Source organism: Rhizophagus irregularis, chromosome 25 (assembly GCF_026210795.1).
Source record: "Rhizophagus irregularis chromosome 25, complete sequence".
NCBI classification, from domain to species: Eukaryota; Fungi; Glomeromycota; class Glomeromycetes; order Glomerales; family Glomeraceae; genus Rhizophagus; species Rhizophagus irregularis.
The window spans coordinates 3,455,119-3,508,422 of record NC_089453.1 but is presented as its reverse complement, the minus strand read 5'-3'; the positions used below and the strand labels follow the sequence as shown (position 1 = coordinate 3,508,422).

The window sequence follows — 53,304 nt, the reverse complement described above, 5'->3', positions numbered from 1 at the left end:
AGTTATTCCAACATGTGCAGAATATAGATATGTATTAAGATGGAATGGAACAATTGTGGAAACAAATATACGAAGATTTATTAGATTAGTTACACGTATAAAAGGATTAGAAAAGTTCTTAAATTTAAATAGAAACGATAAATATAGAATGTTAGAAATAGATTGGCACGTGACTTTTGACTATTTAAACATTAACGAAGAATTTGAGACATATTTCAAGACGAATGCTCACTCATCAAAACAGAAAAGAATGAAAGTACAAAGACTAATTGAAGAAATGCCAACAATAGAACAGATGAAAAAATCTTCTTATGATTTGTATTATGATTTATTATGCCAGTGTTGTAATAAGAAAAAAGAAACCTTTGATCACGTATGGACTTGTAGATCTAATAGAAAATATATGAAGAATCTTATAACAGAAACGATAGATAAACTTATAGATTTGCTAATACAAAATGGAGTGGATGCAAAGAAAATTATAAAAGAGGATTTGATTGATCTCCCAATGTTTCAAAGAGCCAAAAATACTAATGAATTTTGTTTTATAGATATGATAAAAGGAATTTTCCCTCTAAGTTTATCAAGAATTATACTTTTTTTTATAGGAGTTTCTAAAGAAAAATTAGCTCGAACAATTGGTATAGAAATTTTAAATTTTATTTTTACAAAAATTAATTCAGGTGTTTGGAAAAGAAGATGTGAAGCAATGAAGCAAACAGAAAAATCCTTGGGAATTTCAAAGATGGATAAAAAGAAACCTGACTCTATTTTTACGAAAGAAAAAGAAAAAGAACTGCAATCAAAAAGATATTTGGGAAATTATCCATTATTTGAGGGATTAATTAGCGTTAAGGAGCATATATTATTTGGTAAAGAAATCCTGGGTTTTATGGGGTATGTGATCCGGGTGGTTAAATTTTTTGTATATAGTTCTTGTTCTTTCCGTTACTTTTAAAGGTGCGGAGTTTAGTCCTTTTTAGTAATTTTAACTTAACTCAGTTGTCGTTGGTAGTCTTTTATGTATTTAATTTTCTACTAAGTCTTGTTGTAAGGTTTGTAGTCCCATATAGTTTTACTATCTGACCTTGTACCTACAACTTCACATCCTGTAATTCTCAATCTATATCAATAAAATATGCGCTATGCGCACGTGAACTGAAAAAAAAAAAAAAAAAATAATAATATTCACAATATGGTGATTTGTCTAAAATTATTATATCTGTATCTTCATCATATTCTAACATTCTTCTATTTATTTGTTCCACTACTTCTTTCTGAATTTCCATTCTGTATCCATCTTTGATTCGTGAAATTCATCTTTATCTTTTCTTCTTCTTTTATAAGTATTGAATCTTACTTTTAATCTTTGTTTTTCCCATTATTTAATTAAATTTTGTACTATACTTGTTTTTCCTAATCCGTCTACTCCGTCGATTATTACTATTTCTGGTTGATCCTCTACTATCTTTAATAATCTACTTAATGCATCGGCGTTCGTGTTTTCTTTTTCTGATCTATGTATTACTTCAAAATTATACTGCTGTAATTCCATTACCCATCTTGCTCTTTTTCCTTTTGGTATCTTTGCATTCATTAATCCTTTTAATGCACTGTGATCTGTTATTACTTTAAACTTTCTATCGATTAAATATTTATGAAAATGTTGAATTCCCCAAACTATTCCTAAACATTCCAATTCTGTTATCGGATAATTTTCTTCTGCTAGTAATAAACTTCTACTTGCATATGCTATTACTACTTCTTTTCCCTTTTCATCTTTTTGACTTAATACTGCACCTAATCCTTTTCCTGATGCATCTGTTATTAATAGAAATTCTTTCTTCCAATCTGGATGTCGCAATATTGGATATTGTATTAACTTTTCTTTTAATTTTTCAAATGCTTCTTGTTGTTCTCTTCCCCAAATAAAAGGTATTCCCTTCTTTCTCAAATCACTTATTGGTCTTGCTATCTTTGAAAAATTCTTCACAAATTTTCTGTAATATGAACAAAGTCCTAAAAATGATCTTACTTCTTTCACTGTTGTTGGTGCCTTCATTTCTTTTATCTTTTCTATCTTTTTATCGTCTGGCCTCAATCCATCATTTCCTACTATATGTCCTAAAAATTCTATGTTTCTTTTCAAAAATCTACATTTCTTTAATTTTATTATTAAATTATTCTCCTGTAACTTCTTTAATACTTTTTCCACATGTTCCATATGGTCTTTTAAATTTTCTGAATATATCATAATATCGTCAATATATACTACTATAAAATCATTTATGTATTCTTCTAATATTTCATCCATTAATCTTTGAAATGTCACTGGTGCATTAGTTAAACCGAATGGCATTACATTATACTCAAATAATCCTTTTGAACATACAAATGCTGTTTTTTCTTTGTCTTCTTCTTTCATTTCTACTTGATTAAATCCTGCTGCTAAATCTATACTTGAAAACCATTTTGCTTTCCTGTATTTATCTAGTAATTCATCCATTCTTGGTAAAGGAAAACTATCCATTATAGTTATCTTGTTTAACTTTCTGTAATCAATACAGAATCTATATTTTCCCGTTTTCTTTCCTGCTAATGTAACCGGTGAACTCCATGGACTTTTTGATTTCCTTATCCTTCCTTGTCTTAACAATTTATCTACTTCTTCGCTTATAAATTTTGCCTTTTCATCTGTTTCTTTGTATCTTCTTTGCTTTATCGGTTCTACTCCATCTTTTATTTTTATCTCATGTTGCGCCGCTTTTGTCCTTCCTTCTATTTCTTTGTCATATTCCAAAATATCTTGGTATTCTAATAGTAATTTTACCATATTTTCCCAAATTGGTTCTCCTACCTTCCCTATACTTAATTTTTGCATAAATTTTCCACTTGGTTCAAGCATCTTTTCCGTCTCTCTCTCTTCAGAGCCAAGACTTTCTATTTAAAATTCTGGTGCATTCTGAATACCTCTCCTTCATCATTACTTTCATATTCTTCATCGTCCTCACTCTCCTCACTTTCATATGCTACTTCTCTTTCATATCCTACTGGAATCGTTATTATTTCTCCCTGTTCTTCTATTCTCAAGGTATGATCTTCAAAATTTATTTTTGCATTATACAGCTTCCATATATCATTTCCCAAAATTAGATCCTCTTCTTCTGAATCGATTACTTCAACTTCTTTTAGTATCTCTAATTTATCTTTGTATCTTAAAGTTATATTTGCCTTTCCTAATGCTGCTATCTTTTGCCCATTTGCTATTGTACATCTAAATTTACTTTTTCCAAATATAGGTATATTCAATCTTCTTCTTAATTTATCTGTTATCACACTTACTGCTGCTCCGGTATCTATTATTACATTCACTAATTGATCTTCAACTTCTAATTCTGTTCTCATTGCTGTAGTTCTCTTTTCCTCATTTTTCATAGTTCCCACCGAGTGTAGTCAATTTTTCTCGTTTATACTTCTTGGTCTATATGTTCCTTCCCTCAATTGCTTATGATACTTAGTATTCTCATTTGTTAATTGTCCAAACGTTATATTCGCTCTACAATTTTTCACGTCTCCCACAATGTCGTAAGGTGGTATTCCATCAGTTAATCTCACTCCATATTCTCTGGGCTTTCCTGTTCCTGATGGCTTTGTTTTAACCCAATTTCCAGATTCGTCTTGCCGCATTCCAGGGTAAAATGCTTTGCCTTCTTTTGTGAACATTGGTTTATAAAATCTTCCGTCTTTTGTCATGGGTCGACGACCATAATTATAATTTTCTGGTCCTATTGGATTATTCCAATTTTGACTATCTCTGTGTACATTATTTTGTTCTGTCCTTTCGGGCGTATATCTTGGTGTTGTTGTTCTACTTGGTATTTCTCTATCATCCATTCTATTTCCCGCTTCTCTTAATTCTTCTTGTAAATTTCCTTCTTCATTATTATTCTTATATCCCACTATTGGACTCGTCCTTCTTGTTTGTCTTCTTGTTTTTACTGCGTTATCTTTTGCATACAATTCATTATAATAATTCAATTCTCCGTCTTCGTAATCATCGTAATAACCTTGTGTATAATACATTTCACCGTATTGTGGTTCCCCATATTCATATCCATCATAATCGTATTCTTCTTGATCGTCATATTCATCTATCATATTCAATCTTACATTCCTTCTTCTCTCTGGACATTCTCTTGAATAATGACCAGCTCTACCACATGTGTAGCATATCGGTACTCTTTTTTGGAATGACTGATTTCTTTGAATTGGTTGATTTCTCTGTACTGATTGGTTTCTTTGTGGCAATCGCCTATAACTCTGACTCGCTAAATTTCTTAATCTTTCATTCTCATCTTCTAACGTCTTAATTTGTAACTTCGCAAAACTGCTTGTTACTTCATCTACACTTACTTCTTTATTTCCTACATTCCCTTGAACAATAGGTTCTTGTCTTCTTTGTTCATTATTAAACTCTTTTGGTTGTACTTTATCTGCTAACGCTTCTAAACCTCTTTCTACGTTCTTTGCTATCTGAAATGCTGCATTTAAATCCGCTGGATTTTCCATTACTACGTCTTTAGTAAAGTCCGGTTTTAATCCATTCTTAAAAATTCTCTTTTGCTGGTTCGCTGCTACTGCTGCATCACCTCCCGCTCTCTTTAATATATATTTAAATCTCGTAAGGTATTGAGTTACATTCTCGTCTCCCTGTCTAATCTTTTCTAATTGTTCTAGCCATCTATCTTTAATTTCATCACTTGCATACTTTCCAATTATTCTTACTCTTAATCTTAAATTATGATCTCCATTAGCATTCCAATCGGCAATATTTACTCCTTCAGTCTTTAACCAATCTGCTGCTCCTCCCATTAATCTTGCTTTTGCTATTCTAAATTTTTGTACATCATCATTCCCTAAACCATTCGCTGTAAATGCCTCCTCAAATTTATCTGCCCATTCTTCTGGATCTTCTCCACTGGTACCATAAAATGCTGGTAGTTCCACGATAGCTCCCCTATTCACATTTAAATTTCCTATCGCATTAGCATTCGCTTGAACTTCTCCTTGTAATCCTGTCAATGTTACTGGTGGTACTGCTAAATTGTTCCAATCTAGCCCAATATCATGACCATACATAGTATTCATTAATGCTCTCATATCTGCTCTGAATTCATCTCTTGATGCTGCCATTGTTATCTTTGGTTTTATTGGTGGTGCTGGTATTATTGGTATTATAGGTATTTCCTTTAATTTTTTATTTTCCTCTTTACTTTTTGGTTTTTTACTTGAGCCAATTTCGGATCCTTTTATATCCTCTTCCATTTCCTTTTCGTCATCTGTTGGATTTTCTTTTTCAACATCTTTCTCGCATTCTATGCAAATTTCTTTTCCGCTTTTAAATTCTTTCTTTAATCTCTCTCTTTCACATCTTTCGCATTCTTTTGTGTTTTCAACTCTCCATTGTAATATTTGTTCATCTAATTCTTCATCTTCAAGATTCCATATTGTTAAATATTTCTTCATAAATTCATATGTTGTTATTATCTTTGCAGTTACTCCAAATTTTCTTATTCTTTCAATTTCTGTTATTTCTACATCATATCCCATTCTTCTCAAATCCATTCTAATTATTTCTTCGAATATCTTCGTCGTTTCAGTTTCTTTAACATTATTAGATTCATTAGATTCATCAGATTCCTCATCTGACATTTCTTTATTTTTACTAATTGGTAAATTTTCTTCTTTCCCATCATCTGTTTCTGTTATAGTATAACTTCTTGGTGTGTCATCACTATCTGTTTCATCTATATTTAATTGCTCAAACCCCCTAATCTTATCATAAACTTTTTCAACTATTTCTTTACTAATTCCCCAACCATGTTCACGAACTCTTATGTGCATTGTGTGCAACATTAATCTAATCTTCTGTTTGAACACTTCTATCTTTTCTGTCGACTCGTCTTCTTTTAATTCAGCTTCTTCATACAATATATTTTTATATCTTCTAATAGTGCTATCTTTACATTCTATAAAATTTGTTATAGCTTCTTTATACCATTCATAAAATTCCCTAAATCTTATATTTACATCCCAATCTTCCAAAATATAACCATATCTTATTAATTCTTCATTCCCTATCAATCTGTCCATTGTTTCATCTTCTTTATCATTTTCTATACAATCTCTCACGATCACTATTATTATTATCTTTAATCCTTTTTCTCTTAATACTGGTTGTTTCAAGTATCTTATCGATTCGACCATTACATCTAATGCATCTCTAGTCCTTCCCTTTGTATAATTATTTCTTTCTTCACTATCTATACTCAATAAATTTAATAACGCTCTTATAGTTTCTGCGTTATAATCTTTTATCGTATATTCAAATTTTTGCAATATTTTCCAAAATTTCTTGAAAACTTCTGGTATATCTCTTATTGGATAACATATTTCACATGTTATATTTTCTCCTCTTAATTCGTCTATATCTATATTTCCGATATTTTCATCATGTCTTAATTTGTGATTTTCGTAATCAACTCTCCAAGTTTCGTACCATTCCATTGTTGTAATCGTTCATCCAGAATCTTAATCGGATTCCTCTCTCTATATATATATTTCACTCTTATCATTTCTATTTTTTTGATCTTCTAAACATTCTTTTATCTTTAAATAGATTACTTCTTTCAATCTTTAAATTCCATCTTTCTGTTCTATATATTTACTACGCCATATTTTACTATTGATTTTTACTGCGCCTTAAAATTTCAAAAATTTTTCTAAGTCCACAATCTCCTCAGGCTGCGGAGGTTTTTACTGCGCCATGAAATTTATCTTTTATCACCGATATCCATAATTTCACATGTCACATCTTTTCGTCACCGTGATTCATAATTTCACTTATCACCTCTTTTTGTCACCACGATCCATAATTTCACATATCACAAACTCCAAAATTTTCATAACTTTTAAGGTTTGTGAATTTTCAATCTTTCTTATCGTCCACATAAATCCTTCTTACTATATATTCTATATTATATAAATTAATCTATGATACACAGAATGTCGTTCTTTTCAGATAAATGTCCTTCTTTTCAAATAAATGTTCTTTTTCAAATAAATATTCTTTTTCAAATAAATGTTCTTCTTTTAAATAAATGTCCTTCTTTTCGGATTTTACTCTATTATTAAATACTGCACGTAATGTTCATTATACGGCTTGTTAATGTGTAAATATCCTTCTACGTTATCTTCTTTTAACGGAACATTGTAATGAGAGCGTGAACTAGGACACTACACCAGGAACCCTCATCTGAAATGTAGCCTAGAACCTGTAACAATACAACGTATCCATCTTTTCCTTCTTTGTTGGCCGACTTGTTTCTCAACGGGTGAATCTAACCTTCCAAAATCCAGTTTCAAAAGTCATCAGCTATCCTCAAAACTCATCTAAACCAACTTTCTTAAATTGGTGGACCTATACTGGGCTTATCTCTATCTTTTTCCCATTGGGTAAAAGCATGATAGTTTACAGGTTTGTCCCATTTTATTCTTTCAATGTTTCTTGATAGTAGGTGTCTTTACAATCTTTATTCCCCGTCCCCAAAGCAATTTGCGCATTATTGAGCTGGGTATCCAGATTTGACGTAACCCATACGTTATAATCTTTAATGTCGAAGAATAAAAATTTTCCAATCTTGAGCATTTATCCGAAATCCAAACTCAGAGGTAACCCATACCACACAGATGAACCCCAGATAATACATTGGTGTTATCCCATTATTAATCTTTATTCCAAAATTTATCTTTCACTTTTCCATCTCCTTATGAAATTTCTCAGGTACTTTATTCCCGAAAGAAATATTCTTGTGCTTTCTATCGATTAAATGATTACTTGCACAACAACAAACTCCAATCTTTCACCTTTTCAAGTTTTTAACTCAATTAAATCCTTGTTGATTTATTGGTTCCTTTTGAACTCGTCAAAACCTGAAATCTAAAAATAAATTCTAAAAATAAAATATTGATTAATAATACCTATCAGTGACTTACTAACGAAATTAAATTTTCATATTCATTATAATAATAATCATGTGATGATGATCATTTCCTTTCTCGGAGCATGCACCATACGAGATCCCCCAATTCCCCTGTCATCAATTTACAAGGTTGCCACATCGAACGGGCATTCTCATGGTCGAACGAATGAATGAGCGAACAAACAAGCGAACGAACGAGCAGTTAAACGAGCGAGCAATCAATCAACAACATAATTAACAAGCAACACATTCAACGAACAATATACGACAACATACAACAACATTCTTGGTTCCTAACATAAATAGCGTTAGTAATATAAAACGTTGAACGAAATAAAATAAAATTAACTTCTCTGAATTTTCCCCAAATTATATCCACTTTCACCTTTAGTTTCAAACTTCAATAGCTCTCGCTACGAATTATCACTTTTCAAAACATATATCTAATTCTTTAATTAATATTAAACTTCATTAACGAATAATTAAGTGAAACTTATATTTTATTGAGATCTGTGGATGAGAACTATGGAATTACTTTGAATTCCGTTCTCTATATATACAATTTTTATGCTACTTTCTATTCTATCTATATACTATCTTTTATGTTCTTTACATATTATCTTTGAACTATCTTTCTAATATACTATCTATATTTTAAATACGCTATCTTTTAATATACTATCTTATATATTATTTTATATATTATCTTTTCTATTATTCGAATATTACATCGTAAAGAAATAATTTATAACCCATCTTTTATGGCTGTGCTATCTTTTTATATATGTTCTTTTTAATATGTTATCTTTTATATTCCTTCTTTATACTATCTTTTCATATTATCTTTCATATTATTTTGTATTCTTTAATCTTTCCGACATTATTTTATATGTTCTTTTAATCCCCTTTATGTGTTTTGCTTATAATCTATCTTTTGTGGCTTATAATTATTCTTTCTTGTCGTTCTTATTGTTAAAGATTGCTAAGCCACAATTGATCGACCCTATTTATCCTATTGGTTCCTTGTCAATCATTCAATAAATATTACATCATGTAGATCATTACTCTTTCTAAATGTTTATCCTTTTCGGCTAATTATTTATCCATCCACGCCAATTCATAATTAATTTGTTCGTTCTTAATGTTTGGTAATTACATTTGGCGATTAAATTTTATCATATTTTCATGCTTGATATTCGGCCGTTTACAACGGCTGGACTTTTATTTATGTATAAAATAAATGTATTGTAAAAATAGTGTTCGGAAAGTACATCATAAAAGGAAATTCAGATTGCCGATCAAAATAATTTGCATCCGAGAGTAGTATGGTGATCTAAATGACGGTTTTCATCCAGATCGAAGCACTAGTTGTACAAGATAGTCAAGATAGTCCAATTCAGTGAAAATTATATATACTAGTAATGGTACATTAAGCTGGTAATACAATACTCACAATTAGTAATTTATCTCTCATTCCATAAAAAAAAAACTCATTTATGAAATAGGCAAGTAGCCTAGTACATCCCTATAAAAAAAGTTAAATTTGTGCCAAATGGACTAATCATGCAATATTTATTCGAAATTTGTACTAAAAAATAATATAAAATTTGAACAAATTCTAAACAAATATCATATGATTAACCCATTTGGTACAAATTTAGCACAAACTTTTTTTATAGGGCATAAGTCATTACATTTCCATACTTAATCAAATACAACCTCGTACAACCGAAAAATTTGCGTAACTGTTAATTCACTTTTTTTTATAAATACCCTGGGAGAATCAAAATTCTAATGAGTAAAAATAAAACTGTACTAATTATTTTTTTTGTGTACTGATCATATTACCACTGATCAAGAATCTATTTTATTATTAATCATTTGATGAATTCAGAAAGGATTTTACAAGTAAATATATATCCTCAAAATTTCTCTCACACTAAAAAACACCTAAAAATTCTTTTTTTTACAGAATTATCTCTCAAATGAAATGATGGTGTCAATAAATTGTTTACTCCTAGGAATGACTTCTTTTGTTGATACTTTTGTGGTTAACGTTGCTAAAGAAAGCAACATTCATGGTTTTTTGGTTAAATTTGATGATTTAAAGATTTCAGACCTCAAGTTTCTTGTCTATAATGAGATTAATCATGATATTAAGTTTAATTATAAGTACATTGACCTTTGAAAGGTCGACATCGCTTACGGTGAAAGAGACAAACTTAAACATGTTACTACCAAAGATGATATTATAGAAAAATTTGGAGGCGAGCAGTTGATACCCATATTCTTGATTAAGAAAGTTTTTTTTGAACAATTGCTTGTAGATGAGAACATTCACGTCATTGTACAATTGCCCGCTGCTGCTGGTAAGTGTCTCTTAACGTTTTACCAATCGAATAAGAAATAGATTATATCATTTACATTCATTTCTTTGCCTGATTTTTTTTTTGATTAGCATCTCTTTCATTTAAGGAAATTATTGAGGTTATTAAAAAGAATGCATTAAAGGATACACCTAATTTGCCTGATGTATTAAGCATGCCATTGCAACAACGTAACTTCAAAGGGTCAATGAGTTATGTAAATGAGACAATATACAATAATATTACGGGCCAAGATGGAAAATCGAACTACTGGGTTCTTGACAGTGGAGAAGCCCTGGGGATAGGTATTGTTTCTTTATACTTTTCCTAGTAAACAATTTGTATCAGTTACTCATTATCTTGTAAATAGGTAAAACTCGATTTGGGCAGGAGCTTTTTAATCAAGTCAGAAAAGACATGCCTCAGTATATTCAGAATATTTACAATGATTGTAAAATTCCTCATGACAGAAGAAGAACTAATACACATTTTGAATACTTATGTATTGACTTTGGAAATGGTCACAGACTTACTCGACAAGATTATGGCATAGATGCATTTATAATTATCAGCTTACGAATTGTGCATGCGTTTTTTATTGAAAAAGAATATGGAATGACGTTTCAAGAATTCCACATCGTACTGAACAATATAAGGACAGCTTTAATAATTTTTATTTTAATGTTATTATTGGAGAAATTCGCAAAGCCCTAAATCTATCTGATAAACACTTATTTTTCCTATATCTTCATATTGAGCAACTTATTGATTCATGGGATAAAGAAGATAAGTCGAATTTACCAACAAAACTCTTCTATAATATGATCCATAATATTGTCATTGAACAAAAAGAAGCTTCAAGAATTTCATTCGTGTTTATTGATTGTTCATTATTGAATAATCAATCTATTATTCGGATTACAGATCATTTTGCAGAAAAATTCAATGCGGGAATTGCAAATTATGCATATAAATGGAAATATTGTCGTCAAATGCTTCAGCTTCTGAGAGATACTGGTGGGTTGCCACGCGCACTTCAACGACTCTTTATCGTCTGCTTTGGAGCAGATGGTAAACAGGGGAGAAAATTTTTTGAGAAACTTGAAAAAAAAGATATTAAGTTTGTAGACAATTTCATCAAAGTCAAGAACAGTCTTGATAAACAGTATGGCATAAAAGACTATGTTGAAAATAACAGAAATGTTGCTATGAAGCTCATATATTTTTGCATTGAAGGTATTGCCATTGACCCTAATAAATGTTTGGATGATAATAATCCAGCTCTTACAATCAGAAGCCTAGAACGTAATAAATATATTATTCTCTCTTCTGTTGAACAATCTGACGGATGCAATTTGTTCCTTATTAATATGCCCTTCTATTTTATCTGTTTATATAATGACGTTCTGTGTATTGTTAAACCTACACTTGTTCACTTGTTCTATGATAAACGCATATATTGGAAAGAATGGAAGGTGTTTGTGGTATACCATGAAGCATTTCGTACTAATCTGGCGATAAAAATGGAAAAGACTACAATGATATTACGAGAATTATATCCTAATGCTGATAAGTTGGATGTTAACTTTGATGTGAGCGTAGAATTGAAACCCTTCGTGTATATGAAGCAAATGAACAATTTCCGCACACTAATCCATTAACAGAAAAACATGATGGTAAAATAATAAACTGGCAGAGTGATAATGTAGTAATTATCAATGGTAGTAGTGCTCTGTTTGCTGACGTGTTTCTTGTCAGAAAACTTATACGTATTGAATTTAAAAAATTCCTAATGTCGAACCAGTGCAAATGGGATTACGTTTTAAAAAAGATGCCCGAAAGTAAAGTTGAAAAAATAGATGAGAAAAATCTAAAGAGTTTTTATACTGCTGTTGATGATGATGATGATAATTATATTCTTATTACAATTATTTTTACTTCGCAACCATATAAGAAGGAAAAGCATGAATCAGGTGTTTTGGTAATTTCAAAAGAGGATTTTAAAAAACACTTTGGACCCATTTTTTCCTCTCAGGCATCATTTGCCATTATCAGAGATGCAAATCCCAACTTTTGGGAAAAAAATAGGTTGAAAAATGTTCTTGACAGTATTGGCGATGCCTCGATTGATAATGTAATCAAAAAACGGCCATATTATAGCGATGAAGATTATTATATCAAAAATCCAGGGGCTAAAAAAATGCCAAAAATGGATTATTTCCCATTTAATGTGTCAGAAATTTTAGATATCGAAAACCGATGATTGATATGAACCAACAACTCCAACAAATGAGATGATGCAATGACAAATGCACGCGCAGGTTACCAAAGGGTTCATATTAATAGTAATCATGTACATATGTGCCGATTTTTGGAATTAGTCTAAATTAAGATTTTTATAAAAATTTAATATTTTAGTAAGATTAACATTACACAAATCTAAATTAAATATGTGTTACATATTTACGTAACTCAGATTTAATAAAAAATAAAAAAAATTTTTTTAATCAATATTCAAAAATAATGGTAATAACCACTTCTTTTTCCCTATCACTGCCCATCACTTTTCCATCATTTTTCTATTCACTTTTATTAAATATGACAAAAAAGTTTATAAGCAAATATAGCAGTTATTTTTAAGTGGTAAGTAAAAGAAAAAACTTAATATTTTATATACATAGATAAGACATATTTTTTCATAATTTTTAGCTTTAATTTATTGTTTTTTCTTTGTAAAAAATACATGCAAATAAAAAATAATTATGATGTAAAATAGTTGTAAAATGAATAATAAGATATTCTTTTTTTTTCAAAATAACTAATTATATATTTGTTTTTTATCTTTTAAAATTATTTTATTAGATTTATTCTATTAAAATCCTTAAATGGCAAATAAAATCTTTTAAATAAAGTAAAAGAATTTGGGATTCTCTTATGAAAGCATTTTTTGGTAAGAAATAAAATTTTCAGATCGGACTTTATGCAGGTGACAAAATCGTGCATTATTATTCCTGGAGATATGCTAACGTCATCATTTTACATTCATTTGAAAGCTGAGAATTTGCTCTATCGTAAGAATCAAAGATCAGGAAAATTGGATTACTGGATGAGGCGTAATTGACGATCAAAGTCAAATCAAATTTAAAAATTAAAAATAAATATATTAGACGTAATTATTTACAATCCAGTGATTCAATTCATTCGATTTTAGGCTTATTAGATAGACCTCAATTTTCTCTTTCAAATGAATATAATTTCATTCGTGTAGCTTGCATCTACAGGTATTTAATAAAATTTTTTATATCAGATTTTATCAAACTTATAAAATTTTATATTAATAATATAATTGATGATTCCTAAACATCTACATATATTAAACAAATTATTTTAAATTTATTTTAAAGATAAAAGTTGGCATCACCTTAGGGAACAAAGATCATTCAAATTGAATCACTACATGTGAAGTAATTAAATATCAAATTTAAATAAAATTCAATAAATATACTGAACGTGATTACCGAACAACTAGTAATTCAATTCACTTGATTTTAGATTCATTAGATATATCTCGATTTTCTCTTTCAAATGAATGTAAATTTATTTGTATAGCTTATTTCTATGAAGAATTATCAATGATTTTGTCATGAGAGTTATATTTGATCTTTTAAATTTTAATGATATCTTATATTAAAAAAAGGGCGTTAGTTTATGGCGACCCTGTCGCCATGGCGACCCTAATCACGTGATTTTATACTATATTTTGATTGGTCAACTTTTTTTATTTTCGTTAAAAAATTCGCAACACTTTAATTCGCAAAAAGTTTTTGATTTACGCAATAAAATAATGATATACTGTATGGTTAAAAATCAATTATTAAAGTTTACTAATAGAGAAACATTGTAAAATTTATATTTTATTTTTAACAGAACTAGTAATTTTGATACACAAAAAAAAAATGACAATAACAGAGTAAAAAACAAAATCGAGATGAAGAACAAAACCCACGAAGAAAGTTGAAGAATTAAATGATAATGAAACTCATGAAATCAAAGAACAAAACCAATGACATTGAAAAATAAAGCCTGCGAAGTCAAAGAGTGGCATAAAGTAAAGAAAATATAGTTAGTAAAGAATAATGAAAACAAGAACCTAAAGAATAAAAAAGAAAAAAAAGAAAAAAATACTCAACGCGAAAAAAAGCCTATAATAAGGTTAAAAAATGAAACTTATAAACAAGTGAGTTAAAGAACAAATAATAACAAAACCTGTGAAGTTAAGAGTAAAACGCGTCACATAATGTTGAAAAGGAAGGAGTTAAAGAACAGCATAGAGAGTCAGTAAAGAACAAATTAAAAAACAAAGGCAAGAAAAAAAAGGACGTACCTTAATTGTAAAACTGTAAGAACCTAAAGACCTATAAAAAAAGAAAAAACAAAAAATAGAAAGAAAGAACGAAAAAACATACCAAAAAAAAATGAAAAAGAAGGAAAAAAAGAAAGGAAAATAAAATCAAAAAAGAGAAAAGGGAAATAAAATGAAAAAAAAGTCAAAAAATAAAACAAGTAAAGCGAAAATAAAGAGAAAAGGAAACAAAAAAAGGAGGGAAAAAGAATAACGAAAAAAGGGGGAAAATAATAACAAATAACTGAAGGCTGACGTAATTGTAGATATTAGTTAGCCAATCAAATTTGATCAAATGATTTAGGGTCGCACTGGCGATACGGGTCGCCAATGACATTTTCCCTTAAAAAAAAATTAAAAATTATATAATTAATTAGTTTTTTTTGCATTATCTAGTATAAATTTATTATTCTTATATAAATGATAATTTATATTTGCTTTAATAAAATTATTTTTGTGTAAAAAAATTAGATTCCAAGGATCGGCCCATATGATACCTTGTATATTAAACTATTAAAAAATAAGATTTTTTTGCGTTTACGAAAAATTTATTTGATGATTTATAAATGTTAATTCTAAATATGAAAACCCGTGACATTTTGACTATGTCTCAATGACATTTCATATTCCTTAAAATCCCATCCGCTTAGCTTGAGAAATAAATCACCCCCAAAAAATGAGCATCCTTATCCTAAACTACGGTCCAGATGCTTATCCTGGGCCTTGAATTTGATTGGGCAAAAATTGTTATATTTTTGGAATGATCTTACTATACCACCTCGTAAAGACGCAAAAGTATTGGACTTGACCCATCTGGGGTGTCATCTTGACCTGCTGCGTGCACGTTATTGATTACATATATTTTACAATACTCCATATATAGGATCGATAACGTGCATGCAGGAGGGTCAAGTTAGTACTGCGTCATGGGTCAAGTCTGATATTTTTGCCGTAAAGGCACCTCATTCAACCATCGATCATGATTTATAAAAGGCTGAAAAATCAGACCAAAACCCCTCTAGTTAGTTATAATCAATATTAAAATTTCAGGCAGCTGCTTGCAGCTGCCCTCTATTTAATTTTAAATCAATCACATATAATAAATATGAATTTACTGATATCTTAGTTTTTTTTAATGCACAATAGACTTTAAAAAAAAATTTTTTTATCTTTATAATTTTGCCTTTTCTTTAAAAAACAATACTTTTTAATATTAAAGGCTTTAAAGTTTTTTTTTAATATTTATATTAAATCGTATTTATTTATTATTAAAGAAAGATAATAACTTTAAAATTGAGCTACTTAAACTTCTAAAAAATGGATTTAGTTTGTTATTAATTATTTCTTTCCTTTCTTTTATGACAATACAATAAACTTGGATTTTCTTAGATGTGAAAACAGTTTCTTAAGGTAATTATTGTAAAAGATGTTAGTTCTTTATTTATAATAATATAATTAACATTCTTTTCTTTTTTTTTGTAATTGTAGTTTTGGATTTGAACTTATTGTTCTTGGAAACAGTTTCTTGTAATAATTATTAAAGGAAGATGTTTGATCTTTATTTATAGGAACATAATTAACATTTCTTTTTTGTAACAGTAGATTTGGATTTGATTTAAAACAATTTTTTATAAAGAAGGGTATCCTGTAAGTATAGAATAAGAGTTTTAGGGTAATTATTAAAAAAAAGTATTAGTTCTTTATTTATAAAAACATGTTCTTTTCTTTTTTGTAATTGTAGACTTGAATTTGAAATTATTGGACTTAGAACAAGAAAAATGTTTGTTCTTTATTTATAGGAATGTAATTAATGATTTTTATTTTTTTTATAATAATAACAGATTCAAAAATTGTATTTTCATTTAATAAAATTTGTTGAATGTATAATTTTAAACACAATAAAATACAATTTTTTAAATTAAAAAAAAAAATTAAAAAAATTATATTCTTAAAAAATAAAAAACAAAAAAGTGAATTAATGTATATCAGATTGATATCTGATATGCAAATAATAAAAATTATTTATTTATTTATGAAGAAAGTTTCAAATTACCTAAAAAAAATTTTCAAAAAAATATATTTATTTTTAAATTAAAAGTTTGTTCTTTAAGAAAAAAAAAATATTTTCAAAAACTAATTTTAATTTTTTTTTTGATTTTGCAATTGATGTAGTAATTAATGATCTACTGTATATACAGTCAACTCTCTTTATAGTCACACATTTGGGACAGTCCATATTTGGTGATTATTTTACAAGTGTATTATACGTTTAGTGGCCACTAATCCCATTCCCCTATTTTTATAGGATCAGGTCATAGGTCGTGCCATCAGTGAACCACCAGATGTCATCAAGGCCACCTTTATAACCAAGACAACTTATCCAGCACGTCCATCAAGTCAGGCATACCCCAGGGACCCGAAGGCCTTTGGATCGGAAGAACACCACCCTACTCGTCCTTTAATCCGTTGCATGATACTGTAATGGCTACTATTATAAACCCCTTACCACTACTACTGTCACGGAGGACTTTCGTCAGATAACTTTCAAACATCTAGACCCCTTCCATACCACCATATTAGGTACTAGGTCTCACTCAAAGGCCACTACAGCCTGTGATTACCCACCACCGATAGTACAGTTGTAATCTCCAAGTGGTATACTTTGTAGTGACCACCTGAACAGTAAGCTTGTAGGTGTTACCCAGGATCATCCCTTATGGTGGGTATCAACCACCAGGAATCACCAACCAGGGCCCATCAGAGAAGGGAATCGAACCCAATCACCAAGCTATCTGTCTGTGCACGAACACTACCTTGGTTGGTCTATGACCTAACAGAAGGTCAAACTATTACTAAGATATTGCACCCTCAGCTTTACCATCTAGGACGACCATCTAGCCATTACTGACCCCAAGCGGTATCGTAGAGTGACCACCCGGACAGGAAGTCCCCCTAAGGTATAGTAGTGACCTCAAGGACAGGACTGCGCACATGCCAATGGCCTCATAGGGAACGTTAGAAGGACACCATGACACTTAGTTGAAATGTGCGGCCTAACCGTACACACTAATTCACCATGATGCAGTCCAACTACACTAATCCCTGTACCGTCACGCTATTAGTTGTAGCGTTCGCAGTAAAATTCTTTTTATTTCCGTAGTCATGGGAATCGAACCTGCGACCTCACCATACTCAGGCTTAATGAGGGTCTCAGTGACTAACCACTAAGATAGGGTGACCAACCCTATATATTTGGTGATTATTTTACAAGTGCTTTGTAAGTTTAGTGGCTACTACTTTCCGCACCCTCTATTGAAGGTTATGGAGGTAGGTCGTTCATTGCATCATCCTCACTAAGCCATGATGTAACTATCCCCGTCGCCTTTAACAGGGACAATTCAACACCACAACCAGAACGCAAGGACTTATCTCAGGGACCCGAAGGCTTTCGAATCTGCTGAACACCATCCTACTCATCCTTTAATCCGTTGCATGATACTGTAATGGCTACTATTATAAACCCCTCACCACTACTACTGTCACGGAGGACTTTCGTCAGATAACTTTCAAACATCTAGACCCCTTCCATACCACCATATTAGGTACTAGGTCTCACTCAAAGGCCACTATAGCCCGCGATTACCCAATACCGATAGTACAGTTGTAATCCCCAAGTGGTATACTTTGTAGTGACCACCTGAACAGTAAGCTTGTAGGTGTTACCCAGGATCATCCCTTATGGTGGGTATCAACCACCAGGAATCACCAACCAGAGCCCATCAGAGAAGGGAATCGAACCCAATCACCAAGCTATCTGTCTGTGCACGAACACCGTGGTTGGTCTAAGACCTAACAGAAGGTCAAACTACCATTAAGACATTGCACCCTCAGCTTTATCATCTAGGACGACCATCTAACCATTACTGACCCCAAGCGGTATCGTGGAGTGACCACCTGAATAGGAAGTCCCCCCTAAGGTATAGTAGTGACCTCAAGGACAGGACTGCGCACATACCAATGGCCTCATAGGGAACGTTAGAAGGACACCATGACCCTTAGTTGAAATGTGCGGCCTAACCGTACACACTAATTCACCATGATGCAGTCCAACTACACTAATCCCTGTACCTTCACGCTATTGGTTGTAGCGTCTGCAGTAAAATTCTTTTTATTTCCGTAGTCATGGGAATCGAACCTGCGACCTCACCATACTCAGGCTTAATGAGGGTCTCAGTGACTAACCACTGAGATAGGGTGACCAACCCATATTTGGTGATTATGAGCAAACAGTCTTATGACTTTATCTTTTATTATTAATTTTTAAACGAAATGTACAATAAACAAATCGAACAATATTACAAATATCAAATATAGAAAATAAACATAAAAAAATAAAAAGAACTAGCTTCACGATTCATACAAGTAAAGAAATCTAAACAAAATAAAATTAAGTAAAGAAAAACTAAACTATTACAGAAACGCATACCCCATCTTTACCCGAAGGCCAGTGTGAGTCAACTATCCAGCATATCCGAAGATCCAATCCGTTACCAAAAAGAAATCCTAAGTAGAGGCTGAACTGTTAAGCGGCGCCAAAAATCCAAATGTGAAATCCAAGATCCCCCACGGATTATAGAAGAGGAAACCCAAGAAACCCAGGAATCCAAGGAAACTGTCGCCAAGGAAGGTGTCGAAATATCAGGAGGAATGTTAGAGGAAGGATGAAGAATAGAAGAAGGCTCAAGAGCTGACAATTTCATTATTTTTGTAATGCCTTGAGCTAATTCCCAATGATGAAAAAAAATGGAACGGCACAACCAGATTTGGACATAAAGGTCAAAATGAAAGTCGTGCAAAGGTGTATCTAAGATAGACCATATGGTGAATGAAGAAAAATAAGTTCCAAGAAATTCTGTAAGGGATATTGGTATGAGTCCTCGCGCGAGTCTCAGGCAAGAAAATGAAAGAGGGTCACAATTCCAACAATCAAGAGCCACAAATTCATCAGCAAAAGAGTCCGGTAAAGGTATTAGAGATGATACGGAAAGGAATTTATCAAGATAATTAGACCGGAGAGCCAATAAAAGTGTTTTAAAAGTATTTAAAGGGCTAAATTCCGGTAAGATATAAGGACAAGTCCACAAGTGGTCTAAAGTTTCAGGAAAGGAATTACATTGAGGACAAAGCCAACTTAGATTATAAAGATGAGGCTTTCGTCTCTGAAGAGTTGTAAGCGTTGGAAGCATATCTAAAAGTAATTTGATACGGAAACCGCAAAACTCGGAACGACCATTCCGATGAGAGGCAAACTGCTTATTGTTATTGAGACAAAATTTGGTACAAGCCCAATCAATATCAGAAGTTGAAGAATGGGAATTAAATCTTGGTAATACAGCAAGGGTTAAAAGACTTTTGGCGTCAAAAATATCTCTAATAAATTTCCGGATATTCATATCCACAGGTAAGGAATTAAATTGTAAAATGCAAGGAGCCATCGAATCCAATAGTGGACAAGAGGAAAGCTGTGAGTCAGTATGAGCGGCTTTGGCTAATGCATCCACATGATTATTCAAAGGGTCGTCAGCATGAGCAGGGACCTTGATCAAGGTAACATCCAGATTCTTTTGCAACATAATAGTGCGTATGGAAGACCACAAAAGGTGGTTGGATTCTTTAAGCATTCTGGGAATAAAGGGAGCATCCACATATAAAGACCAAAAAGAAAGTAATTGGGCACAATCAGTGGCAACAGTAATCTTTGAATTCCGAGGAAGGGAGTCCAATCCGTGCAATAAAGCAAAAACTTCTGAACGTAAAGCAGAAGGAAAAATGGAGGAAATAATATTATAGTGGGATTCCAAAATAAAACCATCAATATCTATAGCAGTCCATGCATAAGCCATCGAGGATACCGGATGACTGGAAGGAGGGAGGAAGGAACCATCAATATAAAGTGTAGACACCGAAGAAGGAAGTTGGATAACAGAAATCCTAGGCATTTGTTCATTCATAGAAGGTAACCGATCTGGAGCAAAAAGATGAAATAATAAAAGAGATTTGGCATAGCCTAACGAGGCGGAAAGTGAAACCGAGCGAGTATCCGCATGTATGTAAGTTCGAGGTTTCGTCGGATAACGGATCAAACTTGATAAAGACACATATGAGAAGCACTTTTCAGAAGGACATCGTTTAAGCAACGTCTTAGAGGTAGAGGATCGCGGGAGAGCAGAGGCACAACCTTGGCATGCAATAAAATCAGAAAGCAAGTCATCAACCGAAGACGCAATCCAATGTGAGATGAGAGCTTCATTACGTGGAGCAGGATAGGTAGTAATCACACGACCAACGAGAAAGGAATTAGTATTACGATTAAAAGAAATAGCCCATTGAGGGTTAAACCAATAATTTCGACTAATATCTATAAAGGAAATAGAAGCTACAGTATGAGAACTAGGAATTCTAAATTGTTGTAAAATAAAAAAAGAAGGTGAATTAGGAATAACAATAAGATTGAACAAATAATTAAACCAAGCAGGCACAGATCCTTTGTTCGATACTCGTTTAAGAAAGCGTAAATCTTTCCATGAAAGAAGTCGAGAGCCACATGGTGTAATCAGTTGAGCAAGAAAACGAGTGCAGAAATTATTCCGAACATTTTTCATGGAAGTAAATAAATCTTTTGGTAAAATAAACCGGAGTGGAATCGCCAGACGTAAATCTTTCCTCGGAGGTCAGAACAATAAAGACCACGTGATATTCAATCGAGAAGAGAACAATAAAGAATTGAACAAAGAATGTGTTCGTAAAGAAAAGGTATGGGACCATGGTTCCAAATCAATAGTAGAGGGACAGGCATCACAATCCAAAAGTCCTTGGAGATAGGTAATCATATAATTGGCAAAAAGCTTATATGAAGGGTGAGAAAAAATTTTCTGCCATGAAGCCACATGAGATGATAAAAATCGACCAAACGCTTGCTGAATGGAGAAAGGCAGCATAGTAAAAAGCGTGGAAAGAGGAGTGACCGAGGCCAAACCAGCCTTCTGACGAATAAGGGAAAGCATTGGAGAAACCATGCGATTAATGGTGGATTCAGCAAATAATGTGGATTGTAGGCGGAACTCTAGCCTCGGAAGTAAAACAATATTGTAAAGGTAAGCCACATGTTGCGCCAAAAGCTTTTTCGGACTAAGTAAAGCAGCCATATCTTTGACCATGGAAACAGTTTGGTTGTGAACAAAACGAGAAGAAGCCGAAAGGTTAAACCAAACACCTAAAAAACGAAAAGATGTAGATAAGGCTAACGCCTTTAAAGTAAGGGTATGAGATGTAATTAGGGGGGATGGAGAAAGATCAAACACAATAGTTTGAGAAAATTGTTCAGAAGAAAGAAGGATATATTTTGCTGAATTTGCTTGAGTATTATTTAAGGTATAAAATTCAGCAGTAATGGAAAGGCGATCTTCAATTCCTCGTTTAGATGAAGCAATTAAAATAGAATCATCCATAAATGTAATATGCGAAACAGGAAGATTGTATTGTTCATATTCAATTGGAGAATAATCCAATAATGCAGAAGATTTCAAAATAAAAGGATCACAAGCTTCTCGATTAAGTGTGGTAAGCAAAGGATCCAAGTAAATAACCCATAATAATGGAGAAATGATTTCACCCTGGTCAATACCGATTCTAACTCTATATCCAGAAGTATCACCATGATGGGTAATAATTTTATTATTACGTCTTGTAAAAAGGTTGATGATAAATTTAATCAATAAAGACGGTATATGCAGACGGATTAAAGCAAGTCTAAGCATGTTTAAATCAATTGAGTCAAAGGCCTTAGAAATGTCCTGAGAAACAATCCATAATCCTTGGTCATCAGTTTTGTCAAAACGTCGTTGATGAATAATAGCATCAAGCATCTTAATAGGAATATCAGTGGAACCGCCTGGCAATCCAGCAAAATTACCACCTTGGAGCACTTGGTTGTCAGCTAGGATTTTTGAAAGACGAGTTGTAACGACCTTAACCACACATTTTCGTACCGTTTCCAATAAAGTGATGGGTCGCGTATTCTTCAATTGTGCGTCAAATTCATGAGGCTTTGGAATGGGATAAACAAGTGCTTCACGCCAATCAGCAGGAATGTCTCCATGAATGAGGCAGGCATTAGCTAAAATAAGGGATAAGTTGAAAGCTTCGCCAGTTAAATGTTTGAGCATCTCATAGGAAATTTTTGAAGGACCAGAGGCTTTATTATTAGGCATAGAGTTAATAGTGTTCTTCCATTCATCGGCTAGAATAGGAGACATAACCGAAGTATATAAGGATGAATCAATGTCAGAAAGAGGAGTATATGCTCTCTGCCAACGTGGAAAAAATGATTCGGTAGAAGAATATTGGACCAAAGGAGGAGTAACTACCGATTGGAAGTGTTTAATAGCAGCTTGTTTAATATCTGAAGGATCAGTAAGTAAAGTAGGTTTGGAGTCAATTACAACCAAAACTCTATCAAGAACAATAGAACGATGTTCCACTGATAGGGCTGAAGAAATAAAAGAGCCTGGAGACGCAGAGAAATGTTCATCTCTAAGAGCAGTATAATATTCAATGGAATCAACACGATGCTGATGAAATTGTGTGGAAAGATAAGCTGAAACCAAAGCTTTTTGTGAACGTAAAAATTTGACAAAAGTAGGAAGTGGTGTTGTACTATAAGAAGGTATAGTATAATCTGTTAAAAGAGACTTAAGGAGGATTAATTGAGTTGGTAAAGAATTAATCATTTGTGAAATTTGAGCAGGACGACCAGGCCTAGAGGTGGTCAATTTAAACAATAATCTATCCAGGAATTTGTTGATAGCAATAAGCATGGTAAGTTCAGGAGGATATTTATGGTGATGAGTGTTGGATACATGTTGGAATGGTAAAGAATCAATGGCACCACCAAGAATAGAACGTTTAAGAGCGTGCCAAAGTTTGTCCAATGAAAGAGCTGAAAGTGAAGATATAGAGGGATGGTGTGTGGTCAAATACAACTCAAGACGCGAGTTAACTTCATTGAAAAAGGTCTCCCAAACAGCATCTTTCAAATTTTTGTAAAGAAAGATGGTACGTTGTTCGCTTTTCTGCTTTAATCTAGCTTTGGATAAAATAGCGAAACATGAGCTAAAATCAAAGGCCGTTATAAGTACACGGTGATCAGTAAATTGATTATCATTCAGCTTAGGACAAGTTTCAACATGAGAGAAGAGACCAGGAGCAGGAAATCCAGGAGATGACCAAATATAATCAAGTCTTGAAGAACCATTTTGATGATAAAAAGTGGGACTAGGACCTGAAATTGAAGAAATATGGGATTGATGATCCGTAAAGTATCGAGAAGAAAGTGATCGTAAAATTTTTAAATGATGTTGAGGAAGATGTGAATGTGAAATTTCATCTGCATTAAAATCACCAAGGATGACTACGTGATAGTTATTAGAGCGGGCTTTATCAAGCCATAAATTAAGTTGGGCAAAAATAGCATCATGTTCTTTATAATGAATCGAATGATAAGGAGGAATATAAACAGAAATAATAGAAATTTTTGTCTGATGGAAAAAAAGATCTAATTTTAAAAGACGACCTTTCCAAGGATCAATTTTCTGAACATGTTTATGTAAAGGATGGCGAAGTAAAAGACCAACACCATCATGAGGTCGTGAATTAGAAGGGGAAGGAGCCCAATAGGACTTAAAATTATGTTGGAAATGTTCATTTTGATAAATAAATTTGGCACCAGAAGAAGTAAGACGAGTATCGTTTAAAGATAAAACGCCAAAAGAAGAATGGAGAAAATAATTTAACAAATGCAATTGTCGAACAGGGGAACATAATCCATTAACATTGATTTGTCCAAAGTTAATAAGAGGGGAAGAAAAGGAAGAAGAAGACGGAATATTAGGACTATTATCATTAAGTATCGCACTATTAGGAGGGTGAAATCCCTGTGATACACCCGATATAAATTGGTGTTCAATCATTGGAAGGGGAAGGTTTTGAAGGAGAGAAGGAGTCCAATTTTTCCATAATCGAACCAAGTTGAGCAGAAAGATTCTTTTGTGTAGTAGTAACATTAAAAATTTCTGATTGCAAACGAGAAGCGTTAGCATCAGGGGTGGTATTAGTAGGTCGGGAGACAGGTAAGGGGACATGTCGTCTTGATAGGATGGAGCTAGGATCCAGGGCTGAGAAGGAAGCATCAGGAAAGACGTCCATAAGAGAAGAAGTATTGGGAGGAAGATTGAATCCAGAATTCGTGTCTTGGGTTGGAGTATCATCCCATCCATGATTATAGGAATGAGTTTCTTGATCGTCATGAGGTGGGTACAAATCTGAGTCACCAGGATTACCGCAATCATAATTCATCATTGATTCAAGCTCAGAAATTCTATAATCATGATTCGTGATAGTATCCTGCATCCAGGAAACAGTTTCGTCAAGAGATTTAAGGGTAGTAGTAATCTCTTTAATCTGCGCCTTTAATTCATCAATAATATGTTGAGGAAGCATAGGGGCAGGATTTTCCGATGGAGAAGTAGGTGATGTAGAATTGACAGAATGAGGTTTGTATGGAGGTTGAGTAGAACCGGAAGAATATCCATTGTTCCTATGATTATTAGTATTAGTATTGTTCCGGTTGTTATTTTGAGAAGTATTGGGACGAGAAGTGTTAGAAGTATTATTGTTGTTGTTGGAACGGGATGAAGAGGAATTATTATTGCGGGATCTAGAGTTGGAACGCGATCTTGAACGGGAAGTGGAATTGTCACGTGATTGGCGCGAATCCTGACGACCACGTCTAGGTCCAGCATTAAAACGAGAATAAAGTTTGTTAAGGCGATCGTCCACTTTCCGAGTAGGACGTGGATTACATACAGAGGGAGAACAACCAGGACGCCCACAAACATGGCATAAAGTTTGTGCTTCATTGGGAGGGTGCCATGTTAATCCTTTGCCGCGAAAAGCCACGGTCATTTCTTTGGCAGCTTCAAGGGATTCAAATGAGGAGAAATTCAAATATACATAAGGTTTAGGTTTGTAAGAACTGATAGACAAAGGGACGTTAAGGGCCTTAGCGTTGACTTGAGTAGCGATTTCTAACAGATCAGCTTCTTTAATATTCTTAGGGATGCCGGCAAGGATAGCAACATGTTCTCTGCGGCTATCGCGTTGGGCTTTCGAGAAAGATGCTGGGCAGACACGTAAAGAATTACCAAGGCAAATGATCGCCCAGATATCATTGAATTGGGTAACTGCATCCGCGGAGGAAAACTGGATATGGCCATTGTAATAATGCTTTCTAGGAGTAAGTTTACACTTAATTACAGTGCCATATCGGGAAAATGCCTGACGGACTTGAGTCTCAGTAAGGAAAAGTGGGATATCAGTGACGAACAAAGACTTCATTTCATCACTGAGCTTGGCGTCTGCAGGGGAGTAATGACTAAAGGCCAAATCAAGAAGATCGGCACGTGGGGAGCTGACACAATCGGTAAAATCCTGTTGATCAAAGAAGAAGACAAGGATTTTCTTGTTATCGCCTGATCCTTCACAACGTGCGCGGGTGCCATATGAGGAATATCGGGAGAGTGAGCAATCCACTTCGTCACACATGGAGCGATTGGTGGAAAATTGTCTTGAACACGACAGGCGCGTCGCGTAAATATGCCGCAGCATAATAACGAGATGGTGTGGATTTTATAGCGGCAGCATTACCATCGGGGGATGGTCGTCGTTCCGGAATATCAAAGGCGACAGCTTTGCCTTTACCACTGGTGTTAGAGGGAGCATGGATAGAAGCGTCAACAGTTTCAACAGGATTGGTAGTATTTTGAGGAGATGTAAGCACTTGGACTTTGTTGACAGGAAGATCTGAGGGAGCGGTAGAAATAAGGTTGGGAGTTGAAGCAGAAGGTGAAGTTATATCAACATTCATAGCGTCATCAGAGACAACGCGCGAACGTTTGTTAGGCACGCCAGCGGTACTAGTAGGAGATAAAGGTCAGTCTCCAGAGGGAGTAGAAATAACAGGACGCGGTGGCGGCGGAATATCTGGGTTAATAACAGAGGGAGCTGGAGGTGTAGACAAAGTTTAGAGCTCAGTAAAGAGGAAAGCAACTGTGGAAATATTAGTATTTTGAACGAGCACTTAGAAATTTTCGAACGAAAATTTCAAAAATAAATTTTTTTATTAGTATTTTCAAAAATTCAGGAAAGAGTTGCGATGATCCTCATATTTGGTGATTATAAAGAGATGTGACTATATAAAAAATTTATTATATTTGTATATCATAATTCTGGCCAAAAATTAACATAATTTTAGCTAGAATTATACTTAAAACTTTATTGTATCGTAACTTCGCCAATATTAATCGTAGAGAGATGATCTTACCGCCATTCGATTCGTCTTGATGAGACGGTTCTAATGGTATAAAATATGTCGAAATCCAATCACTAGATTAATTTCCGAAATTAAAAAAATATTAATGGTTTTTGTGTAATAACTCTGTTAATATTGATTCTAGAAAGACAATCTTACTACCATTCGATTCGTCTTGATGAGACGAATCTAATGGTATAAGATACATCGAAATCCAATCACTAGATTAATTTCCGAAATTAAAAAATATTAAATGGTTTTTAAGTAATAACTCCGTCAATATTGATCACAGAGGGATGAGCTTACCACCATTCGATTTGTCTCGATGAGGCGATTCCAACGAGCTATAAATCGTCTTTTTACAATCACTAGGTACCGAGAAATCTAGCAAAATGTTAAATGGCGCAGTAAACGTAAATCAAGAAATATTATAATGCCGATGTTTAACATTTTGTTGAATAACTCGTCAGCCAGTGATCGGAAAAGGATAAAACTGGCTCTTGTTCATTTGACGAACGCGCCTCCCACTCTTTCTCCTTCCTTTAAGGATAGAATAGAAGACAATATTTTACCGCTTTCTGTGCAATCTTTGTATACAGATGGTTCGTTTCGTCCTACCAATGATTCTTCGCCTTCTTCTATGACTTCTGCTTGGATTGCTCTTGATGATGATGGACTTGTCCTAGAATCTTCCTCCATGCATCTCCCTTCTTACTTCCCTTCAGCTTTGCGTTCTGAAATTTCTGCTGTTCTATTAGGATTGAACGCCCTCTCATGTGATTCTTCAATCTCTATTTATACTGATTGTAGTCAGTTAATTTCACTATGGACACGGTTTGTTGATGCTCCCTTCTCACTAAAGTTGCTCTGAGAACCTAATCATCTTCTTTGGCTTTCTATTCGACAACTTATCATGGATCGTAATCTTAAAGTTGTTTTGATTAAAGTCCCTGCTCATGGCGATGATCTCTACAATTTACAAGCGGATTCTCTGGCAAAAGATGCTCATTCATCTTTACAACCCACTGCTCTACCTTCAGCCATTTGTTATGCTCCATGCTTGTTGACTTTTAATTCTTTGCCTATTGATGTGAATATTCATCATTTTCTCCGCTCTATAGCAGATGCTCGTGCTCTTTTATCTTTCTGTTCACTTACGCGTTTTACTGCTCTTGGTTCTCCTTCACTTTTTGACTGGGCTGGTATATATTTTTGCCTGTCACAAATTAAAGGTTTTGCTTCACATAGGAATGGTCGTCCTGAATTTTGGATTTTCCGCATTAAACTTCTTTTGGATATGTTGCCTACCTTAACTACTCTTCAACAACGCAAACCTTACTTATACTCTCCTGACTGGCTCTGTTCGCAGTGTAATTCTGCTCCTGAAAATTTGAATCATCTTTGGACTTGTCCTTATATTTTACCAGATTTAAATCCCTGCTTGACACACCGGTCTGAAGTCATTAAATTTAGAGATTCTTGTTTATCTTCTTTCCTATCCTTGAAATCATTGGATATTTCTTTTCAAACTGAATTTTTTGCTTTGGATTGTTGGAACTATGAAGTTCCTTCTTCATCTTGTCTTTGGCTTACTCGAGGATTGTTGCCTACGCATTTAACGGCATTTTTGAATCAACACTTTCCTCTTTCTGTTATATACAAGACTATTTCTCCTCTTCTTAATGATTTCCAAGTCGAATTATATGGTGAAATTTGGCTATGTCGGAATGTTCTTTTTCACGCTTGGGAAGAGTCGCAGGGTATCTCGACTGCTTCCAAATTACGTGGCCCGTCTATAGTTTCTTCTTCTATTGCTACTCCTTCACAAAAGAACAACTCTTCTTTGGCGACAGTTTCTCAGGATTCTTGGATTTCTTAGATATCCTCTTCTATAATTCAGGGTGGATCATGGATCTCGCACTTGGATTTTCTGCGCCGCTTAACAGTTCAACCTCTTAGGATTTCTTTCTGGTAACAGACTGGATTTTTTGATGTTGGATAGTTGACTCACACTGACCTTTGGGTAAAGTTGGGGTATGCGATTCTGTAATAGTTTAGTTTTTCTTTGCTTTAATTTTATTTTAGTTTAGATTTCTTTACTTGTATGAGTCGTGAAGCTACTCTTTTTATTTTTTATTAGTTTATTTTCTTATTTTTTCTTAATACTGTTCGTTCAATTTTCGATTTTAAAATACAAATAAAAGATAAAGTCATAAGACTGTTTGCACAGGAAAAGGATAAAACTACCACCATTCGATTCGTCTCAGTGAGATGATTCTAACAAACTATGATACATCTTTGTACGATTATTAGATGCCAAGTTATTTAATATATTCTTTATATAACTGTGATTATAAATGGTTTTTTTTAATATAAGATTTTTGAGGATAGGTGTGATAGTGACTATAGATAGATTGTGACTATATAGGATAGATTTTAATAATAAAGTGTTTTGAACATTTAACTGGTATGACTATATACTAAGGTTGCTTGCCAAAACCTTCTTAATAACTGCCGAAACCTATACGGAAAATGCTGAAACTATATTAAATCATATTAAAAATCCTGCCGAAACTTTGCCGAAATGCCGAAACCCCCATTTGCCGAAACTGCCGAAACCCTGCCAAAACTATAGTAAACATATAATAAAATCTTGCCGAAATTTATCGCAGGATTTTGGAGAGGTTTTGGCAAGCAACCTTACTATATACACAGTGAAATCCGATATAACGGAACTCCAATAAACCGGAACTGGCCTTATACCGGAACTTTTTTCCGGAACCAAATCACATATATTAAAATAAGTTTGATATAACGGAATTTATTAGTAAAATCTCGATAATAGCTATAACAGAACAAATAACAGAATGGTTATAATAAAAATGGTTCGATATACCGGAACACGTGACGATTCACAATTTTAAACCAATAAAATTACAGTATTTTCACGTGATACAGATAATCTCATTTTTTTTTGAGCAACATGATAATTTTTTTTTATAAAAAATTATTTCAGATAGTAAGAAAAAGCAAAATTTTTTTAAGTTTTGGTAAATTTCAGTATATAAAATTTCTCAAATAATGTTTTAAATAAAAATAATCTAAATTTTCAATGTTCGTCGCACATGTCGCACAAATAAAAACTTGATATAACGGAATTTCATATGATTTATATATAAAATTCGGTATATCAAAATTTTTTAAATTTTTTGACACTAGTCGAAAAAGGACAATTCGGCCTAAATTTGACCAGGTCGAATATAGGTCGAATAATGGTCTAACCTGTGTCAAATTGAGGTCGAATTTTCGGGCGCATTTAGGGTGCCAATCGTCCCAAATTCGGACTAATTATTCGACCATTATTTAGGTTTAAATTGACCAATATTCGACCTTAAAACTTTAAGCCGAATTATGGTCTAATAACAACCCATTTATTTATGAATTTATTTTGATTTTTTTTATCAAATTTATTAAATAAATGTATTTATTAATGCTTAAATACTTTATAATTATATTATTATTATTGCATCTATCTAATTTACAAAAAATATTGCTAATTCTAATACAATTCCACAATTATATGATTCATGTATTCGTATATACGAATCTTTGATTGTTCTTTAGCAATCCATCCGAACCTATAAAAAAAAGAGAAGAACGGTTAGTAACCGTTCATAATAATAAAAAAAATAAGAAAAAAAACCAAGATTCGTACTTACTTACGAATCTTTGGTTTTTTCCGTTCTTCAGAAGACACCCGAGACACCTGAGACCTAAAAAGAAAAGAAAAGAACGGTTATTAGTAACCGTTCATAATAATATTAAAAAAAAATCAAAAAAAATAAACCAAGATTCGTATTCTTAATCTTGGTTCTTCTTTTCCCGAAGGTCGGAAGCCCACTCCACCCGATCCTAAAAAAAAGAAAGAACGGTTATTAGTAACCGTTCATTAATATTTTTTTAAAAAAATAAAAAAAAAATCCAAGATTCTTACGAATCTTTGGAATTTTCCCGTTCTTCGGAACACGGAAGCCCACCCGAACGGCCGAACCTAAAAAAAAAGTAAAAAAAGAACGGTTAGTAACCGTTCATATTAAATTAAAAAAAAAAAATAATAAACCAAGTTTCGTACTTACGAAACTTGGTTTTTCCATACTTCGGAAGCCCACCCAAGCCTTTTAAATGGGCGTCTTGAATCTAAAAAAGAAAAAAACGAAAACGTTAGTGAAACGTTTCGTTAAAAAAAGTAAAAATTCGAAGGTATATGTATACCTTCGAAAGAGATAAGTGACGAAAGGAAAGGGGAAAGGGTAATAAAGGGAAAAGCGAAGGAAGGGAAAGGAGAACGAAGGGAGGGAAAGGGGAAGAAGAGAAACTGGGACGAAGGAAAAGGGGAACGAAGGAAGGGAAATGGCGAGGAGGGAAGGAAGAAAATTAAAAAAGTTTAAAAAAGGATCATCCTTTTTTAAACTTTTATTTTAATACGCGTATCGCGTAACGCGTAACGTTTGATTAACATAATTCAACTAGGTTGAATATATGTCTAATCGTAGATCTTTACTAATTGAAGTCGAATTTTATTAATTCTAGTCGAATATAGGCCAAATTGTATTAAGGCCGAATATTCCTTTTTCGACTAGTGTGATATATCGGAAGTCTCGATATACCGGATATTTTTACTAAAACGGATGGTTCCGTTATATCGAATTTCACTGTGTAGTAGAATGTGACTATAAAGGGAGTGACTATAGAGGGAGTTGACTGTATCTCTAATATTTAATTCTTTTAAAGTAATAAATCTGTTCTTTAATCTTCCAAATGCATTTTCAGCTACTACTCTATGTAAAGAATGAATTACATTAAATTGAATTTGTGAAGGATTTTGAGAATTTACAAAAGGTTTAATTAAAAAAATAAATATAGGATATGCTGAGTTTCCAAGTAAATATTCTTCTTCTTTAATAATTTTAGAAACATTTCGATAAAAATATGAATTTTTATAAACCTTAGTATCATGAATTAAGCCAGGCCATCCAATCTCATAATCTATAAACATACCTCTGTAATCTACAATTCCTTGCAATTGTATAGAATATTTTTTTTTTCTATTCCAATATGTTTCAGGTTGCTTTAATAGCACATTTATTTGCTAATACAATGTAACTTCCATCTATTGCACCTATAACATCTTTCATTTCACCAATATTTTTAAATCCTTCATGTATATTCTGCTTAGCTTTACCTGTTAGCTATTTAACCAAAGTTTTTTTTAAAGAAAAAATCACAATCATTACTCTTTTACAGTATAAATAAATAGTTTCTTTTGTAATTCCAAATCTTGAACATAATCCAAATATATCTTCTTTAGAACCAATTCTTCTCAAAAAAATTGCAAGTTGTAATTCAACAGAAGCTTGTAAATGATTCCTATTATTTTGAAAAATTGGATGAGTAATTAATAGGGAAACAAGCTTTTGAAAATTTATAGAGTTCATTCTAATAATTTTTTTAAATCTACAGTCTTCATATTTTGGTAAAATATAGTTATACCAATCTTTTGATTTTGCTACATGATAAGATCTTTGCTCTAAATATTTTATTCTGAGTAATGAGGTTAGTCCAAGCATTACCAAATCATCATCATCTTCTTTATTTGAATCACCTTCTTCCTCAAATAAATCTTTATTTTCCATATCTTGATAAGCTGTAATAATATAAAAAGATAATAATTCCCTTATTTTCTTGTATTTAGACATTTTAACTGCTGTAAAATTTTAATTATACTTTATAAGAATAAACTTTGCTATCAGTAGTGATTTTTTTGGTAGTATTTTATAATACTTTTTAAATAATATTAGGAATTTTTGACATGTCATGTAAATATCATATTTAATAACATATATATTAATAAGTCTATTAACAAGTATGATATTTAATATTAATATTGTAACTAATATAAAAGGATAATTGTTATATATTACAAAATTATTATTTTTTTACATTTCATTATAATATGGTATTTTAATATATATTAAATTATAATAGCAATTATATTATCAATTATTATAAAATATACATTACAGGATTATTACACAGTGAAATTCGATAAACCGGATATTCGATAAACTGGATTTGGGCCTAAACCGGACTTTTTTGCTAGAACTAAATCACGTATATTAAAATAGGCTCGATATATCAGAGTTTACTAATAAAAGCTCGATATTTGCTATAACGGATCAATTTTCTAACCAGCTATAGTAAAAATGATTCGATAAACCGGATCACGTGACTGGAAACCAATAAAATTTAAGTAACATAATTCGGTAAATCTTAAATTTGGCCGGAATTATAAAAATCTTAATTCTGGCTGAAGTTAAATATTACTTATATATTCAATTAAAATATTTTATATTCATTTTCATGACCTCTATAACTTAAAACTAGATGAAAAAATCAAATTATAGTGTATATTAGTTTTATTAGCATGAAAATTTTTTAAAAATTCAATATAATAGATTTTCAATATATCGAAATTTTTTCACTAAACCGGATATCCTGATAAACCAGATATTTTTAGTGGAACTGATAGATCCGGTTTATCGAATTTCACTGTGTATATGGTAATCAGAAAAATAGGCACTGATAGCTAAGAAAGTAATGACTACATGACAACTTTTGTATTTATAGATTAATTAATATATGTGATCAAGCATTTCAATTATAAACGTTGATCGTAAAATTTAATGTAACCCGATCAAAAATGCTAATTGAACAATTATGAACTGGCCTATTTATCTTATCAACTTAGAATTTTTTTGTGATCTGATATCTATTTGTCATCTGCATAATATGTCACCTGTATTATCATTAGTGATGCCTGCCTAAACTCTTTTTGCAAAAAAATTCAGTTTCATCACCAACTAGTTTCAGTTTCATTATTGACTAAACTATATAATAATAATTTTTAATTTTAATTTTAATTATATAAAATTATAGTTTTATTATTAAAATATATAAAATTAATTATATTTATAATAGTTTTATAAATTCTTTTTAAAAAATATTATATTTTAATAAAAATTTATTTTTTTAAATAATTATTATAATTAAAAATAGGACCTCAAACAATATATATAAAGGTAGTTTTTGAGTTTGCTTAACTAACATATAAAAATTTTTCCTATGTGAAATTTATTATTGCTTATTTGATAACATAATTTTAAAATAGTCAGATATAATTATGCGTAGCAGAGTATTAAATTATTAATAGTCAGATATATATTTACGTAGCAGAATAGATTTTTTTAATATATATATAATATAATATATATTTTACATTTTTCACATTAAAAAAATCTAATGGGAGGTGTTTTTTCTTTAGCCGGTCTAAACAAAAACAAAAGCGAAGGTTATACAAGATGATAAATAAAGTTACACGCATAGTAATAACAAAAGGAAGGGAAAATTGCCAAGCTCTAGGCAATCTACACAAGAGTAATTAGGACAACAACGCGTTTTCAATATAGCATGCAAGTAATGAATGGTCACAATAACAACAAAAAGAATACAAAGCGGGTCAGTGCACTGGTAAAAAAATGGTCTATCCTACACATATCCTACACATATCTTACACATATCGGGTACTCAAAATGTAGAAAATCATACACAAATAATACACATATCATACACATATTGGGTACTTATATATATAGTATACCTATCAGATACCTGATATATGTATGATATATATATTAGTACCCGATATGTGTATGATATGTGTATTATTTGTGTATGATTTTCTACATTTTGAGTACCCAATATGTGTAAGATATGTGTAGGATAAATTATTTTTTTACCAGTGGTGGTGAAGCAGAAAAAGAAAATATACACCCAAAAACAAATGAACCAACGGTTAAAAAGGAGGATTTTCGAAAGAATCAAGACAACATAAAAGAAGTAGTTGATTTATTGACAAGTGAAGAAAGTATTAATGTATTCTTAGCAAGACAAAGGCTAAGATTTGTTAAGGGGAATTTGAATAAACAAGAAACGAAAGATTCAATGTTTTTAGAGTTGCTAGTGTCCTGTCTATACAGAAACTTTATAACTTATTGGAATTCATTAATGAAAATAGCATCGATATTATGGCTAAGGCTGCTTGTCTAAACCTCTTCAAAATCCTACGATTAGTTTCGTCAAAATTTTACTATAGATTTATTATAGTTTCGGCAGAGTTTCGGACGTTTCAGCATTTATAATAAGTTTTGGCAGTTTCGCCTAACTCCAAAGTTTTGCCAGTTTTTTAATATAACTTTAATATAGTTTCGGCAGAATTTTGCTTTTCGGTGAAATGCCATCTTGCCTAAACCTCTAGGTTTCGGCAAGCAACCTTAATTATGGCTATATCAGAAACTAATATAGACTATTGACAGGAATATTATATAAATTAGGACATTAAGTCAAAAGTTTATTCGATAATCTTCAGTGAACATGATCAAAAAACTAAAAGATCAGGAACGGCACTTGTGATCCATAACAGATGGATGAAGCATTATTACTCAGTAGTGCACATATCCCCATATATCATAATAGCTAAATTCCTGTTCGTACAGAGAGAAATATGGGTATGATCAATATACGCTGCTCCTAACGATCAAGACATGAGGAAAAGTTTGATCGATGAATTGAAAATGGTTATGGAAGGACATAACCGATCAGTTCATAACACCATAGTACTGCACATTGTATTAGGTGATTTTAATGACATAATTAATAATAAAATAGATCGATTGCCTAGCACTGGACAACCAGGATCTCAATTTCTAATATAATTATTGCAGTTAGGTCTCTATGATATGTGCCAAATTCTCTATTCAGATGCAGAGTTATTCACACATGAGAAATGGGATAAAAACAAAAATAGATCAGCTTCTATCTCAAAATCAAGAATTGATCAAATCTGGATCACACATGAACCCGATGTGATTCCAGTAGAATTTTTGGTGCACTTATTACAGATGGTTACAAACAGTCACCATAGTATTATATCAATAATGCTAAATATATCAGGATTCATTAGGAATAATTTTCGGCATTGTGTCCCAAATCAATTACAGGATCCAGATTTACATTAAGATAAACGTATAGTGGATATCAGTAAAATAACTAATGTGCAATGGGAAAATTTTACTGAAATACTAGATAGAGAAATAGAAGCATGGGACTTCCAACAACTAATAGAGAGAGTTAATTATGAAATACAATTAGGAGACGAAAAGAGCACTGATGGAGAAGAAATAAAACGTAGATTTAATGAGCTTTAGGATAATATTATAAGTGCTATATATCTAGGTCAAATGGTTCTTGCTCATTAATATATTTCTGTATTTGATCATATAAAGTTTTAGCTTCGTAACGGTCAAAACCTAAATTTTTCCCGATTGAAGCTGCACATTTGATAATTCTCATGAGGGCGCATTTTTTAAGTGGCGCGTTTCTAAATCTGAAATCTATAAAAAAACAAGTAATATACTTATCATCATCGAACTCATCAAATCTTTCATTTATTACTTTGATACAATGACTTCAGAATGCAGGATTTAATGATTTGGGTAATTTTTTTAATGTAGCTGCAAGTCTTGCCAAGCTTAGGAAACAATCTGCAAGTGTAGCTCTTCTTGATTCTAATGAAAGTACCGCTTTTCTTAGAGGATCCAGAACAAATCTAAGAACTCGTAAATTTGAAAAAAAATTTCTCGATTGAATAATCGGTTTTATTTTGTCATTTGTTAGCACTTTATCATGATCGCTGGCCATTTCTTCTAGTGCTGATTCCAAATTTATTACTGAATTTACGGATTTACTAGCAGTAGTCCAGCGTGTCTTGCAATATCCTCCACTAATTCCTTTTTCTTTAATTATTTGAGCAAGTTTTGCATTAGCCTGATGAAAACTTCTAAAAAAGGTTGTCAAAATATTAACACGTTTTAATAAACGTTCCCCAAACTTCTCTTTGACGATGTTGCATGCAATTAAATTAATAGAATGTGCAACACATCGCACATTCTCAATCGTTGGATGATTCTCATGTATAATTTTTCGTGCATTACGAACATTGGCCACATTATTAGAAACTACAGTACATATTCGATCTTTTCCAATACCTTCTATAACCTTTTCAATTACCGTAACTAAATATTCTGCAGTGTGCGAATTTTCAGACAAATCAGAAAGTTGATAAAGATATTCTTTACGCGACAAAGTCATTACAATGAAGTTCCAAATTGAACGATATGTACCAGACGTCTAACCATCAAAGGCTAAATTATAAATTAATATTATATAGTAAGTAAGATTAAATAAAAATCACGTATGATAGCCTATTTAATTTAACAAACCTAACGTTAAATTTGTTTCCTTTTCAAACTCAGAATTAACTTTGAAGTTCACTTGAGCTAATTCACGTTCAAGTAGTTGATTTACTAATACTTCCCTTGTTGGTGTATTATACCTGACATTAAGCTCTTTTATAAAATTGATGAAAAAGAGATGTTCTACTATTCTAAACACAATTCCACACGCAATAAAAAATTTAACTAATGCACGATTAATTCGTGTACATTTTTATTCGTTAAGCTCTGTTGAATCATAGTAATTATTCATGTTACTTTGACCTTCAGAGTATTTTTTTTTTTGGATGACTTGGACTTAACTTGCTGTTCCATTACTTTAGTCATATACCTTCTAACAACTGCTACTGGTGCATCTGGACAATGGTTTGAAAGATGCTCTTCAAGCTTTGAAACTTTATCGCGTGACCATGTATTTTTACAGTACTTGCAGGAGGCGGCAAATTTGCCAGAACCAACAGCTTCTCCTTTATTAATATCTTCCCAAATGCTATTAGGTGGCTGACCTCCTCTATTTTTATTTTTAATAGGTGAATCTTCTATATAATCAGTCATTTGAAACAGTTTATTATTAATTATATTATTAAGAAAACGAAAGAAAGTAAAAGAAACTTTAGTTTAGTGTTAAAGGAGATGATGGAATTGGGTTTATTAAATGCATGTTATGCATTTTCCTTTAATGAATATAAGCCCTTTAATATCATAATATTAATATGAGAGTTAGAAATGAAAATTCTAACACTAGATAAAGCTTAAAAGAACTAAGACGACGGTAAAATATTGAAGTTTAATCTTTTATCTGTAGATTATTTGATCATTTAAATTATATTATTAATTGGTGTAACTTGGCGTAACTATATGCAAATTCTATGATCAACTATGCTGAAATTACGGAGAAACCTATTATAGAGGTTTCGGCATATTTCAGCAGTTTTGCAATTTTGACAGGTTTTGCAGTTTCAGCGTTTTAGCATTTCGGCACTATATAAGAGGTTTCACCTTTCGGCATTAGGCCAAACAGGTTTTGGCAAGTAACCTTAATTACAACATGGCATTGTAATGAAGATTGGGGAAGAAGAGATTTGGGTGACTGGTAGATTGGGCTTGACTACGGCTAATCTATCTCAAGGTAATGACCTTGCTAGAATCTTACGTCAAAATGCAAATTATGGATGCAGAACTTGCAAAGTGTTTAAAGATACTTTTACTGAAATTGATTATGATATTAAAAAACATGAAAGATATTATCACCTTACTGATAATTATTTGCAATAATTACATGATGTACCTTTATTACAAACAGCTTTTGCAAAAGAACACAGTTTATGTATTAAACCAAATGTTTTGGATCAATTATTTCGAGATTGTCATACACAAACACCACAAGATGCATTTTATGCAGTGGCTGGATTGGGAGGCAGATTGCTTAATATCACTGGTAAAAAAATGGTCTATCCTACACATATCCTACACATATCTTACATATATCGGGTACTCAAAATGTAGAAAATCATACACAAATAATACACATATCATATACATATCGGGTACTTATATATATAGTATACCTATCAGGTACCTGATATATGTATGATATATATATTAGTACCCGATATGTGTATGATATGTGTATTATTTGTGTATGATTTTCTACATTTTGAGTACCCAATATGTGTAAGATATGTGTAAGATAAATCATTTTTTTACCAGTGTATTACATTAGAATCTTTTACAAGAGATGGAAAAGCTAATTTTCTTACTGTATGGAAATCATTTGAATTTCCATCATATTGGTCACGTCAACAAAACCCATATTATATCAGAACAGTTACTTTATGTCTGATACATTAAGGTTAGCTATAATGATGCCATTTCTATTACGTAGATGTTTTAATAAACGCTCTATCAAAGATAATGTGATGCAACGTATTAAAGAAAATAACCAATTATGATTAAATTTACAAGCAATATCGATGATTAAACAATGTTGGGTTAAGTTTGCCATATGTTCAAAAGCAGTATTTGTGGAATCAATGTCTGATAATGATTATGTTAGATTAGATGCGATGTTGCAAAACTTGTCTATTAATTTGTTAAAAGTAAAATTTACTTAGTAATAAGATTTTATTCTAGCAATTAACTTTTGATAATTAAAATTAATAGGTATTTTCAGAAGAGTTTTCAAATTTATCAAACCTTTATGTTCTTCGTCATCTTTCTGAACATGCATGACGCTTTGGCAATCTTATTAATGCATCAATATCTTTGAAAGAAATGGTTCATTGAATATATAAAAGTTATATACCACATATCAATAAGAAAAATGTAGAATTAGATTTTATCAAACGAGAAAACACATTGCAAAGTCTTAGGTAATAATTATTTAAGAAATGTCTCCCATAATTATTTTTGATCACTAACTACAATTTATAATTCAAGATATTTAATAGATTGTGGTTTACTATATAATAATATACAAATTAATGGAAAAATCAAAAGTTTATTTGATAGATGGTATTTAACTTCGCAAATATATTCAAATGAAGATATTGAAGAAGGTATTATAAGCAACTACATTTTTTAGTTTACTTACAGAATATTAAATCACTTATTTGAAATCTATATACTAATAGATCAAGAAAATTATTTTACGTCATCCTTATCCAATTATATTAATATAAAAGTTCGTGGTAAATGGAACAAACAGAAAATACATTTTCAGAAAGTAAACTTGATGAAAATATAGTTTCAGATATATCATGGACATACTATAATATTAATTTATTTATTTTTTTTATCAGTATCTTTCTTTTACAATTATAGATGATGATACAATAATCGAAGAAAACATAAAACTTCAAGCAGGTGACGTTGTTGAGATAGAAGGAAAAGAAGACAATGATGATATTGAAAATGAAAAATGGTTTGCACGTATTCAAGCAATTTTTGTACACCGATCAAATGACAATAATTATCATATTTCTTATCATTTGAATGGTTTGATTTGATTGGGTTTAATCAAATTATGCAATGTAATAGGTATTTACTTTAAGGACGTAACAAAAATTGGAAGCGAATACATTCAATTTCAATTATAAATTCACATCAAAAAATTCATTTTGTGCATGATTGTGGTACTTCCTGTACAGTAGAAAACTATGATATTAACAATAGAAATTACTTCAAAAATGATTTTCTTTATACTGCTATTTAATAATTATATAGGTATAGTTCGCATTAATAATAAAATTGTTTTAAGATGATTATTAAATAATATGTATTTTAAAGCCTTCTGTAAGCCTTTTAAAATTGTTTTGTAATATTGTAACAACGAGCTTATGAGTACTAATAAGAACATTATGAAAATAACATAAAAGGGCATTTTAAAATGCTTTTAAAATACTTTTTAAAGGCTTTTCAAATGTTTTTTAAAAAAATTAATATTTTAGATAAATAATTAGTTCCGGCGTTTTTCTTTTGATTTTACATGTAAAAATGCCAAAACTGATAGTTTTAGCATTTTTTTTCGATTGTACATATAAAAATGCTAGAATCATTATTAGTTTTGGTATTTTTTAATTTATTTGACCCAAATATATATCAGGTCAACAGATCGGTTAGGTACCAACCAGCACTGACTTGACCCGTGTTAGGTCATGAATTTGATAACCTGACCTGAATATTTCAGGTCAACCTGTCAGGTCACCCGATCTGTCAGGTCAGGTTGCGGAGTTTTAATCAAATATTTACATTACCAATATATATACTATACTAATATTTTTAAAAGTAAATATTTATAGATGATTACAAATTAGTTTTTAAAGTATCTGGATTATTATTTTTTAAAAGCATATCTGATTTAATAACTAAAATTTTATTACAATTTACCTATAGAAATCTATTTTATTAAAGTTACTTAATTTTATTTTAAATATATTATATATTTATTAGAAGAATTTAAAATTATACTTTAGCATTTGTTAGATAATATTATTTAGCAAATAATCATAATATTAGATTTTACTGTAAGATTAATAATAAAGTTGAATTTTGGAATTTTTTAAATATAGTAAAGATTGTACAGTCAAACCTTGATATAGCGAACCCTTGATATAGTGAATTTTTCAGATAGCTATAATAAATTTCCTCTCGCTATAACGAATTAACCAATCAAATCTCTTAAAATCTTCACTATAACCTTATAGCGAAGTTGAAGTTTGAATCCTAGAATTCATTATAACAAGGGTTGACTGTATTATTTTAATTATTTATTAAAAGTTCTTTTATAATAGGTAAAAAATATATATATATCAATAATATCAATTAATAGAAAATTAGATTATTTAATAAGTAAAATACTATTAATTAATTTTTTTATAAATTATAAAGTTTTATAATATATTAGAATTTTATTTATTAATAATTATATGTTGTTTATTTTTTACTGATTAAAAAATGTATTAATTTAAAAATTATTAATATTAATGATATAATTTATAGGTCTATTAAAAATTTGAAATACTGATTATTTAAAATAATAAAAACTAAAAATCTGATTGATCCTGATTTTTAACCAGCTTTTAATGTACTAATTTTAGATATTTTAAGGAAATATATGGGAAGTTTATGGGTAAATTTATATAGGCTGTAGTAGTTTAAATATTAGGTAAGCTAGAATTGGAAAAATCATACTACTTTGTTATATTAAAATTTAAAATTATATTCAACCTATAATCTTTATAAAATAAGTGTTTCAATTTCACTTTTTACTTTCAGTTAATATTTTTAATTTAATCAATTTAATTGCTAATATTTGAAAAAAAAAGTATTTTAAAAATAATTTTTAATAGTTAGATCAAAACTTAGATCCTTTTTAAATATTCTTCAAATAATTTTAATATTAAGAAAATTATTGAATATAAATTATAACTACAGTCAACTCTTTTTAAATACATTATTTTAAGAGTTGGAACTATAATAAAAATTTGAAAAAATGAGTATTTAGAAAAGATATGCATTTAGATAGAAAAATTTTATGTTTTTTATATATTTACCTATTTTAATTTTTTTGGGACCTGTTTTTTGGAAGTCTTGTAAAATTTTGAAAAATTGCATAAATTGTAAATATTTTGACCATAATAATTCGTAAATTTACAATGTATTAGTTTATAACTTTACAGTTTATAATATTTCAAAAGTTACATAATTAGCATATAAATTTCAAGTATTGTTATTATATACAATTTTAAATAATGAAGTTTGCTACTTATGATCACTTGATATATTCGTATATATAAGACTGAATATGAGATTGAGAATGAATGTTATTTAAATGATAACAATCTTTAATGATAGTATGGTTAAAATAGACTTTATTAGATCCAAAAACTGGTACATAATTTGTATTTCCAGGGTTTAAATGGTTTAAATGGTCTAAATGTAAAGTTAATGCAACTAAGAATTATTGGTTAAAAATACTTTGAACAATTCGATCATACAGTATGTACGAATTAACGTTAACGCAATCACGTGCAAGTGCATAACTCCTAAACTCGGGCCAGTTCGTACGTTAATATCGTACACCACCCCCCCCCCTTGCTGTACGTTAAGGACGTCCGAATGCCCGATAATTTAATGCCGGCTTTAAGGATCACATGGTTAAATAACTAACTATTTTGATTTTTTGGTTAAACTATTAGAGGACATATGTAATCCATATGGGTAACATAACCATTTTTTAAACTCGGATAAAGTAGAGCATGTGAACATGTGGAACATGTGAAAATAATAGTGAATTAGCTGAGCCTCAATCCGGAATTTAACCGGTAAGCTCGGCCCGGCCCGGTCCGGTAGGCCGAGTTAAAAGCTCATGTGATAATTAAGTGTTTATTGTGTAATAATTATATAAAATCGTTCGGGCCAAAAAATTCGGGAATGCCAAGCATGCGCAGAATAACTTGATAACCTGCGGCATTTCGATGTTTTCTTAATAAGATTTTGTATTATCAAAAATTAATAATCTGATCAATCGATCATATTTATTTTTTAACAAATAAATTTATCTCATCATTCATATAACTTTTATGTAAATGTCATACCAATTCGTTGAAAAAAAAAAAAGCGCCATACGATTATTTTTAGGATAACAAAGTAATATTATGATTGAATGCATCAATTACTAAAATTGATTCATTGACTGCATTCCAAATAATAATACTAATAATTCGGCATTTCATTTTACTAAAATTAGTTTTATATAATATATATAATTTGTCTAATAATTATTAATAAGGAATAATTATAATTTTTTGAAGGTACCAAAATTAAATATTTATTCATTATTTGGAACGGGTCATTTATTTGTTTATAGGCTAAAAATCTTTTCTCATTTTATTATACTTTTAAATCAAAAAAATACTAAATACTTTCTATCATCTTTTGTTTAATCTTTCATTTGTTTACATTTAGAGATAAGCTTATTTGTAATAAATAAACTTATTCATAGAATTTATGGATTTAATATGTCAGAATTGTCAAATTAAACTATGTTTACAATATCACAACATATCTTTTCATTTTTGGTTATTAATAAAACCGGAGATGAAAGAACATTCGACCGAACCGAACCGAAATCGAAAATTCCATTCACAGCCCAATATTATGTAATCACTTTAATAGGTAATTCTATAAAGATTTTTATTTATTTTTTAATTTATTCTCCTTTTCTTCTAGATCACAAAGTATTATTATTATTAATATTAATATATATATATATATATATAATTAAAAATAAAATATGAACTGCGCCACATGGTATCATAATAATAATAATAATAAAACTTTCTATATATATACAATTATATACATAAACGAATTAAATTAATATTCTTTTGTCATTTTTTCCTTCCCTTTTCTATTCTCCCTTCTTCCTTAATCTAAACTGATGGCAGTTGATGTACGAACGAGTTCAGCTTTTTTTGAAGCTCTTTTTGACTTTCTGATTTCATCAGGAGAAATATTATTATCATTTTTTGATCCTGGAAGACCATATACAGTATAAATATATATCCCACGAGTCATATTTCTAAAACAAATAATACCATAATAAATAGTAGCACAAACAAGTACAAAGGTAACGGATAAAGTAAAAGTTAAAAGTCTTCTCGTAAATTGATAAGGATCAATTGTATCATCAGGTACAGGAGAATTAATACCAATAAGTCTATAAACTATATAAGCTAAAGAGATACAACATAAATTAATTACAATCAATAAAATATATTTCATCTCTTTGTCAACAGAATACCAAGCCAATGATGATAATAAGAAACCGATAACAAATACCAAAACGGTTTCAAATATTGATCTGGAATAACCAATTAATTTTGATGGAACAAGTTGTATAGCATAAGTTATTAAAAAAAATATATCTAATTTTACTAAAGTTTGTAAAATTGTAAGTGAGACGTAAGCCTTACGAACTCTTAAATCAGCGGTATAAGTTTTATAATTTTCCCAACCAAATTCTTTTGTTAATTTATATGATAAAAAACTTAAATAAATTGAAAATGTTAACACTAATGAAGCGATAATATATTCAATTGGTCTCATTCTTTTAACAAAGAAATCTCTCGCATCTTCAGGAGTTTTAAATTTATCATCAGGTTTAAATTCTGCTCCAATAGTACCTTCTTCTTCAAGTATTATATGTTGATAAATTTGTACTCCAGCATACGCGAGAGAAAGAATATTAAATACAACGAGAGCCATGAGTTGAATTGAATTTCTCGTGATTAATGAGTACACACAAAAAGCCACTTGATAAATGAGCGATAAAAAAAATCTAGGAAAATAATATAATCAAAAATTTGATGAATATTATAAAAGATGAAAAGATAAATAAAATAAAATGATAACTCACATTCCATGATAAATAAGATCTGAATCAGAGATTCCTTTTCCTTGGGGTGTGAGTATAAATTTAACGACAAAAGCATGATGATAAACAACTACCAAAGATTCTAACGCTGATAATGCAAGACAATAAATTACTATTGAAGACAATGTAATTTTTCCAACGAGTGAGAATTTAGATTTCGCCATTTCGATAATTTTTATGAAACAAATATGGAATAAAAAAAGAAAAAAAGAAAAAAGAAAAAAAAAAACTTTAAAAAATGTTTACGGAAAAAGAAATTTACCGTCGATAAACAAAAGAAGATCACATGATATATACATTTTTTGATCTTCCGCGTTCAAATTTAACGATTTGTAAAAAAAATCAAATAAATCTGTGTAATCGGTGTAATCGGCAAACTCCAGATTGGCCCAGATTGGACGGAACGTTTTAAGTTTATCTAAATCACGTTAAACCCGGCTGATCAAGTCCTCCAATTAAATTTGAAGATTTTTAAACGCGTTTATTTTTTTTAAAAAAAAATATAACAAATAATACTAAGCCAAAATTATTTGGAAGCCACAAAAAACGGTGAATTCCAAATTTGGTATAAATGTTTATTTGTTAAAGCCACTAATATAAAGTTGAAGTACCAGCGGTCTGTCTAGACCAATCATTGTCAAAAGATGGACGGGGCAACTGTATGGGCTCTTTGGTAGATCTTTAATGTTGTTTGACAGGTTTTATGACAAGGTTATTGTTACAGAACTTTACTTTTTCTACTGGGAGTGATTTTTAGATTTTACTTTTTGGATCTACTTAAGGAAAAGGAGTAAAAAAAACGGGAGTTTATTTAGGTTTTATTTAAAGAGTTAAAGAAGGCTAAATTAATAAATGATGGGTTCTATTTTGGTATTATTTATTTTTATTTTATTTATTTATTTTATTTTTTTTTATTATTTTATTTTTGATAACGTTGATGAACCCGATTATTATGATAAAACAGGTTTTATTTTGGAACAACTCGAAGAAATATTTTCATTTATGGCGCATTGGCGCAACGTTTTGGGAAAAAAAATGGTTCTTCCTTTAATATTTGGTGTGTCGAAGCAATTTATTTATCGTCAAAAAGAAAAAAAATAACAATAAATAAAAAAAAATAAAAATAAAAATAAATAAATAATAAATAAAATAAATAACATAAAATTTGAATATTATAAAAAAAAGAATAAAAAAAAAGAAAGAAAGAAACAAAAGATTGATAAAAAAAAATTTTTAAAATTATAATATAAAAAAAATCTCTTTTACTGTATTTGTCGTTATGTAAAAACTTTAAAAATTTAATTTACACTACATATTTATTTTTATTACTTATGGTAAACTCTTGAAATTCATGGAATAAATACGAATTAAAAAAAAAAAATCTGGGTAAAAACTTTATTAAAATATTATTTATTTCAAAAAAAAAAGTATATTTATAAACTTTTTTTTTTTTTGTTACGGTAATACTACTACTACTATAAACCTAATTTTAATTTTATTAAACCTATTAAATTTTTTTTTCATAATTTTTTTTTTTTTTTTTACGTAAAAATAAATAAAAAAATTAAAATAAATGAAAATAAATAATACTATTATTAATAAAAATAATAAACAGGATTTTTTTTTTTTTTTTTGTTTGACTTTTGAATGAATTCAAGTTATTCAACATTTTTTTTCTTTGTTAATCATATTTTTTTTTGTGTTCAATTATATTTTAAAACAAAGAATTATTATTACATACCGTACATTACATACATTTTTTTTTTTAACTTGTCAAGTAAAAATTCTCAATAAACAAACGTGACACAATAAATCTCCTGCGCCAATTAAATAACGATGTGAAAAAAATATCAAAAATATCAAAAAAAAAAAAAAAAAATCTTTTTTCTCAAGATCAACACACGACTTATGCCAATTATGCTAAATAAAGAGAGAATTCTTTCTTTTCAAACATTGAAAAAAATTTAACATTTCTTTTTGAACAACAAAAATAATAAGCAATTAACCTATATTTGACATCTTCAAGTATGATAAACCTGATTTACATTTCTTTTTACAAGTTGATATCACCCATGTTTTAATTATATGTTTTTTGATTGGATCTCTCATTAAAGTTTAAAAAAAAAAAAAGAGATAAAAATCATAACTGGATAAAATCAAAAGTGATCAAAAAGATTAAATGCGGGAGGATAACATCAATGAAGCTTTGTAAAGAAATATGAAATTCCTTTTTAAATTTATTTAATTGTGCTCCAAAAGATCAAAGTAAGTAAAGTTTCAAAAAAATATTTAATAAATAGATAATAAATAGATATGCGACTTTAAACTTTGATAAATCTTTTTTATATAATTAATTTATTCCCGTTTTTTTAAAAAAAATCCGTTTTAGTAAAGGAAAAAATTTTTTACATTTCATTGTTCTCGACGTCGCTCGGATTTAGGCTTCTTAAGAGTTTCACTGCCGGTGTTATGTAAATTTTCATGTAGTTACATGTGTATTGCTGCTTTTCATTGAGAAAAATTAAAAATTAAAGTTAAACTTTAACGTATCCGGTAGGCTAGGGCTCTAAATGAAGAAACGTGCAGACCTATCATCAAAGACCATACATATCTTCCCACTTGAAAAAAAAAAATTCGGCGAAACCTTTCCAAATTAAATTATCAAGACCAAATAAAGAATTCAAGAAAAAAAAAAAAAAAAAGAAAGAGAAAAGGAATTAAAGTAAAATCATATATAATACATATATATTATTTTTATTTTATATATTTTTTATATATATTCAAATAATATATACTACTTTATTATATAAAAAAAAAAAAAAAGAGAGAGAGAAAATATATATATATATAATGTATATTATATATATATATGTATATAAATATAAATTATAAAATTTCGAGATTTTTTTTTTAATTAAAAAAATTATTATTATTATTATAAAGTTTTTTTCTTCTTTACGAAATTTTTAAACTCGGTTGGTTTTTTTGAAAATAATTATTAAATGTGTAAAATTAATAAATGATGCAAGTGCCAATATAAAAATGCAAATTAAAATTGATGATTTTTACAAATGCGGAAAAAATAAAAATGGGGTAATTTAAAATTATATATAAAAGAAAAGAGGAAAAACGGAAAGAAACGATGCGTGGAATGTTTGTGATTGTGATTTACAATGCGTCGTCTTTTTTGCGCGTCAATTGTGTGTGTTATAAAAAAAAAAAAAATAATTATGCTAAAATAAGTATTAATTAATGGTCCTAATAAAAAAATTCGGGGGACTCGCCGAATTTTTTTCTTTCAAGTTAAAATTAAATAATAATAATAATAAATGCAAATAACTATTAAAAAAAAGTAAAAAAAAAAAATTTTTTTTTTTGTTTATACATGATTACGATTATTATATTAGATAAATATTAGTTAATAAAAAGAACTATACATTAAAATCTTATCATAAAAAAATTATATATCCTATGACACTTTATTAAACCAAAAGGGGAGAAGATAAAATGTCGTAGAAGCAAATCAATTTGAAAAAAAAAAGTATCATAATACCCTATTATTGAAGAGAAAAATTATAGAACGTGAATACACAGTAATTTTTTTTCAAGGGAGCAAAAATACTGACTGATTTTTGAATTATCCTATTTAGCCCTGGCGCTCAAAACTTTTCTCCGCAACGACATATAAAAAATTGGTAATTAAAGAAAAATGCACACTTAAAAGAACCTTTTGTGTGCAAAAAAAAACCGGGATGATATAATTGGTCATTCTCCGTTAATTAGGCCTCAAAGAACGCCCGGCGAAAAAAATAAAAAATATAATATACGTTATGTGAAAAATTGTTTTTTTTTTTTTTGAAAAATTTTCCAAATTTTTTTTTTTTTTTTTTTTTTGATAATAAAAGGGAGCAAGTCAATTTTTTTTTCCTGTTGATTGCTTCTCCCCTTCCATTCAACAATCGATGTTAACGTTAAATTATTATTCGAATATAATATATAAAAAAAAATAAAGTTCATTAAAAATGCATGGTAAATGAAATTGCTTATGAATTTTTACAAAATGTGCGTGAAAAATATTTCATGTTAAAAAATCTACAAAAATAAAAAAGGTGACGTAGAATAAAAAAAGGGATTAAAATTAGCGAATATGTAAAAATTCAAATGCAATAAAAAATTTACATGCATAACGAGTTTAAGAAGTGTTTTATTTAACTTAAGAGTTTACCTTAATTTTCTTGTTTAAGCATAATTGTTTTTTTTTTAAAAAAAGAAATAAATAGGAAAAAGAATGTAAATGCAAAATTGCAAATGCGAATTAAAAAAAAAATGAAAGTAACTTTCGAAATTTTTGTTGTTTGTGTTTGTGTTTGTGATTCGATAAAAAAAAATATTAACAATAAAAAACGAAAAAAATATATACGAAGAAAATAAATTAAAAAAAATTTTTAAAACGAAAAATTGATATATCGAATAATATCTGTGAAAGTAAAAGATTAAATTAGCTAAATATTTGAAATAAATAAATATATATATACATATATATCAATTTTTTTTTTTGCCTACCAAAATTAAAAAAAAGTTTTTTTTTTTTGTTGTTTTTGTTTTTTTTAAAGGGAATCATATTTCACGAATTGATTACGAATGAATTGTTGTTGTTCATCGGGTGAAATGAAGGAAAGAGCTGCCATACTATCATAATGATCATAAGCATCTAAATCACCAAAGTCAAGGTAATTCATTCCATCATTTGACCCAGCTTGAGATGCATCAAATACGTTAAAATCAATCATGCCACCATTTGTCGTCATAGGAGTGTTAACAAAAGTTGTGTTTGTTGATGATATTGGACTACCGTCATACGAATTCTGAGAAACTGAATCATCAAGGTAAGAGAAATCGTATTTTGCCATTGCGGCGTCCATATAATTAATTTGTGATGGAGAATTTGTTAAAGAATTCTCTGCAAACAACAATTGTTGATGTTGAGGATGATGTTGAAGGTGATTGTTATGGGGGTTCACTATGGTGGTGGATGAATTATAAATTTCGGAATTTTCACCATCAGTAGACATACGTCTTGGATAAAATGCTGTAGATTCAAGCATAGGTAAATTTGTTGAACTAATATTAGGTGAGTTACTGGTTACTGATGGTGAATCTTCACGAGGTTGAATCCTACGCTTCCTTTCTTGTGGTCTTCTTGGACGATACCTATATTCAGGGTATTTTTTCATATGTTCTTGCTTAGCTGCGTCTGCCATTTTTTGAAATTTCATTCGAATTTCAGCTGGTTCTTCATGCCACATTCTACCAATCTCTTTTGAAACTTCATTATTAGTAATTCCTTGATGTCTGGCTACGATACCAGGTTGTTTAGCTCTACGATATAAGATGAAAGCATTTGGTGGTCTTGGTGGTTTCTTGATCTTTGTTTTAGCATTTGATGATGCAGCCTTTGGTGGAGGACCGGCTACACCACATGGAAGTGCGAATGAGGGGAGACGTACATCAGTATCAGGTAACATTCTAGGAACATTAGGAGCTGCTGATACAGGTTTCGCATTCTCCAATAAATTCGTTACAGTTTGAGCTTTAGCATCGTTAGGAACTAAAACAGGTTCGAAACCCTCAGGGATAAAATACAAGGTACCCTTATTTTGTTCATATAAATCTTGAACCCGATCATATGAAACATATTCAAAATTTGGAACTGAGTTACCACCTTTTGTAATTTTTACTTGTGGTTGTTGTGGCATTTGAGGTATGAAAGTATCTTGATCACCATTAGCCGCAGTAGCGGGAACATTATTTTGCGGAGTTGTATTGTTACTTGTAGAAATATTTTCGTTGTTTTTTACAACCATATCTTTAAGACTGTTGTTAGCTTGTAAGTTTTGAGCAATAGAGGATGTTTGTAACTGCATTTTTACAGCAGAATATTCTGTCATAATACAACGAAAAACCTTAAAAGAAGAAGAAGACGACAAGAACTTTTCAAGTTGTCAATAAATACTTTTTGACACCAGGACGGAAAATGGTGTTAGGGACTTTAAATTTTTTTTTTATATAAGGGTATATATAAAAAAAAATTAAAAAAAAAAAATATTTTTTTTTTTTTTTTTTAATGAATGGACACACTTGAAAAAAAAATTTAATTATTTTTTTCTTTAAATATTTATTTTAGGAAGCGAGGTTAATGATATTATTCTATATATATATGTATATATATATATATAATAACAATATATTTAAAAATGGTCTATAAAGGCAGGATAAATGGAAAAGGGACTTGTGAACGCAAAATTGGGGAAAGTAAGAAAAAGGGAGGAATATATAACAAAGTTAAACTACATGTAATGTAATGTATATCACATAAAAAAAAAAAAAAAAATTATATATATATATATATATATACCATATTTATAATATATATATATATATATAATACACAGTATAAATTATTTAAAATTATTTGGATGATATTTGAACAAAATATAAAGTGTGTGCCACGTTAAGCTGTGGTTCGGCGTCACACAACAGTTCTTCAGTTTCAGCTAATTTTAAAAATAGTATATGCTAGTATAAAAATATGTTGTGTTGCGCAGTGTTTATAATTGATAGGAAGGAAGATCCGTAGTTACACTGCAAACAAGAAAAACCACTAAAATTGGTATGATGAATAACAATGTCGTAATAAGTAGAAAAAAAGTTTAAGTAATCAAGAAAAAAATAAAAAAAAAAGCAGTCGGCCTCAACTTTAACAACATACATACACAGAGATCCACACAGAATAAAACCTTATTAGACAGAAATGGGAATACAGTATAAATAAATATTTTAAAAATTCTTTTATCTTTTTCTTTTTATTTCAAAAGAAAACCAACCCCTTCGTTTGAAAAAGAAAGATTAACAGGGGTGGATTATGACACGATCACGGGAACTGGTTTATATATTTTTCCATTCGCTTTTTAGTTTTCCGTAATTTGCTTGTCAATTTCATTAATCCGGTACCTATCCAGAATGTAATTAATATGAAAAATTATAAAAAAAAATTTATAAAATATATTAAAAATAAAAAAAAATTTAAAATTTATCAAATGTTTCAGTTCTTTCAAATGTTTTTTAACACAATTGATTAGCAAAGACGAGAGTTCATAGGATAAACAGGATGACAGGACGATAATGATCAATGCGTGAAAATATGTAACATAGGAAAAAAGTAAAAAAAAAAAAAAAAAAAAAATTCTTGTAGCTAACTAATAAGCTTTCTAACATGTTCAACATGTTCAACATGTTCAACTTTTTTAACATGTCTAAAACATAAAGATAAAGTTAATTATACCAAATCTTGCCTTTATCAGGAATGATTTATAGCGAAACAAAGACAAATGTATTAAGATACGAAAGCTTGTGAAAGTAATATGAATTATTTGATTGATTGAAATTTTATTTATCCATATGGAGAATAGTTAAAAATAAGTAAAATACCCCACAAATTAAACTAATATAAAATATTTTTTAACTTGTCATTGAAAAAGAGGATTTGATTAATAATATAAATTTAGTAATATACATAATAATACAATATATACTGATAATCAACAGTGTATAAATAATATATAAATAATATTATATATTTATATAATAAAAAAACGGAATCCACGCAACTTTATTACCTAGAATGGGAGTTGGGAGTATTTTATTGCCACAGTAAAAATA

General features: G+C 30.2%; 6 protein-coding genes across 6 annotated transcripts; 3 read left to right on the top strand and 3 right to left on the bottom strand.

Annotated features, from left to right (window-relative positions):
• Positions 1-10,065: 10,065 nt before the first annotated feature.
• Positions 10,066-12,069, top strand: OCT59_017142 (uncharacterized protein; the record flags this gene model as incomplete). The annotated part of the gene is made up of 5 exons (XM_025321256.2): positions 10,066-10,131; positions 10,234-10,411; positions 10,501-10,713; positions 10,779-10,833; positions 11,016-12,069. 5 exons carry the CDS (start codon positions 10,066-10,068, stop codon positions 12,067-12,069), a joined length of 1,566 nt encoding a protein of 521 aa, XP_025169419.2.
• Positions 12,070-12,239: 170 nt separating this feature from the next.
• OCT59_017141 (uncharacterized protein) lies at positions 12,240-12,671 on the top strand (the record flags this gene model as incomplete). Its single annotated transcript, XM_025311660.1, has 1 exon — positions 12,240-12,671. One exon carries the CDS (start codon positions 12,240-12,242, stop codon positions 12,669-12,671), a length of 432 nt encoding a protein of 143 aa, XP_025169420.1.
• Positions 12,672-32,357: 19,686 nt separating this feature from the next.
• On the bottom strand, positions 32,358-32,993 carry OCT59_017140 (uncharacterized protein; the record flags this gene model as incomplete). The annotated part of the gene is made up of 3 exons (XM_066146168.1): positions 32,358-32,479; positions 32,540-32,664; positions 32,788-32,993. 3 exons carry the CDS (start codon positions 32,991-32,993, stop codon positions 32,358-32,360), a joined length of 453 nt encoding a protein of 150 aa, XP_066003889.1.
• Positions 32,994-39,619: 6,626 nt separating this feature from the next.
• OCT59_017139 (uncharacterized protein) lies at positions 39,620-40,654 on the top strand (the record flags this gene model as incomplete). The annotated part of the gene is made up of 5 exons (XM_066146167.1): positions 39,620-39,759; positions 39,944-40,018; positions 40,086-40,204; positions 40,280-40,371; positions 40,448-40,654. 5 exons carry the CDS (start codon positions 39,620-39,622, stop codon positions 40,652-40,654), a joined length of 633 nt encoding a protein of 210 aa, XP_066003888.1.
• A 3,672-nt stretch (positions 40,655-44,326) lies between these two features.
• On the bottom strand, positions 44,327-45,749 carry OCT59_017138 (uncharacterized protein; the record flags this gene model as incomplete). The annotated part of the gene is made up of 2 exons (XM_025333767.2): positions 44,327-45,489; positions 45,568-45,749. The coding sequence occupies 2 exons, from the start codon at positions 45,747-45,749 to the stop codon at positions 44,577-44,579; spliced, it is 1,095 nt and encodes a 364-aa protein (XP_025169423.2). The 3' UTR covers positions 44,327-44,576.
• Positions 45,750-49,581: 3,832 nt separating this feature from the next.
• OCT59_017137 (uncharacterized protein) lies at positions 49,582-51,884 on the bottom strand. Its single transcript, XM_066146166.1, has one exon. It carries the CDS (start codon positions 51,531-51,533, stop codon positions 50,193-50,195), a length of 1,341 nt encoding a protein of 446 aa, XP_066003887.1. The 5' UTR covers positions 51,534-51,884; the 3' UTR covers positions 49,582-50,192.
• Positions 51,885-53,304: the final 1,420 nt, after the last annotated feature.

Bases quoted from the DNA above. Each gene is read 5' to 3' on its own strand.
- OCT59_017137 (XM_066146166.1), bottom strand. From the start codon at position 51,533: ATGACAGAATATTCTGCTGTAAAAATGCAGTTACAAACATCCTCTATT.